The following is a 72089-nucleotide window of genomic DNA, read 5'->3' as shown; positions in this document are numbered from 1 at the left end:
TGAAGAGGAAAACAAAACATATATGCTGTTGCATCACAATACATATAAGAACTGTTTCATTGCATTGCATAAAATAATTAACTTATTTTTTATTGTGCACAGAAGAAATGTATAGAACATGCTGTTTGCACTGCAAAGAGCTAACACTGCTAACATTAAGAGCTAACATTGCATACAATAGTTAACCTATTACGCTGTGCATAGAAGAAATTAATATAACATATGTCCCCTATCATATTGCAACATGTAAGATATACACTGTTTCCTTGCATCCTATATAAGAACAAATATTGAAGAGATGCATAACTCGTTGTTTTGCGAAGAGCTTTGAGTTATAACACATAACATGTGCATTGCATTTCAGTAAGTTATTTCATTTTCTATTGCAATAGTTAACTCATTACGCTGTTGCAACGTGCAAGTTTATGCTTCCTTGCATCCTGTACAAGAACTAACGTATTGCTCATGCATGGAAGAGATACATAACTCGTGTTGCGATGAATGAGTTAACTCCCCCTTTATACATTGAAGAGATAACGCATAACATGTGCAATGCATTTCAGTAAGTTATTCCGTTTCGCTGCGAAGAGAGAACACTAGGTGTTTGTTGCACTGCGTTGCATACAAGAACTCTTTCTTTTGTGCATTGACGAAAAAACAAATAATATTGTTTTGCAATGCATCAAGAACTGTTTAATTGCATTGCTTACAATACTTAATACAATACAATACAATACTAATTGCATTGCAGATACTTGATCCGTAGTGCATTGAAGAGGAAAACAAAACATATATGCTTGTTGCATCACAATACATATAAGAACTGTTTCATTGCATTGCATACAATAATTAGCTTATTTTTTATTGTGCACAGAAGAAATGTATAGAACATGCTGTTTGCATTGCAAAGAGCTAACACTGCTAACATTGAGAGCTAACATTGCATACAATAGTTAACTTATTACGCTGTGCATAGAAGAAATTAATATAACATTGTGTAGCGATGAATGAGTTAACTTACCCTTTATACATTGAAGAGATAACGCATAACATGTGCAATGCATTTCAGTAAGTTATTCCGTTTCGCTGCGAAGAGAGAACACTAGGTGTTTGTTGCACTGCGTTGCATACAAGAACTCTTTCTTTTGTGCATTGACGAAAAACCAAATAATATTGTTTTGCAATGCATCAAGAACTGTTTAATTGCATTGCTTACAATACTTAATACAATACAATACAATACTAATTGCATTGCAGATACTTGATCCGTAGTGCACTGAAGAGGAAAACAAAACATATATGCTGTTGCATCACAATAAATATAAGAACTGTTTCATTGCATTGCATACAATAATTAACTTATTTTTTATTGTGCACAGAAGAAATGTATAGAACATGCTGTTTGCATTGCAATGAGCTAACACTGCTACCATTGAGAGCTAACATTGCATACAATAGTTAACCTATTACGATGTGCATAGAAGAAATTAATATAACATATGTCCCCTATCATATTGCAACATGTAAGATATACACTGTTTCCTTGCATCCTATAGAAGAACAAATATTGAAGAGATGCATAACTCGTTGTTTTGCGAAGAGCTTTGAGTTATAACACATAACATGTGCATTGCATTTCAGTAAGTTATTTCATTTTCTATTGCAATAGTTAACTCATTACGCTGTTGCAACGTGCAAGTTTATGCTTCCTTGCATCCTGTACAAGAACTAACGTATTGCTCATGCATGGAAGAGATACATAACTCGTGTTGCGATGAATGAGTTAACTCACCCTTTATACATTGAAGAGATAACGCATAACATGTGCAATGCATTTCATAAGTTATTCCGTTTCGCTGCGAAGAGAGAACACTAGGTGTTTGTTGCACTGCGTTGCATACACGAACTCTTTCTTTTGTGCATTGACGAAAAACCAAATAATATTGTTTTGCAATGCATCAAGAACTGTTTAATTGCATTGCTTACAATACTTAATACAATACAATACAATACTAATTGCATTGCAGATACTTGATCCGTAGTGCATTGAAGAGGAAAACAAAACATATATGCTTGTTGCATCACAATACATATAAGAACTGTTTCATTGCATTGCATACAATAATTAACTTATTTTTTATTGTGCACAGAAGAAATGTATAGAACATGCTGTTTGCATTGCAAAGAGCTAACACTGCTAACATTGAGAGCTAACATTGCATACAATAGTTAACTTATTACGCTGTGCATAGAAGAAATTAATATAACATATGTGCTCTTGCATATTGCAACATATAAGATATACACTGTTTTCTTGCATCCTATACAAGAACAAATATTGAAGAGATGCATAACTCGTTGTTTTGCGAAGAGCTTTGAGTTATAACACATAACATGTGCATTGCATTTCAGTAAGTTATTTCATTTTCTATTGCAATAGTTAACTCATTACGCTGTTGCAACGTGCAAGTTTATGCTTCCTTGCATCCTGTACAAGAATTAACGTATTGCTCATGCATGGAAGAGATACATAACTCGTGTTGCGATGAATGAGTTAACTCACCCTTTAAACATTGAAGAGATAACGCATAACATGTGCAATGCATTTCATAAGTTATTCCGTTTCGCTGCGAAGAGAGAACACTAGGTGTTTGTTGCACTGCGTTGCATACAAGAACTCTTTCCTTTGTGCATTGACGAAAAAACAAATTACATTGTTTTGCAACGCATGAAGATGTGTTTAACTGCATTGCTTACAATCGTTACCTTGTGCATAGAGGAAATAATATAACATATGTGCTCTTGCATTGCAACATGTATGATATAAACGAACGTATTGTTCATGCATTGAAGATATAACACATAACTTGTTGTGTTGCGATGAATGAAGTAACTCATCCATTATGCATTGAAGAGATAACAAATAACGTGTATTTCATTGCAGTAACTTGATCCGTTGTGCAGTGAATTTATAACACATGCAAGGTGCTTGTTGCACTGCATAACATTTGCATTGCAGTGTTATTCCATTTTCTATTGCGGTTAGTTAACTCATTAAGCTGTTTCCTTGCAACAAATATTGAAGAGATGCATAACTCGTTGTTTTGCGAAGAGCTTTGAGTTATAACACATAACATGTGCATTGCATTTCAGTAAGTTATTTCATTTTCTATTGCAATAGTTAACTCATTACGCTGTTGCAACGTGCAAGTTTATGCTTCCTTGCATCCTGTACAAGAATTAACGTATTGCTCATGCATGGAAGAGATACATAACTCGTGTAGCGATGAATGAGTTAACTCCCCCTTTATACATTGAAGAGATAACGCATAACATGTGCAATGCATTTCAGTAAGTTATTCCGTTTCGCTGCGAAGAGAGAACACTAGGTGTTTGTTGCACTGCGTTGCAAACAAGAACTCTTTCTTTTGTGCATTGACGAAAAAACAAATAATAATGTTTTGCAATGCATCAAGAACTGTTTAATTGCATTGCTTACAATACTTAATACAATACAATACAATACTAATTGCATTGCAGATACTTGATCCGTAGTGCACTGAAGAGGAAAACAGAACATATATGCTGTTGCATCACAATACATATAAGAACTGTTTCATTGCATTGCATAAAATAATTAACTTATTTTTTATTGTGCACAGAAGAAATGTATAGAACATGCTGTTTGCACTGCAAAGAGCTAACACTGCTAACATTAAGAGCTAACATTGCATACAATAGTTAACCTATTACGCTGTGCATAGAAGAAATTAATATAACATATGTCCCCTATCATATTGCAACATGTAAGATATACACTGTTTCCTTGCATCCTATATAAGAACAAATATTGAAGAGATGCATAACTCGTTGTTTTGCGAAGAGCTTTGAGTTATAACACATAACATGTGCATTGCATTTCAGTAAGTTATTTCATTTTCTATTGCAATAGTTAACTCATTACGCTGTTGCAACGTGCAAGTTTATGCTTCCTTGCATCCTGTACAAGAACTAACGTATTGCTCATGCATGGAAGAGATACATAACTCGTGTTGCGATGAAAGAGTTAACTCCCCCTTTATACATTGAAGAGATAACGCATAACATGTGCAATGCATTTCAGTAAGTTATTCCGTTTCGCTGCGAAGAGAGAACACTAGGTGTTTGTTGCACTGCGTTGCATACAAGAACTCTTTCTTTTGTGCATTGACGAAAAACCAAATAATATTGTTTTGCAATGCATCAAGAACTGTTTAATTGCATTGCTTACAATACTTAATACAATACAATACAATACTAATTGCATTGCAGATACTTGATCCGTAGTGCATTGAAGAGGAAAACAAAACATATATGCTTGTTGCATCACAATACATATAAGAACTGTTTCATTGCATTGCATACAATAATTAGCTTATTTTTTATTGTGCACAGAAGAAATGTATAGAACATGCTGTTTGCATTGCAAAGAGCTAACACTGCTAACATTGAGAGCTAACATTGCATACAATAGTTAACTTATTACGCTGTGCATAGAAGAAATTAATATAACATATGTGCTCTTGCATATTGCAACATATAAGATATACACTGTTTTCTTGCATCCTATACAAGAACAAATATTGAAGAGATGCATAACTCGTTGTTTTGCGAAGAGCTTTGAGTTATAACACATAACATGTGCATTGCATTTCAATAAGTTATTTCATTTTCTATTGCAATAGTTAACTCATTACGCTGTTGCAACGTGCAAGTTTATGCTTCCTTGCATCCTGTACAAGAATTAACGTATTGTTAATGCATGGAAGAGATACATAACTCGTGTTGCGATGAATGAGTTAACTCACCCTTTATACATTGAAGAGATAACGCATAACATGTGCAATGCATTTCATAAGTTATTCCGTTTCGCTGCGAAGAGAGAACACTAGGTGTTTGTTGCACTGCGTTGCATACAAGAACTCTTTCTTTTGTGCATTGACGAAAAAACATATTACATTGTTTTGCAACGCATGAAGATTTGTCTAACTGCATTGCTTACAATCGTTACCTTGTGCATAGAGGAAATTAATATAACATATGTGCTCTTGCATTGCAACATGTATGATATAAACGAACGTATTGTTCATGCATTGAAGATATAACACATAACTTGTGTTGCGATGAATTAAGTAGCTCATCCATTATGCATTGAAGAGATAACAAATAACGTGTATTTCATTGCAGTAACTTGATCCGTTGTGCAGTGATTTTATAACACATGCAAGGTGCTTGTTGCACTGCATAACATTTGCATTGCAGTTTTATTCCATTTTCTATTGCGTTAGTTAACTCAATAAGCTGTTTCCTTGCATCCTATATAAGAACAAATATTGAAGAGATGCATAACTCGTTGTTTTGCGAAGAGCTTTGAGTTATAACACATAACATGTGCATTGCCTTTCATAAGTTATTCCGTTTCGCTGCGAAGAGAGAACACTAGGTGTTTGTTGCACTGCGTTGCATACAAGAACTCTTTCTTTTGTGCATTGACGAAAAAACAAATTACATTGTTTTGCAACGCATGAAGATTTGTTTAACTGCATTGCTTACAATCGTTACCTTGTGCATAGAGGAAATAATATAACATATGTGCTCTTGCATTGCAACATGTATGATATAAACGAACGTATTGTTCATGCATTGAAGATATAACACATAACTTGTTGTGTTGCGATGAATGAAGTAACTCATCCATTATGCATTGAAGAGATAACAAATAACGTGTATTTCATTGCAGTAACTTGATCCGTTGTGCAGTGAATTTATAACACATGCAAGGTGCTTGTTGCACTGCATAACATTTGCATTGCAGTGTTATTCCATTTTCTATTGCGTTAGTTAACTCATTAAGCTGTTTCCTTGCAACAAATATTGAAGAGATGCATAACTCGTTGTTTTGCGAAGAGCTTTGAGTTATAACACATAACATGTGCATTGCATTTCAGTAAGTTATTTCATTTTCTATTGCAATAGTTAACTCATTACGCTGTTGCAACGTGCAAGTTTATGCTTCCTTGCATCCTGTACAAGAATTAACGTATTGCTCATGCATGGAAGAGATACATAACTCGTGTAGCGATGAATGAGTTAACTTACCCTTTATACATTGAAGAGATAACGCATAACATGTGCAATGCATTTCAGTAAGTTATTCCGTTTCGCTGCGAAGAGAGAACACTAGGTGTTTGTTGCACTGCGTTGCAAACAAGAACTCTTTCTTTTGTGCATTGACGAAAAAACAAATAATAATGTTTTGCAATGCATCAAGAACTGTTTAATTGCATTGCTTACAATACTTAATACAATACAATACAATACTAATTGCATTGCAGATACTTGATCCGTAGTGCACTGAAGAGGAAAACAAAACATATATGCTTGTTGCATCACAATACATATAAGAACTGTTTCATTGCATTGCATAAAATAATTAACTTATTTTTTATTGTGCACAGAAGAAATGTATAGAACATGCTGTTTGCACTGCAAAGAGCTAACACTGCTAACATTAAGAGCTAACATTGCATACAATAGTTAACCTATTACGCTGTGCATAGAAGAAATTAATATAACATATGTCCCCTATCATATTGCAACATGTAAGATATACACTGTTTCCTTGCATCCTATATAAGAACAAATATTGAAGAGATGCATAACTCGTTGTTTTGCGAAGAGCTTTGAGTTATAACACATAACATGTGCATTGCATTTCAGTAAGTTATTTCATTTTCTATTGCAATAGTTAACTCATTACGCTGTTGCAACGTGCAAGTTTATGCTTCCTTGCATCCTGTACAAGAACTAACGTATTGCTCATGCATGGAAGAGATACATAACTCGTGTTGCGATGAATGAGTTAACTCCCCCTTTATACATTGAAGAGATAACGCATAACATGTGCAATGCATTTCAGTAAGTTATTCCGTTTCGCTGCGAAGAGAGAACACTAGGTGTTTGTTGCACTGCGTTGCATACAAGAACTCTTTCTTTTGTGCATTGACGAAAAAACAAATAATATTGTTTTGCAATGCATCAAGAACTGTTTAATTGCATTGCTTACAATACTTAATACAATACAATACAATACTAATTGCATTGCAGATACTTGATCCGTAGTGCATTGAAGAGGAAAACAAAACATATATGCTTGTTGCATCACAATACATATAAGAACTGTTTCATTGCATTGCATACAATAATTAGCTTATTTTTTATTGTGCACAGAAGAAATGTATAGAACATGCTGTTTGCATTGCAAAGAGCTAACACTGCTAACATTGAGAGCTAACATTGCATACAATAGTTAACTTATTACGCTGTGCATAGAAGAAATTAATATAACATTGTGTAGCGATGAATGAGTTAACTTACCCTTTATACATTGAAGAGATAACGCATAACATGTGCAATGCATTTCAGTAAGTTATTCCGTTTCGCTGCGAAGAGAGAACACTAGGTGTTTGTTGCACTGCGTTGCATACAAGAACTCTTTCTTTTGTGCATTGACGAAAAACCAAATAATATTGTTTTGCAATGCATCAAGAACTGTTTAATTGCATTGCTTACAATACTTAATACAATACAATACAATACTAATTGCATTGCAGATACTTGATCCGTAGTGCACTGAAGAGGAAAACAAAACATATATGCTGTTGCATCACAATAAATATAAGAACTGTTTCATTGCATTGCATACAATAATTAACTTATTTTTTATTGTGCACAGAAGAAATGTATAGAACATGCTGTTTGCATTGCAATGAGCTAACACTGCTACCATTGAGAGCTAACATTGCATACAATAGTTAACCTATTACGATGTGCATAGAAGAAATTAATATAACATATGTCCCCTATCATATTGCAACATGTAAGATATACACTGTTTCCTTGCATCCTATAGAAGAACAAATATTGAAGAGATGCATAACTCGTTGTTTTGCGAAGAGCTTTGAGTTATAACACATAACATGTGCATTGCATTTCAGTAAGTTATTTCATTTTCTATTGCAATAGTTAACTCATTACGCTGTTGCAACGTGCAAGTTTATGCTTCCTTGCATCCTGTACAAGAACTAACGTATTGCTCATGCATGGAAGAGATACATAACTCGTGTTGCGATGAATGAGTTAACTCACCCTTTATACATTGAAGAGATAACGCATAACATGTGCAATGCATTTCATAAGTTATTCCGTTTCGCTGCGAAGAGAGAACACTAGGTGTTTGTTGCACTGCGTTGCATACACGAACTCTTTCTTTTGTGCATTGACGAAAAACCAAATAATATTGTTTTGCAATGCATCAAGAACTGTTTAATTGCATTGCTTACAATACTTAATACAATACAATACAATACTAATTGCATTGCAGATACTTGATCCGTAGTGCATTGAAGAGGAAAACAAAACATATATGCTTGTTACATCACAATACATATAAGAACTGTTTCATTGCATTGCATACAATAATTAACTTATTTTTTATTGTGCACAGAAGAAATGTATAGAACATGCTGTTTGCATTGCAAAGAGCTAACACTGCTAACATTGAGAGCTAACATTGCATACAATAGTTAACTTATTACGCTGTGCATAGAAGAAATTAATATAACATATGTGCTCTTGCATATTGCAACATATAAGATATACACTGTTTTCTTGCATCCTATACAAGAACAAATATTGAAGAGATGCATAACTCGTTGTTTTGCGAAGAGCTTTGAGTTATAACACATAACATGTGCATTGCATTTCAGTAAGTTATTTCATTTTCTATTGCAATAGTTAACTCATTACGCTGTTGCAACGTGCAAGTTTATGCTTCCTTGCATCCTGTACAAGAATTAACGTATTGCTCATGCATGGAAGAGATACATAACTCGTGTTGCGATGAATGAGTTAACTCACCCTTTAAACATTGAAGAGATAACGCATAACATGTGCAATGCATTTCATAAGTTATTCCGTTTCGCTGCGAAGAGAGAACACTAGGTGTTTGTTGCACTGCGTTGCATACAAGAACTCTTTCCTTTGTGCATTGACGAAAAAACAAATTACATTGTTTTGCAACGCATGAAGATGTGTTTAACTGCATTGCTTACAATCGTTACCTTGTGCATAGAGGAAATAATATAACATATGTGCTCTTGCATTGCAACATGTATGATATAAACGAACGTATTGTTCATGCATTGAAGATATAACACATAACTTGTTGTGTTGCGATGAATGAAGTAACTCATCCATTATGCATTGAAGAGATAACAAATAACGTGTATTTCATTGCAGTAACTTGATCCGTTGTGCAGTGAATTTATAACACATGCAAGGTGCTTGTTGCACTGCATAACATTTGCATTGCAGTGTTATTCCATTTTCTATTGCGGTTAGTTAACTCATTAAGCTGTTTCCTTGCAACAAATATTGAAGAGATGCATAACTCGTTGTTTTGCGAAGAGCTTTGAGTTATAACACATAACATGTGCATTGCATTTCAGTAAGTTATTTCATTTTCTATTGCAATAGTTAACTCATTACGCTGTTGCAACGTGCAAGTTTATGCTTCCTTGCATCCTGTACAAGAATTAACGTATTGCTCATGCATGGAAGAGATACATAACTCGTGTAGCGATGAATGAGTTAACTCCCCCTTTATACATTGAAGAGATAACGCATAACATGTGCAATGCATTTCAGTAAGTTATTCCGTTTCGCTGCGAAGAGAGAACACTAGGTGTTTGTTGCACTGCGTTGCAAACAAGAACTCTTTCTTTTGTGCATTGACGAAAAAACAAATAATAATGTTTTGCAATGCATCAAGAACTGTTTAATTGCATTGCTTACAATACTTAATACAATACAATACAATACTAATTGCATTGCAGATACTTGATCCGTAGTGCACTGAAGAGGAAAACAGAACATATATGCTGTTGCATCACAATACATATAAGAACTGTTTCATTGCATTGCATAAAATAATTAACTTATTTTTTATTGTGCACAGAAGAAATGTATAGAACATGCTGTTTGCACTGCAAAGAGCTAACACTGCTAACATTAAGAGCTAACATTGCATACAATAGTTAACCTATTACGCTGTGCATAGAAGAAATTAATATAACATATGTCCCCTATCATATTGCAACATGTAAGATATACACTGTTTCCTTGCATCCTATATAAGAACAAATATTGAAGAGATGCATAACTCGTTGTTTTGCGAAGAGCTTTGAGTTATAACACATAACATGTGCATTGCATTTCAGTAAGTTATTTCATTTTCTATTGCAATAGTTAACTCATTACGCTGTTGCAACGTGCAAGTTTATGCTTCCTTGCATCCTGTACAAGAACTAACGTATTGCTCATGCATGGAAGAGATACATAACTCGTGTTGCGATGAAAGAGTTAACTCCCCCTTTATACATTGAAGAGATAACGCATAACATGTGCAATGCATTTCAGTAAGTTATTCCGTTTCGCTGCGAAGAGAGAACACTAGGTGTTTGTTGCACTGCGTTGCATACAAGAACTCTTTCTTTTGTGCATTGACGAAAAACCAAATAATATTGTTTTGCAATGCATCAAGAACTGTTTAATTGCATTGCTTACAATACTTAATACAATACAATACAATACTAATTGCATTGCAGATACTTGATCCGTAGTGCATTGAAGAGGAAAACAAAACATATATGCTTGTTGCATCACAATACATATAAGAACTGTTTCATTGCATTGCATACAATAATTAGCTTATTTTTTATTGTGCACAGAAGAAATGTATAGAACATGCTGTTTGCATTGCAAAGAGCTAACACTGCTAACATTGAGAGCTAACATTGCATACAATAGTTAACTTATTACGCTGTGCATAGAAGAAATTAATATAACATATGTGCTCTTGCATATTGCAACATATAAGATATACACTGTTTTCTTGCATCCTATACAAGAACAAATATTGAAGAGATGCATAACTCGTTGTTTTGCGAAGAGCTTTGAGTTATAACACATAACATGTGCATTGCATTTCAGTAAGTTATTTCATTTTCTATTGCAATAGTTAACTCATTACGCTGTTGCAACGTGCAAGTTTATGCTTCCTTGCATCCTGTACAAGAATTAACGTATTGTTAATGCATGGAAGAGATACATAACTCGTGTTGCGATGAATGAGTTAACTCACCCTTTATACATTGAAGAGATAACGCATAACATGTGCAATGCATTTCATAAGTTATTCCGTTTCGCTGCGAAGAGAGAACACTAGGTGTTTGTTGCACTGCGTTGCATACAAGAACTCTTTCTTTTGTGCATTGACGAAAAAACATATTACATTGTTTTGCAACGCATGAAGATTTGTCTAACTGCATTGCTTACAATCGTTACCTTGTGCATAGAGGAAATTAATATAACATATGTGCTCTTGCATTGCAACATGTATGATATAAACGAACGTATTGTTCATGCATTGAAGATATAACACATAACTTGTGTTGCGATGAATTAAGTAGCTCATCCATTATGCATTGAAGAGATAACAAATAACGTGTATTTCATTGCAGTAACTTGATCCGTTGTGCAGTGATTTTATAACACATGCAAGGTGCTTGTTGCACTGCATAACATTTGCATTGCAGTTTTATTCCATTTTCTATTGCGTTAGTTAACTCAATAAGCTGTTTCCTTGCATCCTATATAAGAACAAATATTGAAGAGATGCATAACTCGTTGTTTTGCGAAGAGCTTTGAGTTATAACACATAACATGTGCATTGCCTTTCATAAGTTATTCCGTTTCGCTGCGAAGAGAGAACACTAGGTGTTTGTTGCACTGCGTTGCATACAAGAACTCTTTCTTTTGTGCATTGACGAAAAAACAAATTACATTGTTTTGCAACGCATGAAGATTTGTTTAACTGCATTGCTTACAATCGTTACCTTGTGCATAGAGGAAATAATATAACATATGTGCTCTTGCATTGCAACATGTATGATATAAACGAACGTATTGTTCATGCATTGAAGATATAACACATAACTTGTTGTGTTGCGATGAATGAAGTAACTCATCCATTATGCATTGAAGAGATAACAAATAACGTGTATTTCATTGCAGTAACTTGATCCGTTGTGCAGTGAATTTATAACACATGCAAGGTGCTTGTTGCACTGCATAACATTTGCATTGCAGTGTTATTCCATTTTCTATTGCGTTAGTTAACTCATTAAGCTGTTTCCTTGCAACAAATATTGAAGAGATGCATAACTCGTTGTTTTGCGAAGAGCTTTGAGTTATAACACATAACATGTGCATTGCATTTCAGTAAGTTATTTCATTTTCTATTGCAATAGTTAACTCATTACGCTGTTGCAACGTGCAAGTTTATGCTTCCTTGCATCCTGTACAAGAATTAACGTATTGCTCATGCATGGAAGAGATACATAACTCGTGTAGCGATGAATGAGTTAACTTACCCTTTATACATTGAAGAGATAACGCATAACATGTGCAATGCATTTCAGTAAGTTATTCCGTTTCGCTGCGAAGAGAGAACACTAGGTGTTTGTTGCACTGCGTTGCAAACAAGAACTCTTTCTTTTGTGCATTGACGAAAAAACAAATAATAATGTTTTGCAATGCATCAAGAACTGTTTAATTGCATTGCTTACAATACTTAATACAATACAATACAATACTAATTGCATTGCAGATACTTGATCCGTAGTGCACTGAAGAGGAAAACAAAACATATATGCTGTTGCATCACAATACATATAAGAACTGTTTCATTGCATTGCATAAAATAATTAACTTATTTTTTATTGTGCACAGAAGAAATGTATAGAACATGCTGTTTGCACTGCAAAGAGCTAACACTGCTAACATTAAGAGCTAACATTGCATACAATAGTTAACCTATTACGCTGTGCATAGAAGAAATTAATATAACATATGTCCCCTATCATATTGCAACATGTAAGATATACACTGTTTCCTTGCATCCTATATAAGAACAAATATTGAAGAGATGCATAACTCGTTGTTTTGCGAAGAGCTTTGAGTTATAACACATAACATGTGCATTGCATTTCAGTAAGTTATTTCATTTTCTATTGCAATAGTTAACTCATTACGCTGTTGCAACGTGCAAGTTTATGCTTCCTTGCATCCTGTACAAGAACTAACGTATTGCTCATGCATGGAAGAGATACATAACTCGTGTTGCGATGAATGAGTTAACTCCCCCTTTATACATTGAAGAGATAACGCATAACATGTGCAATGCATTTCAGTAAGTTATTCCGTTTCGCTGCGAAGAGAGAACACTAGGTGTTTGTTGCACTGCGTTGCATACAAGAACTCTTTCTTTTGTGCATTGACGAAAAAACAAATAATATTGTTTTGCAATGCATCAAGAACTGTTTAATTGCATTGCTTACAATACTTAATACAATACAATACAATACTAATTGCATTGCAGATACTTGATCCGTAGTGCACTGAAGAGGAAAACAAACGATATATGCTGTTGCATCACAATACATATAAGAACTGTTTCATTGCATTGCATACAATAATTAACTTATTTTTTATTGTGCACAGAAGAAATGTATAGAACATGCTGTTTGCATTGCAAAGAGCTAACACTGCTAACATTGAGAGCTAACATTGCTTACAATAGTTAACTTATTACGCTGTGCATAGAAGAAATTAATATAACATATGTGCTCTTGCATATTGCAACATATAAGATATACACTGTTTTCTTGCATCCTATAGAAGAACAAATATTGAAGAGATGCATAACTCGTTGTTTTGCGAAGAGCTTTGAGTTATAACACATAACATGTGCATTGCATTTCAGTAAGTTATTTCATTTTCTATTGCAATAGTTAACTCATTACGCTGTTGCAACGTGCAAGTTTATGCTTCCTTGCATCCTGTACAAGAATTAACGTATTGCTCATGCATTGAAGAGATACATAACTCGTGTTGCGATGAATGAGTTAACTCCCCCTTTATACATTGAAGAGATAACGCATAACATGTGCAATGCACTTCAGTAAGTTATTCCGTTTCGCTGCGAAGAGAGAACACTAGGTGTTTGTTGCACTGCGTTGCATACAAGAACTCTTTCTTTTGTGCATTGACGAAAAAACAAATAATATTGTTTTGCAATGCATCAAGAACTGTTTAATTGCATTGCTTACAATACTTAATACAATACAATACAATACTAATTGCATTGCAGATACTTGATCCGTAGTGCATTGAAGAGGAAAACAAAACATATATGCTTGTTGCATCACAATACATATAAGAACTGTTTCATTGCATTGCATACAATAATTAGCTTATTTTTTATTGTGCACAGAAGAAATGTATAGAACATGCTGTTTGCATTGCAAAGAGCTAACACTGCTAACATTGAGAGCTAACATTGCATACAATAGTTAACTTATTACGCTGTGCATAGAAGAAATTAATATAACATATGTGCTCTTGCATATTGCAACATATAAGATATACACTGTTTTCTTGCATCCTATACAAGAACAAATATTGAAGAGATGCATAACTCGTTGTTTTGCGAAGAGCTTTGAGTTATAACACATAACATGTGCATTGCATTTCAATAAGTTATTTCATTTTCTATTGCAATAGTTAACTCATTACGCTGTTGCAACGTGCAAGTTTATGCTTCCTTGCATCCTGTACAAGAATTAACGTATTGTTAATGCATGGAAGAGATACATAACTCGTGTAGCGATGAATGAGTTAACTTACCCTTTATACATTGAAGAGATAACGCATAACATGTGCAATGCATTTCAGTAAGTTATTCCGTTTCGCTGCGAAGAGAGAACACTAGGTGTTTGTTGCACTGCGTTGCAAACAAGAACTCTTTCTTTTGTGCATTGACGAAAAAACAAATAATAATGTTTTGCAATGCATCAAGAACTGTTTAATTGCATTGCTTACAATACTTAATACAATACAATACAATACTAATTGCATTGCAGATACTTGATCCGTAGTGCACTGAAGAGGAAAACAAAACATATATGCTGTTGCATCACAATACATATAAGAACTGTTTCATTGCATTGCATAAAATAATTAACTTATTTTTTATTGTGCACAGAAGAAATGTATAGAACATGCTGTTTGCACTGCAAAGAGCTAACACTGCTAACATTAAGAGCTAACATTGCATACAATAGTTAACCTATTACGCTGTGCATAGAAGAAATTAATATAACATATGTCCCCTATCATATTGCAACATGTAAGATATACACTGTTTCCTTGCATCCTATATAAGAACAAATATTGAAGAGATGCATAACTCGTTGTTTTGCGAAGAGCTTTGAGTTATAACACATAACATGTGCATTGCATTTCAGTAAGTTATTTCATTTTCTATTGCAATAGTTAACTCATTACGCTGTTGCAACGTGCAAGTTTATGCTTCCTTGCATCCTGTACAAGAACTAACGTATTGCTCATGCATGGAAGAGATACATAACTCGTGTTGCGATGAATGAGTTAACTCCCCCTTTATACATTGAAGAGATAACGCATAACATGTGCAATGCATTTCAGTAAGTTATTCCGTTTCGCTGCGAAGAGAGAACACTAGGTGTTTGTTGCACTGCGTTGCATACAAGAACTCTTTCTTTTGTGCATTGACGAAAAAACAAATAATATTGTTTTGCAATGCATCAAGAACTGTTTAATTGCATTGCTTACAATACTTAATACAATACAATACAATACTAATTGCATTGCAGATACTTGATCCGTAGTGCATTGAAGAGGAAAACAAAACATATATGCTTGTTGCATCACAATACATATAAGAACTGTTTCATTGCATTGCATACAATAATTAGCTTATTTTTTATTGTGCACAGAAGAAATGTATAGAACATGCTGTTTGCATTGCAAAGAGCTTTGAGTTATAACACATAACATGTGCATTGCATTTCAGTAAGTTATTTCATTTTCTATTGCAATAGTTAACTCATTACGCTGTTGCAACGTGCAAGTTTATGCTTCCTTGCATCCTGTACAAGAATTAACGTATTGTTAATGCATAGAAGAAATTAATATAACATTGTGTAGCGATGAATGAGTTAACTTACCCTTTATACATTGAAGAGATAACGCATAACATGTGCAATGCATTTCAGTAAGTTATTCCGTTTCGCTGCGAAGAGAGAACACTAGGTGTTTGTTGCACTGCGTTGCATACAAGAACTCTTTCTTTTGTGCATTGACGAAAAACCAAATAATATTGTTTTGCAATGCATCAAGAACTGTTTAATTGCATTGCTTACAATACTTAATACAATACAATACAATACTAATTGCATTGCAGATACTTGATCCGTAGTGCACTGAAGAGGAAAACAAAACATATATGCTGTTGCATCACAATAAATATAAGAACTGTTTCATTGCATTGCATACAATAATTAACTTATTTTTTATTGTGCACAGAAGAAATGTATAGAACATGCTGTTTGCATTGCAATGAGCTAACACTGCTACCATTGAGAGCTAACATTGCATACAATAGTTAACCTATTACGATGTGCATAGAAGAAATTAATATAACATATGTCCCCTATCATATTGCAACATGTAAGATATACACTGTTTCCTTGCATCCTATAGAAGAACAAATATTGAAGAGATGCATAACTCGTTGTTTTGCGAAGAGCTTTGAGTTATAACACATAACATGTGCATTGCATTTCAGTAAGTTATTTCATTTTCTATTGCAATAGTTAACTCATTACGCTGTTGCAACGTGCAAGTTTATGCTTCCTTGCATCCTGTACAAGAACTAACGTATTGCTCATGCATGGAAGAGATACATAACTCGTGTTGCGATGAATGAGTTAACTCACCCTTTATACATTGAAGAGATAACGCATAACATGTGCAATGCATTTCATAAGTTATTCCGTTTCGCTGCGAAGAGAGAACACTAGGTGTTTGTTGCACTGCGTTGCATACACGAACTCTTTCTTTTGTGCATTGACGAAAAACCAAATAATATTGTTTTGCAATGCATCAAGAACTGTTTAATTGCATTGCTTACAATACTTAATACAATACAATACAATACTAATTGCATTGCAGATACTTGATCCGTAGTGCATTGAAGAGGAAAACAAAACATATATGCTTGTTACATCACAATACATATAAGAACTGTTTCATTGCATTGCATACAATAATTAACTTATTTTTTATTGTGCACAGAAGAAATGTATAGAACATGCTGTTTGCATTGCAAAGAGCTAACACTGCTAACATTGAGAGCTAACATTGCATACAATAGTTAACTTATTACGCTGTGCATAGAAGAAATTAATATAACATATGTGCTCTTGCATATTGCAACATATAAGATATACACTGTTTTCTTGCATCCTATACAAGAACAAATATTGAAGAGATGCATAACTCGTTGTTTTGCGAAGAGCTTTGAGTTATAACACATAACATGTGCATTGCATTTCAGTAAGTTATTTCATTTTCTATTGCAATAGTTAACTCATTACGCTGTTGCAACGTGCAAGTTTATGCTTCCTTGCATCCTGTACAAGAATTAACGTATTGCTCATGCATGGAAGAGATACATAACTCGTGTTGCGATGAATGAGTTAACTCACCCTTTAAACATTGAAGAGATAACGCATAACATGTGCAATGCATTTCATAAGTTATTCCGTTTCGCTGCGAAGAGAGAACACTAGGTGTTTGTTGCACTGCGTTGCATACAAGAACTCTTTCCTTTGTGCATTGACGAAAAAACAAATTACATTGTTTTGCAACGCATGAAGATGTGTTTAACTGCATTGCTTACAATCGTTACCTTGTGCATAGAGGAAATAATATAACATATGTGCTCTTGCATTGCAACATGTATGATATAAACGAACGTATTGTTCATGCATTGAAGATATAACACATAACTTGTTGTGTTGCGATGAATGAAGTAACTCATCCATTATGCATTGAAGAGATAACAAATAACGTGTATTTCATTGCAGTAACTTGATCCGTTGTGCAGTGAATTTATAACACATGCAAGGTGCTTGTTGCACTGCATAACATTTGCATTGCAGTGTTATTCCATTTTCTATTGCAACATGTAAGATATACACTGTTTCCTTGCATCCTATATAAGAACAAATATTGAAGAGATGCATAACTCGTTGTTTTGCGAAGAGCTTTGAGTTATAACACATAACATGTGCATTGCATTTCAGTAAGTTATTTCATTTTCTATTGCAATAGTTAACTCATTACGCTGTTGCAACGTGCAAGTTTATGCTTCCTTGCATCCTGTACAAGAATTAACGTATTGCTCATGCATGGAAGAGATACATAACTCGTGTAGCGATGAATGAGTTAACTCCCCCTTTATACATTGAAGAGATAACGCATAACATGTGCAATGCATTTCAGTAAGTTATTCCGTTTCGCTGCGAAGAGAGAACACTAGGTGTTTGTTGCACTGCGTTGCAAACAAGAACTCTTTCTTTTGTGCATTGACGAAAAAACAAATAATAATGTTTTGCAATGCATCAAGAACTGTTTAATTGCATTGCTTACAATACTTAATACAATACAATACAATACTAATTGCATTGCAGATACTTGATCCGTAGTGCACTGAAGAGGAAAACAGAACATATATGCTGTTGCATCACAATACATATAAGAACTGTTTCATTGCATTGCATAAAATAATTAACTTATTTTTTATTGTGCACAGAAGAAATGTATAGAACATGCTGTTTGCACTGCAAAGAGCTAACACTGCTAACATTAAGAGCTAACATTGCATACAATAGTTAACCTATTACGCTGTGCATAGAAGAAATTAATATAACATATGTCCCCTATCATATTGCAACATGTAAGATATACACTGTTTCCTTGCATCCTATATAAGAACAAATATTGAAGAGATGCATAACTCGTTGTTTTGCGAAGAGCTTTGAGTTATAACACATAACATGTGCATTGCATTTCAGTAAGTTATTTCATTTTCTATTGCAATAGTTAACTCATTACGCTGTTGCAACGTGCAAGTTTATGCTTCCTTGCATCCTGTACAAGAACTAACGTATTGCTCATGCATGGAAGAGATACATAACTCGTGTTGCGATGAAAGAGTTAACTCCCCCTTTATACATTGAAGAGATAACGCATAACATGTGCAATGCATTTCAGTAAGTTATTCCGTTTCGCTGCGAAGAGAGAACACTAGGTGTTTGTTGCACTGCGTTGCATACAAGAACTCTTTCTTTTGTGCATTGACGAAAAACCAAATAATATTGTTTTGCAATGCATCAAGAACTGTTTAATTGCATTGCTTACAATACTTAATACAATACAATACAATACTAATTGCATTGCAGATACTTGATCCGTAGTGCATTGAAGAGGAAAACAAAACATATATGCTTGTTGCATCACAATACATATAAGAACTGTTTCATTGCATTGCATACAATAATTAGCTTATTTTTTATTGTGCACAGAAGAAATGTATAGAACATGCTGTTTGCATTGCAAAGAGCTAACACTGCTAACATTGAGAGCTAACATTGCATACAATAGTTAACTTATTACGCTGTGCATAGAAGAAATTAATATAACATATGTGCTCTTGCATATTGCAACATATAAGATATACACTGTTTTCTTGCATCCTATACAAGAACAAATATTGAAGAGATGCATAACTCGTTGTTTTGCGAAGAGCTTTGAGTTATAACACATAACATGTGCATTGCATTTCAGTAAGTTATTTCATTTTCTATTGCAATAGTTAACTCATTACGCTGTTGCAACGTGCAAGTTTATGCTTCCTTGCATCCTGTACAAGAATTAACGTATTGTTAATGCATGGAAGAGATACATAACTCGTGTTGCGATGAATGAGTTAACTCACCCTTTATACATTGAAGAGATAACGCATAACATGTGCAATGCATTTCATAAGTTATTCCGTTTCGCTGCGAAGAGAGAACACTAGGTGTTTGTTGCACTGCGTTGCATACAAGAACTCTTTCTTTTGTGCATTGACGAAAAAACATATTACATTGTTTTGCAACGCATGAAGATTTGTCTAACTGCATTGCTTACAATCGTTACCTTGTGCATAGAGGAAATTAATATAACATATGTGCTCTTGCATTGCAACATGTATGATATAAACGAACGTATTGTTCATGCATTGAAGATATAACACATAACTTGTGTTGCGATGAATTAAGTAGCTCATCCATTATGCATTGAAGAGATAACAAATAACGTGTATTTCATTGCAGTAACTTGATCCGTTGTGCAGTGATTTTATAACACATGCAAGGTGCTTGTTGCACTGCATAACATTTGCATTGCAGTTTTATTCCATTTTCTATTGCGTTAGTTAACTCAATAAGCTGTTTCCTTGCATCCTATATAAGAACAAATATTGAAGAGATGCATAACTCGTTGTTTTGCGAAGAGCTTTGAGTTATAACACATAACATGTGCATTGCCTTTCATAAGTTATTCCGTTTCGCTGCGAAGAGAGAACACTAGGTGTTTGTTGCACTGCGTTGCATACAAGAACTCTTTCTTTTGTGCATTGACGAAAAAACAAATTACATTGTTTTGCAACGCATGAAGATTTGTTTAACTGCATTGCTTACAATCGTTACCTTGTGCATAGAGGAAATAATATAACATATGTGCTCTTGCATTGCAACATGTATGATATAAACGAACGTATTGTTCATGCATTGAAGATATAACACATAACTTGTTGTGTTGCGATGAATGAAGTAACTCATCCATTATGCATTGAAGAGATAACAAATAACGTGTATTTCATTGCAGTAACTTGATCCGTTGTGCAGTGAATTTATAACACATGCAAGGTGCTTGTTGCACTGCATAACATTTGCATTGCAGTGTTATTCCATTTTCTATTGCGTTAGTTAACTCATTAAGCTGTTTCCTTGCAACAAATATTGAAGAGATGCATAACTCGTTGTTTTGCGAAGAGCTTTGAGTTATAACACATAACATGTGCATTGCATTTCAGTAAGTTATTTCATTTTCTATTGCAATAGTTAACTCATTACGCTGTTGCAACGTGCAAGTTTATGCTTCCTTGCATCCTGTACAAGAATTAACGTATTGCTCATGCATGGAAGAGATACATAACTCGTGTAGCGATGAATGAGTTAACTTACCCTTTATACATTGAAGAGATAACGCATAACATGTGCAATGCATTTCAGTAAGTTATTCCGTTTCGCTGCGAAGAGAGAACACTAGGTGTTTGTTGCACTGCGTTGCAAACAAGAACTCTTTCTTTTGTGCATTGACGAAAAAACAAATAATAATGTTTTGCAATGCATCAAGAACTGTTTAATTGCATTGCTTACAATACTTAATACAATACAATACAATACTAATTGCATTGCAGATACTTGATCCGTAGTGCACTGAAGAGGAAAACAAAACATATATGCTGTTGCATCACAATACATATAAGAACTGTTTCATTGCATTGCATAAAATAATTAACTTATTTTTTATTGTGCACAGAAGAAATGTATAGAACATGCTGTTTGCACTGCAAAGAGCTAACACTGCTAACATTAAGAGCTAACATTGCATACAATAGTTAACCTATTACGCTGTGCATAGAAGAAATTAATATAACATATGTCCCCTATCATATTGCAACATGTAAGATATACACTGTTTCCTTGCATCCTATATAAGAACAAATATTGAAGAGATGCATAACTCGTTGTTTTGCGAAGAGCTTTGAGTTATAACACATAACATGTGCATTGCATTTCAGTAAGTTATTTCATTTTCTATTGCAATAGTTAACTCATTACGCTGTTGCAACGTGCAAGTTTATGCTTCCTTGCATCCTGTACAAGAACTAACGTATTGCTCATGCATGGAAGAGATACATAACTCGTGTTGCGATGAATGAGTTAACTCCCCCTTTATACATTGAAGAGATAACGCATAACATGTGCAATGCATTTCAGTAAGTTATTCCGTTTCGCTGCGAAGAGAGAACACTAGGTGTTTGTTGCACTGCGTTGCATACAAGAACTCTTTCTTTTGTGCATTGACGAAAAAACAAATAATATTGTTTTGCAATGCATCAAGAACTGTTTAATTGCATTGCTTACAATACTTAATACAATACAATACAATACTAATTGCATTGCAGATACTTGATCCGTAGTGCACTGAAGAGGAAAACAAACGATATATGCTGTTGCATCACAATACATATAAGAACTGTTTCATTGCATTGCATACAATAATTAACTTATTTTTTATTGTGCACAGAAGAAATGTATAGAACATGCTGTTTGCATTGCAAAGAGCTAACACTGCTAACATTGAGAGCTAACATTGCTTACAATAGTTAACTTATTACGCTGTGCATAGAAGAAATTAATATAACATATGTGCTCTTGCATATTGCAACATATAAGATATACACTGTTTTCTTGCATCCTATAGAAGAACAAATATTGAAGAGATGCATAACTCGTTGTTTTGCGAAGAGCTTTGAGTTATAACACATAACATGTGCATTGCATTTCAGTAAGTTATTTCATTTTCTATTGCAATAGTTAACTCATTACGCTGTTGCAACGTGCAAGTTTATGCTTCCTTGCATCCTGTACAAGAATTAACGTATTGCTCATGCATTGAAGAGATACATAACTCGTGTTGCGATGAATGAGTTAACTCCCCCTTTATACATTGAAGAGATAACGCATAACATGTGCAATGCACTTCAGTAAGTTATTCCGTTTCGCTGCGAAGAGAGAACACTAGGTGTTTGTTGCACTGCGTTGCATACAAGAACTCTTTCTTTTGTGCATTGACGAAAAAACAAATAATATTGTTTTGCAATGCATCAAGAACTGTTTAATTGCATTGCTTACAATACTTAATACAATACAATACAATACTAATTGCATTGCAGATACTTGATCCGTAGTGCATTGAAGAGGAAAACAAAACATATATGCTTGTTGCATCACAATACATATAAGAACTGTTTCATTGCATTGCATACAATAATTAGCTTATTTTTTATTGTGCACAGAAGAAATGTATAGAACATGCTGTTTGCATTGCAAAGAGCTAACACTGCTAACATTGAGAGCTAACATTGCATACAATAGTTAACTTATTACGCTGTGCATAGAAGAAATTAATATAACATATGTGCTCTTGCATATTGCAACATATAAGATATACACTGTTTTCTTGCATCCTATACAAGAACAAATATTGAAGAGATGCATAACTCGTTGTTTTGCGAAGAGCTTTGAGTTATAACACATAACATGTGCATTGCATTTCAATAAGTTATTTCATTTTCTATTGCAATAGTTAACTCATTACGCTGTTGCAACGTGCAAGTTTATGCTTCCTTGCATCCTGTACAAGAATTAACGTATTGTTAATGCATGGAAGAGATACATAACTCGTGTAGCGATGAATGAGTTAACTTACCCTTTATACATTGAAGAGATAACGCATAACATGTGCAATGCATTTCAGTAAGTTATTCCGTTTCGCTGCGAAGAGAGAACACTAGGTGTTTGTTGCACTGCGTTGCAAACAAGAACTCTTTCTTTTGTGCATTGACGAAAAAACAAATAATAATGTTTTGCAATGCATCAAGAACTGTTTAATTGCATTGCTTACAATACTTAATACAATACAATACAATACTAATTGCATTGCAGATACTTGATCCGTAGTGCACTGAAGAGGAAAACAAAACATATATGCTGTTGCATCACAATACATATAAGAACTGTTTCATTGCATTGCATAAAATAATTAACTTATTTTTTATTGTGCACAGAAGAAATGTATAGAACATGCTGTTTGCACTGCAAAGAGCTAACACTGCTAACATTAAGAGCTAACATTGCATACAATAGTTAACCTATTACGCTGTGCATAGAAGAAATTAATATAACATATGTCCCCTATCATATTGCAACATGTAAGATATACACTGTTTCCTTGCATCCTATATAAGAACAAATATTGAAGAGATGCATAACTCGTTGTTTTGCGAAGAGCTTTGAGTTATAACACATAACATGTGCATTGCATTTCAGTAAGTTATTTCATTTTCTATTGCAATAGTTAACTCATTACGCTGTTGCAACGTGCAAGTTTATGCTTCCTTGCATCCTGTACAAGAACTAACGTATTGCTCATGCATGGAAGAGATACATAACGTACTCGGTTACTAACGTAACCTCGGTTCCCTGAGATACGGAACGAGTACTGCGTATGGGGAAAGGTCTCCTTTTTCCCCGTTACTGAAGCCTTTTTCAATAACGCAGTGTAACTGCATCGTCATTGGTTCACTCATAGACAAGTTGTTGAACCAATGACGGCGCGGCATAGCCGCTCGGCCTATGGCGACAAAGCCCGCGAATATTCCCGCCGAAATGGGCGGGGTAGCTATATAAGCAGGCGCGTCGCCATAGGATTTCAGGTCATTCGACTGAAGCGACGACACTGAAGCCGCAGCCTCGTGGCACGGCATGTAACGCAGTACTCGTTCCGTATCTCAGGGAACCGAGGTTACGTTAGTAACCGAGTACGTTCCCTTTCGATACTTCACTCGTACTGCGTATGGGGAACGAATTCAACCGCGCCGTGCCACGGCAGGGAACGACTGGACTTGTCTTGGACACCGCGAGGGAACCAGAGGACAAGTGAGAAGGCTGGAGCCGTCGAACCCTTGTTACACTACTAAAAGGGGAGTTAACTCCCAGAGTGGCATGAAGCGGAGCTCAATAGAGGCCGCTGGATCATACCGAGATGACCGAGCTTGTAAGGTCGGGACATCCAAATGATAAAAACTGACAAAAGTGGACGGCGAGGACCAGCCGGCTGCCTCACAGATGTCTTTAATCAAAACTCCACTAGACCAGGACCAAGAGGAAGCAATTCCTCTAGTGGAGTGGGCTCTAACTCCTATGGGGCAGTTGAGGCCCATAGAGGAGTAACAAAGAGTGATAGCATCGACTATCCGACACGCAAGACGTTGCTTTGAGACTGAAGACCCTTTGGTGCAGCCACCAAAGCAGATAAAGAGCTGATCGGATTGCCGGAAAGGCTGTGATCGCTCAACGTAGGTCCTTAATGCCCTGACGGGGCAGGCCAATTCCAGCTCTCGCTTGTCCGACGAGGGAGGAAGCACTGAGAGGGAAATGACCCGTGCTCTGAATGGAGTCAAGACCACCTTAGGGACGTAGCCATGCCTAGGTTTCAAAACGACTTTGGAGTCGTTGGGCCCGAACTCAAGGCATGCAGGGCTCACGGAGAGGGCCTGCAAGTCACCAACTCGCTTAACCGATGCTAGTGCAAGTAGCAGAGCGGTTTTGAGCGTCAGGGGCCTGAGGTCAGCTGAACGCAGTGGCTCAAAGGGAGGCCCTTTAAGAGCTCTGAGGACCAAAGAGAGGTCCCAGGTGGGAACAGTGAGAGGACGAGGAGGATTTAATCGCCTAGAACCTCTCAAGAAACGCACCAGGAGGTTGTTTCGTCCCACTGACTGGCCAGCAATAGGAGCGTGAAACGCTGCAATGGCTGCTACGTAAACTTTGAGCGTTGAAGGTGTGAAACCCAGACTCAAACGCTCCTGGAGAAAAGACAGTATCGGAGATACGTCACACTCCACTGGGTCTATGTTGCGTGTAGAACACCAGTCAACAAAGACCGACCATTTCTGGGCGTAGAGGCGTCTCGTGGACGGAGCTCTCGCCTGAGAAATGGTATTCAGCACCTCCCTGGGGAGGTTAGCAGGCTCCCGTCGAGGGACCAGAGGTGCAGAGCCCAGAGTTCTGGCTGGGGATGCCAAATCGTCCTGTTCGCCTGAGAGAGGAGGTCCCGTCTCAGGGGGATCGGCCACGGGGCTTTCGTGGAAAGCCTGAACAGCTCTGAGGACCAAACTTGGCTCCTCTAGAGCAGGGCCACCAGGAGGACTCTGTGCTTGTCTTCCCTGATTAATCTGATGATCTGCAAGATCAGAGCAATCGGGGAAAAGCGTAAAGGAGGGTGCTGGGCCAGACGTGAGCCAGCGCAATGTCCTCCTTCGAGAAATAAATTGGGCAGTGAGAGTTGTCTTCTGAGGCGAAGAGGTCTACCTCTGCCTTCCCGAAGAACTCCCAGATCGTGAGAACTGTCTGGGGGTGGAGCATCCACTCGTCTGAGGGGACATTGCTCCGGGATAGCATATCTGCTCCCAAGTTTGTTCTCCCGGTTGTGTGAGTCACTCTGAGCGACTTAAACCTTGGTAATGCCCATTCCAGAAGACGCTTCGCCAGAGCGCATAAGCGGCTGGACGAAAGACCACCCTGGTGATTTATGTATGACACCATTGTCATGCTGTCCGACTGGACTTAAGACGTTGCGTCCCGTCAGGTGTGTCTAAAAGGCGCGAAGGGCTCGAATCACTGCCAACATCGAGGCAGTTGATGTGCAGATGGCTTCTTCATGAGACCACGAGCCGAAGGCCGGTCTGCCCTTGCAAAGAGCACCCCAACCTGTGTTGGGTGCATCTGTTGAGAGCACCGTTCTTCTGAACACCGCCTATAGGGGTACACCTTGACTGAACCATACAGGGTTCATCCAGGGTTTCAGAGCTGTCTAACAGGCCTGATTGACCCCGAAACGCAGGCGGCCGTGCCGCCAGGCGTGAGGAGGGACCCGGAACTTCAACCAGTATTGCAAAGGCCGCATCCGTAAGAAGGCAGAGCTGCAGAATCGGGAAGGCGGAAGCCATCAGCCCTAGCATTCTCTGGAAGTACTTCAGAGGGAGACAGGCTCTGTTCCTGACCAATGCCGCGAGCTGCTGAATGGCCAGAGCGTGCTCTGGCGATACTACAGCCGTCATACGGGCTGAGTCGAAGACTGCACCCAGGAACATTATACGTTAGCTGGGGAGCAGTGAGCTCTTGGCAAAGTTGACCCTGAGACCCAGACACTCCATGTGGCTGAGTAGCACGGATCTGTGATGCTCCAGCTCAGCTCGTGACTGGGCTAGGATGAGCCAGTCGTCGAGAAAATTGAGAACCCGGATTCCCAACTGTCTCAGTGAGGAAAGCGCCACGTTCACGCACTTGGTAAAAGTGCGAGGAGCTAGGGACAGCCCGAATGGAAGGACCAAATATTGGCAAGCCACGCCTTCAAATGCAAATCTCAAGAATCGCCTGAGATGGGGGCTATCTGGATGTGAAAGTATGCATTTTTCAGGTCCAGCAAGCAGAACCAGTCCCCGGGGCAAACCTGCGCGAGGATCTGCTTCAGCGTTAACATCTTGAACTTCCATCTCATGAGGGAAAGGTTCAGGAGTCTGAGGTCTAAGATGGATCTAAGACCGCCATCACTCTAGGGAATGAGGAAGTAATGGCTGTAAATCGCTCTCTGAGGGGAGACCATTTCTATAGGCCCCTTCTCGAACAGAGACATCACTTCGGCTCGGAGGACGTGAGCGTCGTCCGTGTTTACTGAAGTGGGAAGCACCCCGCAAAAACGCAGGGGTCTGCGAGCAAACTGGAGCGAGTAGCCTTGAGATATTATCCCCAGAACCCACTTGATACTCCGGGGATGGCCTGCCAGGCCCGCGTGACAAGGGGTTGAATGGTGCCGGTTGGCGGGCCGCTGGAAGGGGGGCCTGCATACCGGCTAGTTTTTAGAAATGCTCATGCATCCTCATGAACGTGGCTTGCGGGGTGAAACCGGCAAACGACACGCTGAGAAACTCAGTAAACAGATATATGCTTCTTGGAAAAATATACATGTGTCCCACCTGAGTCAGGGGAGAGCATCAAGATATATTCCACAGAGCGGTGTCGGAAGTGAGACCGCTCTACCTCAATGAACATGGCTTGCAGGGCAGAGCCAGCAAGTCACATGAACAGAGGTCCAGCATAATGAGCATGTTAGTTCCACCAAGCACAAGTGAGCATTGAGCTCGCTTTCAGTGAGCGCATACATCCTCATGAACGTGGCTTGCAGGGGCAGGGCCGGCAAACGACACGCAGAGAGACTGGAATAATATGCTACATCAACTGATATGCTGAATATAAATAACATAGGTCTCACCTAAGACAGGTGAGAGTGTCGTTATATTTCTCAAAGGACGCTTGCAGGGCAGAACCGGCAAGCAACGCGCTGAGAAATTCAGCAAACTCGGCAGAAATACGCTGTATCAACTGTATATATACACATATATATATATATATATATATATAACATATGTCTCACCCGAGACGGGGGGAGAGCGACATGTTATATTTCTCAATGAAGCGGCTTGCGGGGCAGAACCGGCAAGCAACGCATAGAAAAACTACAGAATCAGCTCCATTAATACAGTATAAAAACATGTTTCTCGCCCGAGTCGGGGGAGAAGGTCACGTTATATTTCTCAATCGACGCGGCTTGCGGGGCGGAACCGGCGAGCGACGCGCATTGAGATAAGGAAAAATACACTCACACAAATAGAAAATGTATCATGAGTCTCGCCTAAGTCAAGAGCATCATGTCAAATTCAGCTGAGAGATTGTTAACTTCTGCAAAAATCTGCTATATAAACTGAATGTTTATAACATGGGAGTCACCCAAGAGGGGGAAAAGTGACATGTTATATTTCTCAAACGCGGCTCGCGGGCAGAACCGGCGAACAACGCATAGAGAAGACTGAGTGCATACAGCAGAAAGATGCTCCATTAAATTAAGCATATAACATGTTTCTCACCCAAGCTAGGGAAGAAAGACATGTCATATATCTGAATTAACGCGGCTCGCGGGGGAGGGACCGGCGAGCGACGCACATAGGGAGAAATAAACTCACTCAGATAGAAAATGTATCACGAGTCTCGCCTAAGTCAGGGGAGAGTATCATGTCAAATTGAGCTGAGAGGGCGAGAGCTCGCATCCTCAACGAGCGCGGTTTGCGGGGGAGGACCCGGCAAATAACGCGTTCGGAGACGGCATTTGAAGCAAACGCCAGCAAGAAAGTAGAAAAATAAGCTCTGTACTCACCTGACGGAAGACGGCAGGGAATAAGCTGAATGCTCTCAGATGCTGAAGGCGGCACGAGGGCGGCGCGGTGAACAGCTGCTAGAGAACGAAGATCCGCGGAGCGATTGGCTCTGCATGTGCCACAGTTGTGGCGCGGCATTGAGGCAACGCCGCCGCCATGAAAACGGCGATTGTAGCTCTTTTAGAGCAGCGAGAGCCGCTGGGAAAGCTCTTTTAGAAAGCGGCGTTAAGCCGCGGGAAAAGCTCTTTGAACGGCGCCGGATGGCGGCAGGAGACGCGCTGAGAGGCGGCCGGAAGCGGGAAGCGGGCGGCTCGAGAGCGGCGCTCGAAGCGGCAGTCTGCGAGGGCGCCGGCGCTGTCTTCGTTCGGCGGTCTCAGCTCAGTCCGCTGCGGGAGCCTCTTCAACGGCGGCGAGAACTTCTCCCAGGCGAGCTTCTTCCAGGCGGCGAAGGCTTCAGCCGGAGATCAGCGAAGAGTGATATGAAGTCGTCGCTGAAGGAGAGAGAACTGAAATCCTATGGCGACGCGCCTGCTTATATAGCTACCCCGCCCATTTCGGCGGGAATATTCGCGGGCTTTGTCGCCATAGGCCGAGCGGCTATGCCGCGCCGTCATTGGTTCAACAACTTGTCTATGAGTGAACCAATGACGATGCAGTTACACTGCGTTATTGAAAAAGGCTTCAGTAACGGGGAAAAAGGAGACCTTTCCCCATACGCAGTACGAGTGAAGTATCGAAAGGGAACTCGTGTTGCGATGAATGAGTTAACTCCCCCTTTATACATTGAAGAGATAACGCATAACATGTGCAATGCATTTCAGTAAGTTATTCCGTTTCGCTGCGAAGAGAGAACACTAGGTGTTTGTTGCACTGCGTTGCATACAAGAACTCTTTCTTTTGTGCATTGACGAAAAAACAAATAATATTGTTTTGCAATGCATCAAGAACTGTTTAATTGCATTGCTTACAATACTTAATACAATACAATACAATACTAATTGCATTGCAGATACTTGATCCGTAGTGCACTGAAGAGGAAAACAAACGATATATGCTGTTGCATCACAATACATATAAGAACTGTTTCATTGCATTGCATACAATAATTAACTTATTTTTTATTGTGCACAGAAGAAATGTATAGAACATGCTGTTTGCATTGCAAAGAGCTAACACTGCTAACATTGAGAGCTAACATTGCTTACAATAGTTAACTTATTACGCTGTGCATAGAAGAAATTAATATAACATATGTGCTCTTGCATATTGCAACATATAAGATATACACTGTTTTCTTGCATCCTATAGAAGAACAAATATTGAAGAGATGCATAACTCGTTGTTTTGCGAAGAGCTTTGAGTTATAACACATAACATGTGCATTGCATTTCAGTAAGTTATTTCATTTTCTATTGCAATAGTTAACTCATTACGCTGTTGCAACGTGCAAGTTTATGCTTCCTTGCATCCTGTACAAGAATTAACGTATTGCTCATGCATTGAAGAGATACATAACTCGTGTTGCGATGAATGAGTTAACTCCCCCTTTATACATTGAAGAGATAACGCATAACATGTGCAATGCACTTCAGTAAGTTATTCCGTTTCGCTGCGAAGAGAGAACACTAGGTGTTTGTTGCACTGCGTTGCATACAAGAACTCTTTCTTTTGTGCATTGACGAAAAAACAAATAATATTGTTTTGCAATGCATCAAGAACTGTTTAATTGCATTGCTTACAATACTTAATACAATACAATACAATACTAATTGCATTGCAGATACTTGATCCGTAGTGCATTGAAGAGGAAAACAAAACATATATGCTTGTTGCATCACAATACATATAAGAACTGTTTCATTGCATTGCATACAATAATTAGCTTATTTTTTATTGTGCACAGAAGAAATGTATAGAACATGCTGTTTGCATTGCAAAGAGCTAACACTGCTAACATTGAGAGCTAACATTGCATACAATAGTTAACTTATTACGCTGTGCATAGAAGAAATTAATATAACATATGTGCTCTTGCATATTGCAACATATAAGATATACACTGTTTTCTTGCATCCTATACAAGAACAAATATTGAAGAGATGCATAACTCGTTGTTTTGCGAAGAGCTTTGAGTTATAACACATAACATGTGCATTGCATTTCAGTAAGTTATTTCATTTTCTATTGCAATAGTTAACTCATTACGCTGTTGCAACGTGCAAGTTTATGCTTCCTTGCATCCTGTACAAGAATTAACGTATTGTTAATGCATGGAAGAGATACATAACTCGTGTTGCGATGAATGAGTTAACTCACCCTTTATACATTGAAGAGATAACGCATAACATGTGCAATGCATTTCATAAGTTATTCCGTTTCGCTGCGAAGAGAGAACACTAGGTGTTTGTTGCACTGCGTTGCATACAAGAACTCTTTCTTTTGTGCATTGACGAAAAAACATATTACATTGTTTTGCAACGCATGAAGATTTGTCTAACTGCATTGCTTACAATCGTTACCTTGTGCATAGAGGAAATTAATATAACATATGTGCTCTTGCATTGCAACATGTATGATATAAACGAACGTATTGTTCATGCATTGAAGATATAACACATAACTTGTGTTGCGATGAATTAAGTAGCTCATCCATTATGCATTGAAGAGATAACAAATAACGTGTATTTCATTGCAGTAACTTGATCCGTTGTGCAGTGATTTTATAACACATGCAAGGTGCTTGTTGCACTGCATAACATTTGCATTGCAGTTTTATTCCATTTTCTATTGCGTTAGTTAACTCAATAAGCTGTTTCCTTGCATCCTATATAAGAACAAATATTGAAGAGATGCATAACTCGTTGTTTTGCGAAGAGCTTTGAGTTATAACACATAACATGTGCATTGCCTTTCATAAGTTATTCCGTTTCGCTGCGAAGAGAGAACACTAGGTGTTTGTTGCACTGCGTTGCATACAAGAACTCTTTCTTTTGTGCATTGACGAAAAAACAAATTACATTGTTTTGCAACGCATGAAGATTTGTTTAACTGCATTGCTTACAATCGTTACCTTGTGCATAGAGGAAATAATATAACATATGTGCTCTTGCATTGCAACATGTATGATATAAACGAACGTATTGTTCATGCATTGAAGATATAACACATAACTTGTTGTGTTGCGATGAATGAAGTAACTCATCCATTATGCATTGAAGAGATAACAAATAACGTGTATTTCATTGCAGTAACTTGATCCGTTGTGCAGTGAATTTATAACACATGCAAGGTGCTTGTTGCACTGCATAACATTTGCATTGCAGTGTTATTCCATTTTCTATTGCGTTAGTTAACTCATTAAGCTGTTTCCTTGCAACAAATATTGAAGAGATGCATAACTCGTTGTTTTGCGAAGAGCTTTGAGTTATAACACATAACATGTGCATTGCATTTCAGTAAGTTATTTCATTTTCTATTGCAATAGTTAACTCATTACGCTGTTGCAACGTGCAAGTTTATGCTTCCTTGCATCCTGTACAAGAATTAACGTATTGTTAATGCATGGAAGAGATACATAACTCGTGTTGCGATGAATGAGTTAACTCACCCTTTATACATTGAAGAGATAACGCATAACATGTGCAATGCATTTCATAAGTTATTCCGTTTCGCTGCGAAGAGAGAACACTAGGTGTTTGTTGCACTGCGTTGCATACAAGAACTCTTTCTTTTGTGCATTGACGAAAAAACATATTACATTGTTTTGCAACGCATGAAGATTTGTCTAACTGCATTGCTTACAATCGTTACCTTGTGCATAGAGGAAATTAATATAACATATGTGCTCTTGCATTGCAACATGTATGATATAAACGAACGTATTGTTCATGCATTGAAGATATAACACATAACTTGTGTTGCGATGAATTAAGTAGCTCATCCATTATGCATTGAAGAGATAACAAATAACGTGTATTTCATTGCAGTAACTTGATCCGTTGTGCAGTGATTTTATAACACATGCAAGGTGCTTGTTGCACTGCATAACATTTGCATTGCAGTTTTATTCCATTTTCTATTGCGTTAGTTAACTCAATAAGCTGTTTCCTTGCATCCTATATAAGAACAAATATTGAAGAGATGCATAACTCGTTGTTTTGCGAAGAGCTTTGAGTTATAACACATAACATGTGCATTGCCTTTCATAAGTTATTCCGTTTCGCTGCGAAGAGAGAACACTAGGTGTTTGTTGCACTGCGTTGCATACAAGAACTCTTTCTTTTGTGCATTGACGAAAAAACAAATTACATTGTTTTGCAACGCATGAAGATTTGTTTAACTGCATTGCTTACAATCGTTACCTTGTGCATAGAGGAAATAATATAACATATGTGCTCTTGCATTGCAACATGTATGATATAAACGAACGTATTGTTCATGCATTGAAGATATAACACATAACTTGTTGTGTTGCGATGAATGAAGTAACTCATCCATTATGCATTGAAGAGATAACAAATAACGTGTATTTCATTGCAGTAACTTGATCCGTTGTGCAGTGAATTTATAACACATGCAAGGTGCTTGTTGCACTGCATAACATTTGCATTGCAGTGTTATTCCATTTTCTATTGCGTTAGTTAACTCATTAAGCTGTTTCCTTGCAACAAATATTGAAGAGATGCATAACTCGTTGTTTTGCGAAGAGCTTTGAGTTATAACACATAACATGTGCATTGCATTTCAGTAAGTTATTTCATTTTCTATTGCAATAGTTAACTCATTACGCTGTTGCAACGTGCAAGTTTATGCTTCCTTGCATCCTGTACAAGAATTAACGTATTGCTCATGCATGGAAGAGATACATAACTCGTGTAGCGATGAATGAGTTAACTTACCCTTTATACATTGAAGAGATAACGCATAACATGTGCAATGCATTTCAGTAAGTTATTCCGTTTCGCTGCGAAGAGAGAACACTAGGTGTTTGTTGCACTGCGTTGCAAACAAGAACTCTTTCTTTTGTGCATTGACGAAAAAACAAATAATAATGTTTTGCAATGCATCAAGAACTGTTTAATTGCATTGCTTACAATACTTAATACAATACAATACAATACTAATTGCATTGCAGATACTTGATCCGTAGTGCACTGAAGAGGAAAACAAAACATATATGCTGTTGCATCACAATACATATAAGAACTGTTTCATTGCATTGCATAAAATAATTAACTTATTTTTTATTGTGCACAGAAGAAATGTATAGAACATGCTGTTTGCACTGCAAAGAGCTAACACTGCTAACATTAAGAGCTAACATTGCATACAATAGTTAACCTATTACGCTGTGCATAGAAGAAATTAATATAACATATGTCCCCTATCATATTGCAACATGTAAGATATACACTGTTTCCTTGCATCCTATATAAGAACAAATATTGAAGAGATGCATAACTCGTTGTTTTGCGAAGAGCTTTGAGTTATAACACATAACATGTGCATTGCATTTCAGTAAGTTATTTCATTTTCTATTGCAATAGTTAACTCATTACGCTGTTGCAACGTGCAAGTTTATGCTTCCTTGCATCCTGTACAAGAACTAACGTATTGCTCATGCATGGAAGAGATACATAACTCGTGTTGCGATGAATGAGTTAACTCCCCCTTTATACATTGAAGAGATAACGCATAACATGTGCAATGCATTTCAGTAAGTTATTCCGTTTCGCTGCGAAGAGAGAACACTAGGTGTTTGTTGCACTGCGTTGCATACAAGAACTCTTTCTTTTGTGCATTGACGAAAAAACAAATAATATTGTTTTGCAATGCATCAAGAACTGTTTAATTGCATTGCTTACAATACTTAATACAATACAATACAATACTAATTGCATTGCAGATACTTGATCCGTAGTGCACTGAAGAGGAAAACAAACGATATATGCTGTTGCATCACAATACATATAAGAACTGTTTCATTGCATTGCATACAATAATTAACTTATTTTTTATTGTGCACAGAAGAAATGTATAGAACATGCTGTTTGCATTGCAAAGAGCTAACACTGCTAACATTGAGAGCTAACATTGCTTACAATAGTTAACTTATTACGCTGTGCATAGAAGAAATTAATATAACATATGTGCTCTTGCATATTGCAACATATAAGATATACACTGTTTTCTTGCATCCTATAGAAGAACAAATATTGAAGAGATGCATAACTCGTTGTTTTGCGAAGAGCTTTGAGTTATAACACATAACATGTGCATTGCATTTCAGTAAGTTATTTCATTTTCTATTGCAATAGTTAACTCATTACGCTGTTGCAACGTGCAAGTTTATGCTTCCTTGCATCCTGTACAAGAATTAACGTATTGCTCATGCATTGAAGAGATACATAACTCGTGTTGCGATGAATGAGTTAACTCCCCCTTTATACATTGAAGAGATAACGCATAACATGTGCAATGCACTTCAGTAAGTTATTCCGTTTCGCTGCGAAGAGAGAACACTAGGTGTTTGTTGCACTGCGTTGCATACAAGAACTCTTTCTTTTGTGCATTGACGAAAAAACAAATAATATTGTTTTGCAATGCATCAAGAACTGTTTAATTGCATTGCTTACAATACTTAATACAATACAATACAATACTAATTGCATTGCAGATACTTGATCCGTAGTGCATTGAAGAGGAAAACAAAACATATATGCTTGTTGCATCACAATACATATAAGAACTGTTTCATTGCATTGCATACAATAATTAGCTTATTTTTTATTGTGCACAGAAGAAATGTATAGAACATGCTGTTTGCATTGCAAAGAGCTAACACTGCTAACATTGAGAGCTAACATTGCATACAATAGTTAACTTATTACGCTGTGCATAGAAGAAATTAATATAACATATGTGCTCTTGCATATTGCAACATATAAGATATACACTGTTTTCTTGCATCCTATACAAGAACAAATATTGAAGAGATGCATAACTCGTTGTTTTGCGAAGAGCTTTGAGTTATAACACATAACATGTGCATTGCATTTCAGTAAGTTATTTCATTTTCTATTGCAATAGTTAACTCATTACGCTGTTGCAACGTGCAAGTTTATGCTTCCTTGCATCCTGTACAAGAATTAACGTATTGTTAATGCATGGAAGAGATACATAACTCGTGTTGCGATGAATGAGTTAACTCACCCTTTATACATTGAAGAGATAACGCATAACATGTGCAATGCATTTCATAAGTTATTCCGTTTCGCTGCGAAGAGAGAACACTAGGTGTTTGTTGCACTGCGTTGCATACAAGAACTCTTTCTTTTGTGCATTGACGAAAAAACATATTACATTGTTTTGCAACGCATGAAGATTTGTCTAACTGCATTGCTTACAATCGTTACCTTGTGCATAGAGGAAATTAATATAACATATGTGCTCTTGCATTGCAACATGTATGATATAAACGAACGTATTGTTCATGCATTGAAGATATAACACATAACTTGTGTTGCGATGAATTAAGTAGCTCATCCATTATGCATTGAAGAGATAACAAATAACGTGTATTTCATTGCAGTAACTTGATCCGTTGTGCAGTGATTTTATAACACATGCAAGGTGCTTGTTGCACTGCATAACATTTGCATTGCAGTTTTATTCCATTTTCTATTGCGTTAGTTAACTCAATAAGCTGTTTCCTTGCATCCTATATAAGAACAAATATTGAAGAGATGCATAACTCGTTGTTTTGCGAAGAGCTTTGAGTTATAACACATAACATGTGCATTGCCTTTCATAAGTTATTCCGTTTCGCTGCGAAGAGAGAACACTAGGTGTTTGTTGCACTGCGTTGCATACAAGAACTCTTTCTTTTGTGCATTGACGAAAAAACAAATTACATTGTTTTGCAACGCATGAAGATTTGTTTAACTGCATTGCTTACAATCGTTACCTTGTGCATAGAGGAAATAATATAACATATGTGCTCTTGCATTGCAACATGTATGATATAAACGAACGTATTGTTCATGCATTGAAGATATAACACATAACTTGTTGTGTTGCGATGAATGAAGTAACTCATCCATTATGCATTGAAGAGATAACAAATAACGTGTATTTCATTGCAGTAACTTGATCCGTTGTGCAGTGAATTTATAACACATGCAAGGTGCTTGATGCACTGCATAACATTTGCATTGCAGTGTTATTCCATTTTCTATTGCGTTAGTTAACTCATTAAGCTGTTTCCTTGCAACAAATATTGAAGAGATGCATAACTCGTTGTTTTGCGAAGAGCTTTGAGTTATAACACATAACATGTGCATTGCATTTCAGTAAGTTATTTCATTTTCTATTGCAATAGTTAACTCATTACGCTGTTGCAACGTGCAAGTTTATGCTTCCTTGCATCCTGTACAAGAATTAACGTATTGCTCATGCATGGAAGAGATACATAACTCGTGTAGCGATGAATGAGTTAACTTACCCTTTATACATTGAAGAGATAACGCATAACATGTGCAATGCATTTCAGTAAGTTATTCCGTTTCGCTGCGAAGAGAGAACACTAGGTGTTTGTTGCACTGCGTTGCAAACAAGAACTCTTTCTTTTGTGCATTGACGAAAAAACAAATAATAATGTTTTGCAATGCATCAAGAACTGTTTAATTGCATTGCTTACAATACTTAATACAATACAATACAATACTAATTGCATTGCAGATACTTGATCCGTAGTGCACTGAAGAGGAAAACAAAACATATATGCTGTTGCATCACAATACATATAAGAACTGTTTCATTGCATTGCATAAAATAATTAACTTATTTTTTATTGTGCACAGAAGAAATGTATAGAACATGCTGTTTGCACTGCAAAGAGCTAACACTGCTAACATTAAGAGCTAACATTGCATACAATAGTTAACCTATTACGCTGTGCATAGAAGAAATTAATATAACATATGTCCCCTATCATATTGCAACATGTAAGATATACACTGTTTCCTTGCATCCTATATAAGAACAAATATTGAAGAGATGCATAACTCGTTGTTTTGCGAAGAGCTTTGAGTTATAACACATAACATGTGCATTGCATTTCAGTAAGTTATTTCATTTTCTATTGCAATAGTTAACTCATTACGCTGTTGCAACGTGCAAGTTTATGCTTCCTTGCATCCTGTACAAGAACTAACGTATTGCTCATGCATGGAAGAGATACATAACTCGTGTTGCGATGAATGAGTTAACTCCCCCTTTATACATTGAAGAGATAACGCATAACATGTGCAATGCATTTCAGTAAGTTATTCCGTTTCGCTGCGAAGAGAGAACACTAGGTGTTTGTTGCACTGCGTTGCATACAAGAACTCTTTCTTTTGTGCATTGACGAAAAAACAAATAATATTGTTTTGCAATGCATCAAGAACTGTTTAATTGCATTGCTTACAATACTTAATACAATACAATACAATACTAATTGCATTGCAGATACTTGATCCGTAGTGCACTGAAGAGGAAAACAAACGATATATGCTGTTGCATCACAATACATATAAGAACTGTTTCATTGCATTGCATACAATAATTAACTTATTTTTTATTGTGCACAGAAGAAATGTATAGAACATGCTGTTTGCATTGCAAAGAGCTAACACTGCTAACATTGAGAGCTAACATTGCTTACAATAGTTAACTTATTACGCTGTGCATAGAAGAAATTAATATAACATATGTGCTCTTGCATATTGCAACATATAAGATATACACTGTTTTCTTGCATCCTATAGAAGAACAAATATTGAAGAGATGCATAACTCGTTGTTTTGCGAAGAGCTTTGAGTTATAACCAACCCAGTCTCATATAAAAACGTATTCTGAGTACGTTGGTCCAAAGTGCAAAACGTAGAGGGGTTACAATAATGGCCCTTAAATTGTATGACTGTTACATTTTTTTTGTCTATTGTTTTGCGTCCAAGTCACGTGACTTTAGAGAGCCCGGCCGTGAGAACAAAAAACATGGCGGACGTTTCTCTACTTTTTAGTGAAAAAAAACAATATTTTGAGTTAGTTTCTGCATAAAAATAAGTTTTGATTACATTTTTAGCGAGAAATATATATTTTATTTTCATAATATTCACTCAGTGAATGTACATAATCACTCGCTTGCGCGTTGTTGCAAAGATTTATCTGATCTCGCCAGAATAATGTGAAACTGCTACGTTTTGGTTGCTATGGACATTATTTTTATTTTTTGCATCAAAATAAGGTTTGATTACATTTTTAGCGAGAAATATATATTTTATTTTCATAATATTCACTCAGTGAATGTACATAATCACTCGCTTGCGCGTTGTTGCAAAGATTTTTCAGATCTCGCCAGAATAATGTGAAACTGCTACGTTTTGGTTGCTATGGACATTATTTTTATTTTTTGCATCAAAATAAGGTTTGATTACATTTTTAGCGAGAAATATATATTTTATTTTCATAATATTCACTCAGTGAATGTACATAATCACTCGCTTGCGCGTTATTGCAAAGATTTATCTGATCTCGCCAGAATAATGTGAAACTGATACGTTTTGCTATGAACAATATTTTGAGTTAGTTTCTGCATAAAAATAAGGTTTGATTACATTTTAAGAAAAAAATATATATTTTATTTTCATAATATTCACTCAGTGAATGTACATAATCACTCGCTTGCGCGTTGTTGCAAAGATTTATCTGATCTCGCCAGAATAATGTGAAACTGCTACGTTTTTGCTATGGACAATATTTTTATTTTCTGCATCAAAATAAGGTTTGATTACATTTTTAGCGAGAAATATATATTCTATTTTCATAATATTCACTCAGTGAATGTACATAATCACTCGCTTGCGCGTTGTTGCAAAGATTTATCTGATCTCGCCAGAATAATGTGAAACTGATACGTTTTGGTTGCTATGAACAATATTTTTATTTTCTGCATCAAAATAAGGTTTGATTACATTTTAAGCAAAAAATATATTTTATTTTCATAATATTCATTCAGTGAATGTACATAATCAGTTAATATATTTAATCAGTTAATATAAGTAACGATCAGTGGTTTTAATGTTGACATCTACCGGAACCTCCGTGCATTTAACTTCCTGTCTGGTGCGAGCTCATTGACGGGATTTGGCGCGTAAAGGCCCCACGAAAAAGGAAAAGCAGGAAAAGTTATACAAGGAGGAAAAGGAAGCGTGGAAAAATGAATAATCTTGACCCCGAGGATGCCATATACCTGGTTGATGCGTTCCTGGATGAGTACAAGGTAAATAACATTATTTCAGTAGTGGAAAAAGCATACTAATTGCATGTCAATTACAAGGTCTAAGACCATAATAGACTAGAGGTATAGCAGGGAAGAAGTATCAAGGTGCAAAACTGCAACACTCCAAATGAAAATTGTGCAGTTATACAGTTCAATGTACTGTACCTTTATTCAAATGAAAGCTATAGTGCTGAGCTGAGTTCACATGTTAGAGCCAGTCAGAGTTTAATTCAATATTCTATTTATCTTTTTTTTTTTTCTATTTTCTAACAGGTTTTCTAGATCTGTCTCTACAGTACAGGACCACAACCGTTAGACAGAATTTTTACAATCCAATATTATAACATTAGTTTTATAATGAGATGTTTATAGGTGGTGATAACCTTGGTGGGTGGTGGTTTATTCTTTGGCTAAATTGTTATTTAGGTGGATCAGTCTAAAGGAGACTCAAAAAAATCCTCAAAGCTTTGTGTTTGGATTGAGGAAGACGAAGATGGACAACCTCGGCCAAAAAGACATAGAGCTGGGGAGAAACGGAAGCGAGATTCTGCGACTGGTTGTTTTTTTTGTTTGTTTTTTTTCATCATTAGTTGCATTCATTATCAATTGAGCAAGTTCTGAATGGATAAATTATATTTTTGCCGTTTCAGCAAGCATTAAAACCGTGTCCTGTGCTCCGTCTACCAGAACAGCTGAAGACTCTGTAATCATCGAAAATTTAGGTTTTTTCCCCTTAATACTTGTTTCCTCAATTGTTATGTGGTAATTGCCCAGATTTACCGTTGCCTTCTTCATTTTCATTTTCAGACTCTCTCATTCAAGATGTCAGAGACCTCTTGGGAAGCGGTGCTGAACAACCTTGTCCCTCAGACTGGAGGAACAGGCAAACTACCTCTTTAGAGAGTTGGACAGTTATGAGGCCCTTCATGCTGAACAATATGCTATCTTCTGAGAAGCCCAAGGAGGGGGTTTGCCATCATTGTGGACACAAGGCTGCAGTAGTGATGTGTAGGGACTGTTTACCAAGATCACTCTACTGCACAGCTTGTGACTTTTCTACACATGAGGCCCTGGTGCTTCATAACAGAGCATCCATGGTGGAGGGGTTCTTCAGAAACCTGCCGCCATCTACTTTTGTTCAGGAGGACGAGGGAGGAAAATTCTCCTATAATGAAAAAGGTAGATTTAAAGTTTCAGGTTATATAGGCTGTTTTACATTTTACACAAACCATCGATTACTTCAACATGCTGGATGAAGTTTCGTTTGATAGAAACAACACCCTCTCTGTTGAGTTTTTTGTTTCATTTACTCTTAATATCTAAACTAATTCTGCTTTTTAGATTGCATGTTACCAATCATTCCTCCGTGCTGCGACTGCTCCACTGGGCAAACAAGCTTTTCAAAGGGAAAGCAAGTTATTTTAATTGGAATGAATGGTAACATTGTTTTTATTATTTCTTCATATTGTGTTTTTTGTTTCTTGTGAACAAGAGATAATTGTTTTTTTCTGAAATTTCAGGAAGATACAACCTCTTTCTTCCATCAATAAACTGTTCCTGTGGAAAAACCTTGCCAGTGACCATAAGTGATCTGGTTGAAAGTGGTTACTGGCCAGCCACTGTCAATTTTGAGACCTTGTACATGGTGGACTTGTTCACCACGTATGAGGATCTAAAAATCACTGCCCCAGGAATGTCAAGACAAGCTTTTGTCAGCATGCTCGAGTGTCGCACAAAACTCTTCGGGCGAGTGAGTGGACTCCTCATTTATCTCCTCAAGTTATCTTGTTTGGATTACCTTTTAAATAATGGATTAATTGTTAGGACTTGTTCTTACAAAGTTTTCAGAAGTTTTCAAAGTTTCAGCACATATTTCTTGACAGAGCCCTTTCGTTGTCATGACCACGGTCTAAAGCCAATCTTTGAAACAGTTACTTACTGTTTTTTTCTTTTTTGCTCTAAGAGTGGTAAGATATGTGGGGACACAATGCAGAGGGCCTTCCTCGAATGGGCCTATGCCAAATTTGAGGTTGACAAGCTGTCTCAGGTCCAGCATTTTCAGTGCCCTGCATGCACACCCTCCATGTTGGCAGTTGCAGTGGATGGGAACCGCAAATTATATCGTTTCAAAAGCGAACCAGGGTGTGTAACATTCATTTACAAAGAAATGCTAGAAAGCCACAAATTACTTTTGTACAGTAAATTTAAACCACATCTATATATTTCTTTCAAGACCTGATGGTTTTTTTGATGGAGTCTTTTTGGCCAATGATGCTGAGGTGTCCTCCTTTGTTGATTACATCCATGGAACAACTGGACATGTAAGCTAAATTTATATTTCTTCATGTGTAACACCACAGTTTAAATTTTTTACGAATGCTTGCTAGTTTTTTCCCCAAAATTGAAACATTATTTGGTTTGCATCAAATGCCATTATACTATGATTTACAGCTTATTTTGTAAAATGTAACTTTGTAAATGTCTGTATTTGCCCTCATCTGTTTAAGAATCCAGGGAAAGGGAGATGTGGTGCGGGTCAGTGGACTGCAGCACGAGAGTCCGCTAACAAGTCTGCAAGCAAACTAGACGAGGAAGGTGTTGAAGTTGCTGTCTGCCGCCATGGGGTTTTGCTGAAGGGACTGAATATGTTCCGTGGAGAAATATTTGCATACCCATTATATCTCCAGAAACAGCTAGCCTCACAGAACGTCCAGTTTTTTTGCTCCGATGTGGTCTGCAAATATTGGCCATATCTGCAGAAAGTTGTGGACCACTGTCCAGAGTTGGAGGACTTGATGAACATGCGCCCATTTCTCTCCATCATGCATGCAAAAGCACATTCATGGATGTGTGAGGTAATAATGACTATTAGATGCATTTTTTTTACCATTTGCACCACACATTATGATTGTCTGTCCTCTGCCACTTCTTGTTGTTTTCCAAATCATAACATTCATGTAAATGTGTTTTACAGTTAAAATGGGGGGGGCGTAATCAAGTAGGAGCTGGAACAACAATCGGGGAGGAGGTTGAACAGGTTAACAGCTTCCTCTCTCGAGCAGCCATATGTTCCAAGTACATGTCAAAAGCCGGTAAGCATTTTTCATGTATAGTGGTGTCCAAATTGAGACCAAGGGGTTTGAACACTGATGCCCAGCCTTTACATTTTAGAGTTCCATGCATAGGTGCTCCCTTAGAAAACTTCTCTCTAGTCAGCACTTTTACACTGATCAGGATTCTCTTTATAATAATTTAACTACTGACACGTTAATCAAGTGTATGATCAATGTAGCATCTGACCTGTGGTCCTCACTGTGTACCTAAATTACTGCACATACATTGTGTGTTAAGTTCGCACAGACATGCTGACAATCCAGGCTAGTGGCTGGAACAAGCGAAAGGCAGAAAACCTTGACCGGACACTGGCCAAAAGATACATAAAGGTACTAACTAGAAAAATATGTATAATAACATTTTTGTTTTTAAATTGTGTCTCAGCATTTGTTAACGAAGATATTTCTTTTGGACAGACTGTACAAAGGATTGCAGAGGCAACAAAGGACCTGGAGAAACTCACAGCTGAGTTATCTCTACAGCAAGACACAGTCCAGCAGTGGGTGACTGATGTTCAGCAGTGGACCTCAGGTACTTTTAAAAAAATTATTTGATGGGATATTGTAAGAATCATTGGCTCTGCCCTTGTACAAGGGATCTGAAAATGAGCTGATTGTAAACTGAAATTGGCATTAATTAATTTGATTGTTGTCGTCCAAAGGACCAACAATCCAAAATGACTTGCAGAGGACCATTGAGGGGCTATATCTGGGCATCAAACAGCGAAAATTTCAGCTGTATCGTCAGTCTGGTAAGAGCAGAATAGGCCACTAGTAATGCAGATTTGTGAAAAAATGTATTCACTACTGATTTATACATAGTAAAAATAGCAAAGTCTTTCATTTAAAAAAAAAAAAACATGTTTTGAAGTAGGTTTACTACAAGTCAGGGCAGCATACTGAAAAACTGTCAAAATCATAAGTTTGAGTGCAATATCCAAATATTGCCAATATATCTGCATAGTGCAGAGATGTCCTGACCTACCAGTTTTGTCTTCAATTAAAAAAAAATTTGATTGTTTGAAATAGATTCTGAAAAAAGTCCCAAGTTTTTTTTTTTTTAAATGACTATAAAACTGATGCAAAAATGATCACACAAAATCTGTCACAATAATCATAACACATACACACATATTGTGAAGTCTTATTTTGAATGGTGCTTTTGTGTAGTCATAGTGTGAATGCACACTCATTTTGTGTTTCTCATTGTAGGTGGGAACAAGCGAAGGCATCAACTGAGAAGAAAGATTGCTGTTGAGAAGAAAGCCTTGGAAGTTGCCATCAATGACCACAATGCTACTGTAGGGGAAGCTGAAAAACTGCCTTCTCCCAATGAACTCCTGGCTGTGGACAACTACTCCTGGCCATGGGAATGTAAGTACTATCTCTGAAATGCACTGAATACAAATTGTTTGATGCACACATATTAATGTAAATTTGGAATTTGATGTAAAAATAAAATTTAAGACTGGGCAATATGCAAAAAAATGAATGCAGTAATTTGTAAATGGATGTGATTAAACCCCTTCATGTAAAGCACTGATTTTCTATCTCATCCTGTCAGGGTTTATTTCTTTATTGTAGTAGTACAATATGCAAAATATCTTCTGTCCCAATATTTTTATAGGAGGTTGTAAGATAACACTTTGATGTAATGTATTGCAGGTAATGGTGATATGGAGCGGAAAAAAAATGTTTTTGACAAGGTGATGCTACTGGCTAGACTGAAAGAAGAAGAATTTATTGTGGTTCGCGAAGTCAAGCAGCACATGGAGTACATGAAGAGTGTTGCTGGACAGATTGAAGAGTTTACCTTTCAGCTCACTGAAGACACCAATGGAAAATGTAAGAATAATACATTGTAGGTCTCTTTCTTTTATTTCCTTCTCTGGTAAACTTTGGCTCATTTCTTAAATGTCACATTCTCAGGCAGTACAGAAGCCTTAATGGAGAACGGACGTGAGGGACTACTCTGTGTGCTGAAGAGAAGATTGTGTGAAGTTGCAGCACAACTGGCTACAGCACGCACAACATACAAAAGTATTCTTGGACTCCAAACATTCCCCTTAGATGACTTTTCTGAAGAGGAAGACTCAGAGAATACTTCCTCAACTGATGAGGAACTGGGAGAGTAGTTATTAGGGAGATGATGTGTATGACTCTAAAAAGATGTCTTCACATTGTGTTGAACCCATCAGTGCTGTGTTAACTTGTATGTTAAACCTAAGGTTATTTTAATGCTGTTGTACGATTTCTTTGTGTTTAGAGAATGTACTGCAAATTCCTCTCATCCCCATAAATCCCCACCCTCTGCCCCAACCCAATCACTGGTGATGCACAACTGTCAAACATGTTGTTTTTTTTGTTTTATTTAGCATTACATTTTTAATCATTATGTATTGAACATCCCTACATAGCTTCGCTATAGTTTGTATATATTGTACCTACTGTAGTTTACATTGTCTATTGTATTGTTACTCTCTCCAACAGTGTGCTACTCTAGCTTATTTTTCCACATGTTAGTATATTAATACTCACACTCTGTCTCTTACACACTCACGCTCTCTCTCACTCGCTCACACACGCACACAGACATCCCTACCTATCTGAAGATATATAGTCTTTATTTTGAACAGGGCAGTCTCTTAGCTCTAAAAAGCCTACATTATTTATTTCACCCAGTAAAGTGAACTGTTTCAATTATAGTCATGTCTCTTTTGTTTGATTCATGAATGGTTTTCATTTAAGTCAGTTTACTGTTTTATCCTATTGTGCGTGTTGTTCCATTCAAGTAGGTCTGTAGTATTAGGCTAATATTCTAAGGCAGGCAGTGTAGGGTCATCAACTACACTTGTCAGAAGGCCAAAACATTTGTACTATAAGGGCCAGACGTTTGTATTAAAATAAATATTGTATCCTATAAGTCATACATTATTAGATATTAAATTAATTATATTATTAGATATTATTTAGGCTTTGTCATTGTTAACTTATTCATATTACCTGTAGCCTACGATATCAAGCCACTAGGGCGAAAACGTTATTTTAGGCTTCATTCATAAGGCTGTCAACTGCTCACGTGGGGAAGGTAATGGCGAGGCGGCCAATCACAAACTGATTGACTTCCAGGTTAGGACTGCAGACATAACAGCTGTCAAGCCCGATGTTAAAAATATTTTTTAAACGGCTGACATTAAGTGGAAAATTAAATATCTCTTGTCTTAAATATATTTGTGTGGTTTTATACCGCAGCATTTCAGAAGATTGAGTAGGCTATGGTCGTTACTATGGAGACGAGAACAGTCCGTTTAGCGTCACGTGAGCAGAGCAGTTGGCGCACTGGTCTCATAGTTTTAGTCAAAATATCGCCATTAAACTAACATTTTTGTCTTTACTAGGCATAGATCAGATACAAGCAGTACAATTATGTATTAGAAAGTTTGTAATATTTGATATATTGGGTAGATATATGTTTTCACAACCCTAGCACAACCCTAAAACGGAAGAACTACAATTGGGATGTTGATGTCTAGACAAGTACTAAAGAGGGGTCTAGGGAGTTGTAGTTTTTTTTTAAACACATGGTTTTCCTTAAAACTGGAAGTTGTAAATACTTTATTGGTGGCATTCCAGGGGGTTGAGGGGATGTCAAACACATTTTTGGCATCAGACTTTAAATATTGTCTTATTCAATGGGGAATTTTTATTTTTATACCATAGCACCCCCACCCCCCCCACCACACCCCTTGGTAACTATGCTGAATTCATAACCCATGTCAACACCTTTCTATAACAGTTGGTCTCATGTTTGTAACCCTTTTTGTCCCATACTTATAAGCCTTCAAATATGCTCTGTGGTTAAGGTTCAAAGGTCAATATCTTAATGCTGGAGTAATATAGAACCTTGAGATTGATATATGTTACTCTCCAGGTCAAGACCTTTCCAGTGATGCATTTGGTTAAGCACTATGACAAAATTTTATTTTTTCACATTTTGAACAATGTTCCCTAACAGGCTATGGTTTAGAGAGTACTTTGAGGGCTTCAAGTGTGTGTGTGTGTGTGTGTGTGTGTGTGTGTTTTTGTGACATATCTGGAAACAATTTTTTTATAATGACATGGGTATGATATGGGTATTACAAGAGAAGGTGACATATGAGGAAATTACACCATGTTCTCACTTTTTAAAAGGCTTAAAAATCACACAGAATGAGTTTTTGTGAGAAAGTAAAAGTGTGCACAGTTTCCTGTGATGGGTAGGTTTAGGGGTAGGGGTAGTGTAGGGGGATAAAAAACACGGTTTGTACAGTATGAAAACTATTCCACCTATGGAATGTCCCCACAAAGATACTACAACAAACATGCGTGTGTGTGTGTGTGTTCTGACATATATTACATTGTGGGGACCAAATGGCCCCACGATGTAATAAAAACCTGAGATCACCTACATTGTGGGGTCCAGCCAGCGGTCCCCACGAGGGAAATGGATTAATAAACATACTAAAAGATGTTTTTTTGAAAATGTAAAAATGCAGAATGTTTCCTGTGATGGGTAGGTTTAGGGATAGGGGTAGTGTAGGGGGATAGAAAATACAGTTTGTACAGTATAAAAACCATTACACCTATGGAGAGTCCCCACTAAGATAGCTACGCCTGTTTGTGTGTGTGTGTGTGTGTGTGCATGAGTATATGCATGCATGTGAGAGAGAGATTGTGTGTAAGTGTGAGAGAGTTATATACTAGTTTACCATCCAATAAAGCACTGCACACACTTTTTTTGTCTACTTAAATCTAACTAGATGCACTCTGTAGCCTATTTGCTGTGGCAGATATAAATTAGTTGAATGAATGTGTTGGGGTCATCCTGGCATAAAACCCTCCAAAATCATAAAGATACAAAAATTCTCAAACATCCTCATTTAGATCATTATTTACACACACACACACACACACACACACACACACACACACACACACACAGCAGGCCCTGACAGGAGGGAGATAAAGGTACAAATTTCCACACTTTTATTAGCCCCGGGACCCGAACATCCTTTGTGCAATATAAATGTGGTGTACAGTGTGTGGTCAGATATATTTTTAGGGTTTTTTAGGGTTATACATTTTTGTAATATTGTATTTATTTTTTAAGTAGCTTTGGAAGAAAGCATCAGCTAAATAATTAAATAAATTTATATTCTTCACAGAAAATGAGCCAAGGCCAAAGTGTCTGAGTTTTAACAAATAATTAATCATATTATTTTTCTTTTGAAAAAAAATTAAAACGGGTCAAACAGACCCGAACAACATACATAAGTGGCATCACGTTTTTACATGTGGGTAACGTAGCTGCGAGAGGTCATTGATTGACACGTCGGTTGCCCTATCACAGATGCACAGAGATCAAGCAGATTGACAAGAGATTGAGGGGGTCGTGTTCGCTCTTTCAGCCACCCACCATGTAAACTTGTACATCCTCAAAGGTAGGTAATGAATAGGCTTATACGTAGTGATATATACATATACTAACGGAACCTGAATAAAAAAGTTAGTTAGCGCCGTCTACGCCATCATTCGTTAATTATTTATCACCATAAATTTATAGGGATGTGTCCAATGACATGGGGGTTTATTGGGAATTATATTAGCCACCGCATTTAACATTACCTGCAGTTGGCGGCAATATGCTAAACGAGGTCAGAATAATATGATAAATTGAAAACTTTAGGAGCTACAGTAAGAAAAGTGGTAAAATCATTCACACAAAAATACAATGCCTAACGTTAGATGAAAACAGAGATCAACTTGGAGCTGTATGAAACTATGGAGTATAGGTAATTGTTGCATAGAATCTGTAGTTGGGCTGTGCGATATGGACTAAAAGTCATATATAGATATTTTTCCGTGTCTGGATAATTTCATATGTCTATTATTAATGGCCGCGGTAAATCGCTCTCCCACCACTCACTCATACTACAAATCCCACAATGCACTGCAACTGATGACACACAGGTCATCAAAACGAATTGGCGGCTCAAGAGCAGAAATTTATTGTCAATTAAAATAAACTACATCGACATTAACGATATCTCGTGCTGTATCGTGTTTAAAAATGTAAAACACACATGAAGTGTTGATATCTGACACCTGCCTACTGATAATGCTGAAATAGGCCAAATTACAAACTAATAAGGCAGATCCTTTGTCTCTTTGGTTATTAAATCTTTATTGTTTTTTATTCTAGTTTTAAGATGCCACGAGGATCAACAATAACAACATGTGTTGGTTGCAAAGCAGCTATTGGTGTGGCCACCAAGACCTGCAAATATTGCCAATCAGTGCAGCCAAGAAAGCAAAGACTGGCAAAAAAACTTCAGAAATTTGAGGACAGAAAGGAGATGTGGTTAAAAAACCAAAACAAAAACCAAACCACCTCTCATGTTATTGATGAGGCATCTGTCTTGGTATGTGTTTAACGTCTGTAGCCCACAATGTTTAAGACATTTATAATTGCTTATATTTCTGTATATATTACATATCTTTTTTTTAGGTGGAAAAGTTAAACACATTGGGGTACAAGGCCATAGTCTTTATTGGAAAGAAAACCAAAAAGCAGAAAACCTGGTCTGCACAAGTCCTGCAGCCAAAATGGAAGCTGTCAGACCATTCTGGAAAATGCCTTGACAGGATGAAGGCTCTCTTTGAACTGTTAATTAATGGTAAGTGTGTGCGATTATTTAAAATCTTACTCCATAGTCAACATAAAAATAAATAGGACACAGCAATTACAGTTGGGCATTTTCTTGGTACTGCTGTCACAGGGCAAACCACAATGGGCCAAAAATAGCTATTCATCTGTTGCTTCATCAAATTTGGTCTTTGTTTTATCCAATAGGTGTTTCTTTTAGAGCTGCAATAATTAATTGATATTTGAGATTATTAATATATATGTATATATATATATATATATATATATATATATATATATATATATATATATATATATATATATATATATATATCTATATCATCTTTGACTTTGGGAAACACTGGTCAGCATTTTTTTTTAAATTTTCTGATGGTTTATGGCCCAAACACCTAATCGATCCAGTTCATATGAGATAATGAGTCCATAGGGCAGCATTTATAGACAGAAGAATACAAAAGACAAATGTACAGGACGTTTCCTAATGGAGCACAGTCCCTGCTTGGAAAAAAGGGACATTTGTTCTTATTACAGGAGGTGAATACATTTCTCTTTTTGTTCCATTTAGATTGTACTAACCAGCAGCCCACCACCACCAGTCCTCCTCCCATCCAGTCCACCACCACCAGTCCTCCTCCCATCCAGCCCACCACCACCAGTCCTCCTCCCATCCAGTCCACCACCACCAGTCCTCCTCCCATCCAGTCCACCACCACCAGTCCTCCTCCCATCCAGCCCACCACCACCAGTCCTCCTCCCATCCAGTCCACCACCACCAGTCCTCCTCCCATCCAGTCCACCACCACCAGTCCTCCTCCCATCCAGTCCACCACCACCAGTCCTCCTCCCATCCAGTCCACCACCACCAGTCCTCCTCCCATCCAGCCCACCACCACCAGTCCTCCTCCCATCCAGCCCACCACCACCAGTCCTCCTCCCATCCAGTCCACCACCACCAGTCCTCCTCCCATCCAGTCCACCACCACCAGTCCTCCTCCCATCCAGCCCACCACCAGTTCTCCCATCCTACCCATCACTGAACAACCTCAGCAAAAACATGGTAAGTTCTGCTGATTTTTTCAAATAGCATATAAATCATGATTCATTTGCTAGTCGTGTTTCTTTTTCATATGTTGTTTAATCATGGTATACATGATAACCATGTTAAACATTTAATCTGTCTCTCCTTCTTAAACTGAAATAATACTACTAATAAATGGTCATTATAAATAATAATAATAAATAAGGAAATGTATTTAAATTTGAAAAAAAAGTGACTGATTAGTGTGATGTGACTTCTGAGGTGTTATACCAGTATCTACTGTAATATGTAGATCTGGATATCTTGTCTTTCAAATATTACTAAAGGGAAGGGAAGTATAATGTTTCAAAATTCTGACAGGATGATTTACAGATGCTGAAGCAAAAACAAACTACTGGCAAGTGAATTACTGAGGTCGTATCGGCCACAATGTGCCACCAGAACAGCTTCAATCTAAATAGGAACTGATGATGATGGAGAGCACTGTTGCACATCCAAAGTCTTCTGTGGGTGTTTGGTGCCTCATTTTTAGCTGTATATATAATTCACTTCAGTCTACTGTGTATATGGACAAGCTCAGTATGTGCACACACACATGTCTGTAACAATTTCTGTCCTATGCTTTTTTTCTGTTAAGTAAGGGATAATGTATAGCTACGCAGTTGTTATTAGTGTGTTAATACAACCACGCCAGTTTGATCAGTACTTGAATCAGTCTGAAGGGGTTGTATTCGCTATAACAATCGCCTTGCTACACATTATCCTGCTTATTACATGGTTACCTATACCAAATAAATCAATAATTTGTCATTGTAATCAGTTTCTTATTACTCAATTTGTTTATGTGTTTATACGCATATAAATTATGCCCGTGATGATCATACAAACCCCTATTGCAGTGAAGGTCCTATATTCATGAATATACAATGAAGACAAGATATTTAATGTTCAAACTGTAAAAACTGAAAAGCTTTATTGTTTTTTTTGCAAATATTCAGTCATTTTGAATGTCATGGGGCATGGGTATGCCATGTACACTACCACACACCCATGACTTTTGAACTTTGAGCACTGATAACAATCTGGGTGGTCCTTTTCCTCTTTATGCCCAATTATGACACTCACGTGTTTCCACTGAACCTGTGGAACCATGTTCCAAACATTCCCAGTCTTGATCTTGTCCCAGGTTTTATAGGAGTATGTTGCAGGCCTCAAATTCAAAATGAGTTAATATTAGCTAACTAACAATAAAGTTTTTCAGCTTGTCTTTGTAGAGTATTCAGTTTAATATAGGTTGAAAATGATTTGCAAATCGTTTTATTTTCGTTTTACAGTTGACTCAGCCTTGTTGAAATTAGGGTTTGTAAAACACATTGAATCAGATTGACAAAATTTTCATACTTAAATAAAGAAAATACGTAAATAATTCTCATCATTCTGTGAGACACTGTGCTCTGTGAATTGAAGCATTATCTGTCTGGAAGACACATCTCCCATCAATATTGAGGTTATAGGAGAAAGGTAATATGTGTAGGAGGAACTAAATTCATTGTTTTTCCCCTCATCCTCCAGAGTTTTCCTTCAATTACTCTCCTGTGTGTACATCTTGTAGTCTATAAACCTTGGTAGAGCGAAGAAGTGACCATACAGCATATGGTTAAACAATATCCATGTATTTCAATGAGTGCCCTGCAAAAGATTACAATCAATACCTTTCCAATTGTAATGTGATATTATATATTTGTTATTTGAATAAAGGTATTTAGACCAGTATTTATTGTAATAACAGCTCTTCACAGATACATTTCCTTAATCTCAACAGATACGTCTACAAGCAATAAAAAGAAGAAGAAGAAGAGTTCTGCAGCCTCAGACATGAAATTGAGGGGGAAAAAATCACCCAGAGGTTATAAAGCTTTCCTAGATGTACATTTCTCCATTTCAAATCAGACTTCAAATACAGTGATTATTTTGCCTTAGCCAGATATAATTAAGTCATAAATACATTATGTGTTGCCTGTCAAAATTATTTTTTAATTAATTGATGAAGATGTATGAGGTCAAACTCATGTACTGTTTTTTGCTCTTTCAGAATGTAACCATGGAATCCCAGAAGGGGACTCTTTCTATCCTGTGAAGAGGGTGATCCGCTGCAAAATGCAGAAGGTTAGCTTCACAATAATTAAAAGTCGCAAATGTACTCTGTGGAATTGCAGCACCTCAACTGGAAACCACTTAACCCCCTAACTTTCATTTTTTTTCAGGGGATCCAAATGAAGTTGGTGGAATGGGAGCCCTGTTCACTTTGGTATGTACAATTTATGATAGTTTTGATTGGAATAGCCTAATTCTTAGTACTTTAAAACTTAAAGTAATAGCTTTGGCTTGTGTTTGTGGGTGGCTGTGGCTCAGTGTGTGAAGTGTCCTTGGGCACTCTTCGAGAGAGTTCCACATCTAATGCTGGCTATTTTTTAATGCAAGCATGTCAGCCATTCACAGGAGTGGGTGTTTACAATGAGGTATCACAGCAGTCACACCCCTTCAAACAGAGCGTTCAAATCAGAGATTAAAATCGTAGTCAGGATACGTTTTTAAATGAGACTGGGTTGCAATTACATTAACTGCTCAGTGGTTAGAGCATGGCACTAGCAATTCCAAGGTCATGGGTTCGATCCCAGGGATTGCACATACTCTGATACAGATGTATAGTATAATGCAATGTAAGTCACTTTGGATAAAAGCATCTGACAAATGCATAAATGTAAATGTAACTGCAAGTTCATAGATTATTGACTACATATGGAGGACAAAATCTTAAAAAATTAATAAATAAATGTTAATGAAAAATAAATACACTACCATTCAAAAGTCTGGGGTGAGTAATACTTTTTTAAAGAAACTAAATAATAATAACTTACTTTTATAATTTAATTTAATTTAATTTAATTGAAGGATACATTCTATTGATTTAAACTAAACATTTAGTGATGGTTTAGCTTAAGCCAGGACTAGACCTTAGTTTAATTAGGAAATATAAATAGTTTTGACAAACATGAAATCAGGCTAATTACTTTTTAATTTTTGAACTAAAAAAAACATAATAACCTCAGTATAAGTAACATAAGGGCACCCCAGTATAAATTCATTATTATAAAATAATAAAAAAAATACTACCATGGGACAAACCTGACTGCCATAATTGAGAGACATATGTTAGACATAATCACTAATTTATTCTGAACAAGGATTTCCTTTTTTTTTTTTTTTTTTACATTGCATTTTAATTAGATGTTGACATTGTGATGATAAAGTAACACACATTGGTTAAAGGCATTTACAAAAGTCCAAAGGCTTGGGATGTCTTTCATGACCAAATTTTCAAGGCTATTATTGTGCAGCAAATTGCAGAGGTCTTTTACAGTGGATACCTTCAGAGCAGAGGTACAGTACAGTCCAAAAGTTTGGAATAATTTCGATCACAGGATATATATATATATAATATCAGCATATTAGAATGATTTCTGAAGGATCATGTGACACTGAAGACTGGAGTAATGATGCTGAAAATTCAGCTTTGATCACAGGAATAAATTACTTTGTGAAATATATTCAAATAGAAAAAAGTTATTTTAAATTGTAATAATATTTCACAATATTACTGTTTTTTACTGTATTTTTAATTAAATAAATGTAGCCTTGGTGAGCAGACGAAACTTCTTTTAATAACATTAAAAATCTTAGTGGTTCCAAACTTTTGGACTGTACTGTATATGATTTCAAATAAACAGCTAAACTGTAGGTAATGCTTATTCAAACCTTAACAGAAATATTACCATAGGCAGGTAAGTTTATAAACCTACGAATGAAGGGGTGGCCTGCTGTTCCTCATTGCTCTTAACCTTGTTATGTTTGTTTTGAATTCATGGCTGATGTAAAAACCTAAATTAACAATAATAATCATAACAAACAATTTGTATTACAGTGGGAAAACTTGGCCGCCACAGTGGGTGACGGAGGAGAACACCACTAATTAAGGAAATGTTCAATCCCATTGTTTTGTTCCATAAGCTATGTGTATGTTGTTTACATTATATTAAAAGAATTTAAAAGCCTGAAAGACTCCCACTTTGTAGCAAACCAGAGAACACATGCTGTATTTGCAAAAGCTTGTCAGATCATCTCTCTCCTTCACACTGTAGGGGAAGTACAGTTTAAGACCCTTGACCAGATATGTTGAATGAAGACCCGGAGTCAGAGATGCAATCAATTGAAGAAATTTTACTGAAGAATAGTTTGCAGTTTCAATCAGCAGAAGTCAGCTTCAGTCTCTCAAGGAGTTTGTAGGCTGCTTTGCATACAACATTTTCACACAGCAGTTTCAGGATCTCCTACTACGTCATGGATAGGGTAAAGATTATTCTGATTGGTTAAGAAGAAGCCAAACATATGGACAGAGAGTCAGAATCATATCTCCATTCGTCACGATGACGTCCTGACCTGGAGTCAGCTGGTCTACAGCTAAAAGGCCACTGTTGGACCTGCACAACACATCACACTAACATAGACTCCCCAAGGTTGAAGTCAGACCAGTCTTCAACTTATCAAAAGAAAGTTCCAAAACAATTCTCACTGCATGTTCAGTTCACAAGAATAGGGAGACATTTTAAACTAAGGGACTTAGTGATGTACATACAATATTCAAAATCATGAAAAGGAAAAATAAATGTTAATTAACTAAAAAAATATATAATGATAATAAAATTATATTATATTGTATAATAATAATAATATTATTATATTATATTGAAGCGGCAATTCCAGACTCCAGCCTTCAACACACAGGTAGGTAGATAGATTTAAATTAAAAATTAATTACAATTTAAATTAAAGTTTCACATTATTCTGCAACAGAATAAAAAATCTTTGCAACAACGCACAAGCGAGTGAATATTATGAAAATAAAATATATATTTCTCGCTAAAAATGTAATCAAACCTTGTTTTGATGCAGAAAATAAAAATATTGTCCATAGCAACCAAAACGTATCAGTTTCACATTATTCTGGCGAGATCAGATAAATCTTTGCAACAACGCGCAAGCGAGTGATTATGTACATTCACTGAGTAATTATTATGAAAATAGAATATATATTTCTCGCTAAAAATGTAATCAAACCTTATTTTGATGCAGAAACTAACTCAAAATATTGTTCATAGCAAAACGTAGCAGTTTCACATTATTCTGGCGAGATCTGAAAAATCTTTGCAACAACGCGCAAGCGAGTGATTATGTACATTCACTGAGTGAATATTATGAAAATAAAATATATATTTCTCGCTAAAAATGTAATCAAACCTTATTTTGATGCAAAAAATAAAAATAATGTCCATAGCAACCAAAACGTAGCAGTTTCACATTATTCTGGCGAGATCAGATAAATCTTTGCAACAACGCGCAAGCGAGTGATTATGTACATTCACTGAGTGAATATTATGAAAATAAAATATATATTTCTCGCTAAAAATGTAATCAAAACTTATTTTTATGCAGAAACTAACTCAAAATATTGTTTTTTTTCACTAAAAAGTAGAGAAACGTCCGCCATGTTTTTTGTTCTCACGGCCGGGCTCTCTAAAGTCACGTGACTTGGACGCAAAACAATAGACAAAAAAAATGTAACAGTCATACAATTTAAGGGCCATTATTGTAACCCCTCTACGTTTTGCACTTTGGACCAACGTACTCAGAATACGTTTTTATATGAGACTGGGTTGTTATAACACATAACATGTGCATTGCATTTCAGTAAGTTATTTCATTTTCTATTGCAATAGTTAACTCATTACGCTGTTGCAACGTGCAAGTTTATGCTTCCTTGCATCCTGTACAAGAATTAACGTATTGCTCATGCATTGAAGAGATACATAACTCGTGTTGCGATGAATGAGTTAACTCCCCCTTTATACATTGAAGAGATAACGCATAACATGTGCAATGCACTTCAGTAAGTTATTCCGTTTCGCTGCGAAGAGAGAACACTAGGTGTTTGTTGCACTGCGTTGCATACAAGAACTCTTTCTTTTGTGCATTGACGAAAAAACAAATAATATTGTTTTGCAATGCATCAAGAACTGTTTAATTGCATTGCTTACAATACTTAATACAATACAATACAATACTAATTGCATTGCAGATACTTGATCCGTAGTGCATTGAAGAGGAAAACAAAACATATATGCTTGTTGCATCACAATACATATAAGAACTGTTTCATTGCATTGCATACAATAATTAGCTTATTTTTTATTGTGCACAGAAGAAATGTATAGAACATGCTGTTTGCATTGCAAAGAGCTAACACTGCTAACATTGAGAGCTAACATTGCATACAATAGTTAACTTATTACGCTGTGCATAGAAGAAATTAATATAACATATGTGCTCTTGCATATTGCAACATATAAGATATACACTGTTTTCTTGCATCCTATACAAGAACAAATATTGAAGAGATGCATAACTCGTTGTTTTGCGAAGAGCTTTGAGTTATAACACATAACATGTGCATTGCATTTCAGTAAGTTATTTCATTTTCTATTGCAATAGTTAACTCATTACGCTGTTGCAACGTGCAAGTTTATGCTTCCTTGCATCCTGTACAAGAATTAACGTATTGTTAATGCATGGAAGAGATACATAACTCGTGTTGCGATGAATGAGTTAACTCACCCTTTATACATTGAAGAGATAACGCATAACATGTGCAATGCATTTCATAAGTTATTCCGTTTCGCTGCGAAGAGACAACACTAGGTGTTTGTTGCACTGCGTTGCATACAAGAACTCTTTCTTTTGTGCATTGACGAAAAAACATATTACATTGTTTTGCAACGCATGAAGATTTGTCTAACTGCATTGCTTACAATCGTTACCTTGTGCATAGAGGAAATTAATATAACATATGTGCTCTTGCATTGCAACATGTATGATATAAACGAACGTATTGTTCATGCATTGAAGATATAACACATAACTTGTGTTGCGATGAATTAAGTAGCTCATCCATTATGCATTGAAGAGATAACAAATAACGTGTATTTCATTGCAGTAACTTGATCCGTTGTGCAGTGATTTTATAACACATGCAAGGTGCTTGTTGCACTGCATAACATTTGCATTGCAGTTTTATTCCATTTTCTATTGCGTTAGTTAACTCAATAAGCTGTTTCCTTGCATCCTATATAAGAACAAATATTGAAGAGATGCATAACTCGTTGTTTTGCGAAGAGCTTTGAGTTATAACACATAACATGTGCATTGCCTTTCAGCAAGTTATTTCATTTTCTATTGCAATAGTTAACTCATTACGCTGTTGCAAAGTGCAAGTTTATGCTTCCTTGCATCCTGTACAAGAATTAACGTATTGCTCATGCATTGAAGAGATACATAACTCGTGTTGCGATGAATGAGTTAACTCCCCCTTTATACATTGAAGAGATAACGCATAACATGTGCAATGCACTTCAGTAAGTTATTCCGTTTCGCTGCGAAGAGAGAACACTAGGTGTTTGTTGCACTGCGTTGCATACAAGAACTCTTTCTTTTGTGCATTGACGAAAAAAAAAAAAAAACCTTGTTTTGCAATCCATCAAGATCTGTTTAATTGCATTGCTTACAATAATTAATGCAATACAATACAATACTAATTGCATTGCAGATACTTGATCCGTAGTGCATTGAAGAGGAAAACAAAACATATATGCTGTTGCATCACAATACATATAAGAACTGTTTCATTGCATTGCATACAATAATTAACGTACTCGGTTACTAACGTAACCTCGGTTCCCTGAGATACGGAACGAGTACTGCGTATGGGGAAAGGTCTCCCTTTTTCCCCGCTGCTGAAGCCTTTTTCAATAACGCAGTGTAACTGCACCGTCATTGGTTCACTCATAGACAAGTTGTTGAACCAATGGCGGCGCGGCATAGCTGCGCGGCCTATGGCGACAAAGCGCGCGAATATTCCCGCCGAAATGGGCGGGGTATAGGGCTATATAAGCAGGCGTTTCGCCATAGGATTTCAGTGTCAATCGACTGAAGCGACGACCCTGAGCCGCAGCCTCGTGGCACGGCAAGTGACGCAGTACTCGTTCCGTATCTCAGGGAACCGAGGTTACGTTAGTAACCGAGTACGTTCCCTTTCGATACTTCACTCGTACTGCGTATGGGGAACGAATTCAACCACGCCGTGCCACGGCTGGGAACGATATAGCTTGCATTTGGCCACCCAGAGGGGGGCAAAAAGGACAAGCGGAGGCAAAGCCTAACCGAACCCATGGTTACACTGAAGGAAGATACTTCCTATGGTGGCGTGAAGCGGGACCTGTTGGAAGCCGCTAATCACACCGACAGGACCCGAGCTTGTAAGGTCGGGACATCGAGGTGATAGAACCTGACAAAGGTGGACGGCGAAGACCAGCCGGCCGCCTCACAGATGTCTTGGATGGAAACTCCGTTGGACCAAGCCCACGAGGAAGCCATTCCTCTAGTGGAGTGGGCCCTGACTCCTATGGGGCAATTAGTGCCCAGTGAGGAGTAGCACAGGTTAATAGCATCCACTATCCAACGGGAAATGCGTTGTTTCGAGACCGGAGACCCTTTGGTGCGGCCGCCAAAACAAACAAAGAGCTGATCCGACAGTCTGAAAGACTGTGATCGGTCTATGTAGGTCCTCAATGCCCTGACTGGGCAGAGTAGCTGCAGCTCTGGTTCGTCCGCCGAGGGAGGAAGAGCAGAGAGCGAGATGACCTGAGCTCTAAACGGAGTTGAGAGCACTTTAGGGACGTAGCCATGCCTAGGTTTCAGAACGACCTTAGAGTCACCAGGCCCGAATTCGAGGCATGCAGGGTTCACAGAGAGGGCCTGCAAATCGCCAACACGCTTTACCGATGCTAGTGCTAGTAGCAGAGCGGTTTTTAGTGTTAGGGGCCTGAGGTCGGCTGAACCCATTGGTTCAAATGGGGCTCCTTTCAAGGCCCTGAGGACCAACGAGAGGTCCCAGGAGGGAATAGTGAGAGGGCGAGGAGGATTCAAACGCCTAGCACCTCTCAAAAAACGGATCACGAGCCCGTTTCGTCCCACCGATTGGCCAGCAATAGGAGCGTGGAACGCTGCAATGGCTGCTACGTAAACCTTAAGCGTGGAAGGGGAGCGCCCCATTTCCAAGCGTTCTTGGAGGAAAGACAGTATGGAAGATACGTCACTCTCCACAGGGTCTATGTTGCGTGTTGAACACCAATCAACAAAGACTGACCACTTCTGGTCGTAGAGGCGCCTCGTAGATGGGGCTCTAGCCTGAGAAATGGTATTTAGGACGTCCTCGGGGAGGCTAGTCGGCTCCCATCGAGGGACCAGAGGTGCAGAGCCCAGAGCTGCGGCTGTGGGTGCCAGATTGTTCTGTTTGCCTGAGAGAGGAGGTCCCGTCTCAGGGGAATCGGCCACGGGGCTCTTAGAGAGAGCCTGAATAGCTCTGAGGACCAAACCTGGTTCCTCCAGAGCGGGGCCACCAGAAGGACTCTGTGCTGGTCTTCTCTGATACGCCTGATGACCTGGGGGATCAGTGCGATCGGAGGGAAAGCATAAAGGAGCGTGCTGGGCCATGTGTGGGCCAGAGCATCTACTTCCTTCGAGAAAAATGTTGGGCAATGAGAGTTGTCTTCTGAGGCGAAGAGGTCTACCTCTGCCTTCCCGAAGAACTCCCAGATCGTGAGGACCACTTGGGGGTGGAGCATCCACTCGTCGGAGGGGATGTTGCTCCGTGACAACATGTCCGCACCCAGATTGTTCCTGCCAGGAACATGAGTCGCTCTGAGCGACTGAAGCCTCGGAAGAGCCCATTCCAGCAGTCGTTTCGCCAGAGCGCATAAGCGGCTGGACGAAAGACCGCCTTGGTGGTTCAGGTATGACACCACCGTCATACTGTCTGACCGAACTAGAACATGACGTCCCGTCAAGTAAGCCTGAAAGAACTGAAGGGCTTTCATCACTGCTAGCATCTCTAGACAGTTGATGTGTAGATGGCTTTCCTCGTGGCTCCACGAGCCGAAGGCCGGTCTGCCCTCGCACACAGCGCCCCAGCCCAAGTTGGAGGCGTCTGTTGAGAGCACCGTCCTCCGTGAGACCGCCTGTAAGGGGACTCCGCGTTGGAACCATACTGGATCCATCCAAGGTTTCAGGGCTAGAAGACAGGCCCGATTGACCTTGAGACATAGGCGGCCGTGCCGCCATGCGCTGGGAGGAACCCGGAACTTCAACCAGTACTGAAGAGGCCGCATCCGAAGAAGGCCTAGCTGCAGCACCGGGGAGGCGGAAGCCATCAGCCCTAGCAGCCTCTGGAAAAACTTCAGAGGGAGATAGGCTTTGTTCGTGACAGATGCCGTGAGCTGCTGAATTGCCAGGGCGCGCTCTGGCGAGACTACTGCCGTCATACGGACCGAGTCGAAAACTGCTCCCAGAAACGAAATTCGTTGAGTGGGGCATAGCGAGCTCTTGGCTAAGTTGACCCTGAGACCCAGGCATTGTAGATGGCTGAGGAGCACGGATCTGTGGCGTTCCAGCTCGTCTCGCGAACGGGCTAAGATGAGCCAGTCGTCGAGGTAATTCAGAACCCGGATTCCCATCTGTCTCAGAGGGGAAAGCGCCGCGTCCATGCACTTGGTGAAAGTGCGGGGAGCCAGAGACAGCCCGAAGGGCAGGACCGTATATTGGTATGCCACCCCTTCGTATGCGAATCTCAAGAATCGTCTGTGACGGGGGGCTATCTGGATGTGAAAATACGCATCCTTCAGGTCCAGCGAGCAGAACCAGTCCTCGGGGCAAATGTGCGCGAGGATCTGCTTCAGCGTCAGCATTTTGAACTTCCGTCTCATGAGGGAGTGATTCAAAAGCCTGAGGTCTAGGATGGGTCTGAGACCGCCATCCTTTTTGGGGACCAGAAAGTAGCGGCTGTAAAAGCCTGTCTCGCTCTCTGACGGAGGAACCATTTCCACAGCTCCTTTTTCCAGCAACGACATGACTTCGGCCCGGAGGACATGAGCGTCGTCCGGATTGACCGATGTTTGAAGCACCCCGGCGAAGCGGGGGGCCGTCGTGCAAACTGGAGCGAGTAGCCCTGGTTTACGATCCCCATGACCCATTCTGACACATCGGGGATGGCCTGCCAGGCCTCGGCCCGAGTGGCTAGGGGTTGAATAATGTTGGGTGACAGACCGCCGTTGAGAGGGTCGTACACCGCGAGGGGTGGAAGAGGAAATTTGCTCTTTTTGTGATGAGGTAAAAATTTGTCCGCCGTGAAAACGGCGTTTGGAGTGGGCGCAACAGGTGTGGGCCCAGCTGTCACTTGGAGTATGTTTCCCACGCCCGGAAATAAACGAGGCGGAGGGGAAATTACCCGTGGGAGCTTTTGGGGTGGTCCGGTCGTAACGGGACGGTCCCCCATCCTCTTCCTGTCCGACGAATCAGGACGACTTCGGAGGCACCGGGTCCAGCACAATCCTGGGCCGGGGTCCCTGGCGCCTCGGGAAGGGAGGGCGCTTCGCAGGGCGCGAGCGCTGGCGATGCTCCTGGGGCGGCGCTGCCTGTGTTGCAGGTGGGGCTGGTTTGTTCTGCTGAGCCGGCGCAGTCCTGGGGCGGCTAGACGCAGAAGCGGAGCTGGAGCGCTTAGGCAAGAAATGCCTCATAGCCTGAGACGATTTCTGCGCGGCAGTAAAGCGCTCAGTGAAGCCATCCACTGCAGGCCCGAAGAGACCAGAAGGCGAGACCGGGGCGTCTAAGAAGGCCGTCTTGTCTAGGTCTTTGATCTCCGTTAGGTTGAGCCACAGGTGGCGCTCCAACACGACCAGGCTGGCCATGGAACGACCGATGGCCTGGGCCGTAGCCTTCGTAGCTCGCAGGGCAAGATCCGTGGCGCTGCGGAGATCTTTGAAGGCTGGCGCGTCGATTCCAGACTCATCCAGAGAGCGGAGGAGTTTGGCCTGGAATGCTTGAAATATGGCCATGGTGTGGAGCGCAGAGGCAGCTTGGCCCGCCGAGGTGTAAGCCCGTCCAGCCAGAGTAGAGGTGGTCCGACAGGGCTTGGAAGGAAGGGCCCTCTTCGTCTTCCAACCCACAGCCGCGGGAGGACAGAGGTGAGCAGCCACCGCTTCATCTAGGGGTGGCAAGCGCTCGTATCCCTTCTCCTCGGCGCCGTCGACGGCGGTGAGGGCGGAGCGGTGCGTAGTGTGGAGGCGGGCAGAGTAAGGAGCGCGCCACGACTTCGTCAGCTCTTCGTGGACCTCAGGAAAGAAGGGCGCTGAACGCTGGCGAGGTGCTTGGCGGCGGCCTGGCAGAAACCATTCGTCCAGGCGGCTGCGAGACGGCTCCTCTGGAGGGGCCCACTCGAGGTCCAGCTCTTCAACGGCTCTAGACAGGATGCGGAAGAGCTCGGCATCCATGCCCTGGCCATGCTCGATGGGTTCCAAGGGAGGCGGTGGAGCGGGGTCTTCCGGCTCGCCAGCCCATCCTTCCGCTTCGGAAGCCGCAAGAGACATGGAGTCGTCTTGTTCGTCGTCTGTTCCCCCGAATGAGACGAGGTCACTCGCTTCTGCGGAGGGACGCTGCTCAGGGCGAGAGAACAGAACTGGAGAGAGTTCCCTGGGAGGAGAGGGCGAGGCACGCGGGGGCTGGGCCGGCGTGAGCTCGCTCAACTCCTGGCGCTGAGTCGCTCTACCCCGCTGTCTTTTCCTCGCCGGACCGCGGGAGGAAGGAGACGGGAGGGCGCGAGCGGCGAGATCGCCCTCAGTGAAGAAGGCGACCCGCGAGCGCAGGGAAGCGAGACTCATACACTCGCAGTGCGGGCATGAGTCTCCAGCGAGCGCGCCGTCTGCGTGGGGCTTGCCCAGGCAAGCGACACACTCGCTGTGTCCATCGTCGTCGTGCAGGGGGCCCTGCAAGTACCACATGAGTGGCGGGGCATCGTGAGACGCCGCTGCCGTGAAAACGGCAATTGGGTGGCTCTTTTAGAGCGGCGAGGGCCGCGGAAGCTCTTAAAGCGGTGAAAACCGCTGGAAATCGCTCTTTTAGAGCGGCGTTTAAGCCGCGGATGAAGCTCTCAGGCGGCGCGCCGGATGGCGGCAGGGGACGCACAGGAAGCGGCCGGAAGCGGGAAGCGGGAGGCGGCGGCTCGGCGACGGCGCTAGAAGCTGCAGTCCGCGAGGGCGCCGGCGCTTTCTTCCACCGGCGAGTCCAGGCGAGTCCGCTGCGGGAGCCTCTTCAGACGGCGGCGAGAGCAGAAGGCGGCGAGCTTCTTCGGCTTCAGGCGGAGATCAGCGAAGAGAAGTAGATGTCGTCGCTGAAGGAGAAAACACTGAAATCCTATGGCGAAACGCCTGCTTATATAGCCCTATACCCCGCCCATTTCGGCGGGAATATTCGCGCGCTTTGTCGCCATAGGCCGCGCAGCTATGCCGCGCCGCCATTGGTTCAACAACTTGTCTATGAGTGAACCAATGACGGTGCAGTTACACTGCGTTATTGAAAAAGGCTTCAGCAGCGGGGAAAAAGGGAGACCTTTCCCCATACGCAGTACGAGTGAAGTATCGAAAGGGAACTTATTTTTTATTGTGCACAGAAGAAATGTATAGAACATGCTGTTTGCATTGCAAAGAGCTAACACTGCTAACATTGAGAGCTAACATTGCTTACAATAGTTAACTTATTACGCTGTGCATAGAAGAAATTAATATAACATATGTGCTCTTGCATATTGCAACATATAAGATATACACTGTTTTCTTGCATCCTATAGAAGAACAAATATTGAAGAGATGCATAACTCGTTGTTTTGCGAAGAGCTTTGAGTTATAACACATAACATGTGCATTGCATTTCAGTAAGTTATTTCATTTTCTATTGCAATAGTTAACTCATTACGCTGTTGCAACGTGCAAGTTTATGCTTCCTTGCATCCTGTACAAGAACTAACGTATTGCTCATGCATGGAAGAGATACATGACTCGTGTAGCGATGAATGAGTTAACTTACCCTTTATACATTGAAGAGATAACGCATAACATGTGCAATGCATTTCAGTAAGTTATTCCGTTTCGCTGCGAAGAGAGAACACTAGGTGTTTGTTGCACTGCGTTGCATACAAGAACTCTTTCTTTTGTGCATTGACGAAAAACCAAATAATATTGTTTTGCAATGCATCAAGAACTGTTTAATTGCATTGCTTACAATACTTAATACAATACAATACAATACTAATTGCATTGCAGATACTTGATCCGTAGTGCACTGAAGAGGAAAACAAAACATATATGCTGTTGCATCACAATAAATATAAGAACTGTTTCATTGCATTGCATACAATAATTAACTTATTTTTTATTGTGCACAGAAGAAATGTATAGAACATGCTGTTTGCATTGCAATGAGCTAACACTGCTACCATTGAGAGCTAACATTGCATACAATAGTTAACCTATTACGATGTGCATAGAAGAAATTAATATAACATATGTCCCCTATCATATTGCAACATGTAAGATATACACTGTTTCCTTGCATCCTATATAAGAACAAATATTGAAGAGATGCATAACTCGTTGTTTTGCGAAGAGCTTTGAGTTATAACACATAACATGTGCATTGCATTTCAGTAAGTTATTTCATTTTCTATTGCAATAGTTAACTCATTACGCTGTTGCAACGTGCAAGTTTATGCTTCCTTGCATCCTGTACAAGAACTAACGTATTGCTCATGCATGGAAGAGATACATAACTCGTGTTGCGATGAATGAGTTAACTCACCCTTTATACATTGAAGAGATAACGCATAACATGTGCAATGCATTTCATAAGTTATTCCGTTTCGCTGCGAAGGGAGAACACTAGGTGTTTGTTGCACTGCGTTGCATACAAGAACTCTTTCTTTTGTGCATTGACGAAAAACCAAATAATATTGTTTTGCAATGCATCAAGAACTGTTTAATTGCATTGCTTACAATACTTAATACAATACAATACAATACTAATTGCATTGCAGATACTTGATCCGTAGTGCATTGAAGAGGAAAACAAAACATATATGCTTGTTGCATCACAATACATATAAGAACTGTTTCATTGCATTGCATACAATAATTAACTTATTTTTTATTGTGCACAGAAGAAATGTATAGAACATGCTGTTTGCATTGCAAAGAGCTAACACTGCTAACATTGAGAGCTAACATTGCATACAATAGTTAACTTATTACGCTGTGCATAGAAGAAATTAATATAACATATGTGCTCTTGCATATTGCAACATATAAGATATACACTGTTTTCTTGCATCCTATACAAGAACAAATATTGAAGAGATGCATAACTCGTTGTTTTGCGAAGAGCTTTGAGTTATAACACATAACATGTGCATTGCATTTCAGTAAGTTATTTCATTTTCTATTGCAATAGTTAACTCATTACGCTGTTGCAACGTGCAAGTTTATGCTTCCTTGCATCCTGTACAAGAATTAACGTATTGCTCATGCATTGAAGAGATACATAACTCGTGTTGCGATGAATGAGTTAACTCCCCCTTTATACATTGAAGAGATAACGCATAACATGTGCAATGCACTTCAGTAAGTTATTCCGTTTCGCTGCGAAGAGAGAACACTAGGTGTTTGTTGCACTGCGTTGCATACAAGAACTCTTTCTTTTGTGCATTGACGAAAAAACAAATAATATTGTTTTGCAATGCATCAAGAACTGTTTAATTGCATTGCTTACAATACTTAATACAATACAATACAATACTAATTGCATTGCAGATACTTGATCCGTAGTGCACTGAAGAGGAAAACAAAACATATATGCTGTTGCATCACAATACATATAAGAACTGTTTAATTGCATTGCATACAATAATTAACTTATTTTTTATTGTGCACAGAAGAAATGTATAGAACATGCTGTTTGCACTGCAAAGAGCTAACACTGCTAACATTGAGAGCTAACATTGCATACAATAGTTAACCTATTACGCTGTGCATAGAAGAAATTAATATAACATATGTCCCCTATCATATTGCAACATATAAGATATACACTGTTTCCTTGCATCCTATACAAGAACAAATATTGAAGAGATGCATAACTCGTTGTTTTACGAAGAGCTTTGAGTTATAACATATAACATGTGCATTGCATTTCAGTAAGTTATTTCATTTTCTATTGCAATAGTTAACTCATTACGCTGTTGCAACGTGCAAGTTTATGCTTCCTTGCATCCTGTACAAGAACTAACGTATTGCTCATGCATGGAAGAGATACATAACTCGTGTTGCGATGAATGAGTTAACTCACCCTTTATACATTGAAGAGATAACGCATAACATGTGCAATGCATTTCATAAGTTATTCCGTTTCGCTGCGAAGAGAGAACACTAGGTGTTTGTTGCACTGCGTTGCATACAAGAACTCTTTCTTTTGTGCATTGACGAAAAAACATATTACATTGTTTTGCAACGCATGAAGATTTGTCTAACTGCATTGCTTACAATCGTTACCTTGTGCATAGAGGAAATTAATATAACATATGTGCTCTTGCATTGCAACATGTATGATATAAACGAACGTATTGTTCATGCATTGAAGATATAACACATAACTTGTGTTGCGATGAATTAAGTAACTCATCCATTATGCATTGAAGAGATAACAAATAACGTGTATTTCATTGCAGTAACTTGATCCGTTGTGCAGTGATTTTATAACACATGCAAGGTGCTTGTTGCACTGCATAACATTTGCATTGCAGTTTTATTCCATTTTCTATTGCGTTAGTTAACTCAATAAGCTGTTTCCTTGCATCCTATATAAGAACAAATATTGAAGAGATGCATAACTCGTTGTTTTGCGAAGAGCTTTGAGTTATAACACATAACATGTGCATTGCCTTTCAGCAAGTTATTTCATTTTCTATTGCAATAGTTAACTCATTACGCTGTTGCAAAGTGCAAGTTTATGCTTCCTTGCATCCTGTACAAGAATTAACGTATTGCTCATGCATTGAAGAGATACATAACTCGTGTTGCGATGAATGAGTTAACTCCCCCTTTATACATTGAAGAGATAACGCATAACATGTGCAATGCACTTCAGTAAGTTATTCCGTTTCGCTGCGAAGAGAGAACACTAGGTGTTTGTTGCACTGCGTTGCATACAAGAACTCTTTCTTTTGTGCATTGACGAAAAAAAAAAATAACATTGTTTTGCAATCCATCAAGAACTGTTTAATTGCATTGCTTACAATAATTAATGCAATACAATACAATACTAATTGCATTGCAGATACTTGATCCGTAGTGCATTGAAGAGGAAAACAAAACATATATGCTGTTGCATCACAATACATATAAGAACTGTTTCATTGCATTGCATACAATAATTAACTTATTTTTTATTGTGCACAGAAGAAATGTATAGAACATGCTGTTTGCATTGCAAAGAGCTAACACTGCTAACATTGAGAGCTAACATTGCATACAATAGTTAACTTATTACGCTGTGCATAGAAGAAATTAATATAACATATGTGCTCTTGCATATTGCAACATATAAGATATACACTGTTTTCTTGCATCCTATACAAGAACAAATATTGAAGAGATGCATAACTCGTTGTTTTGCGAAGAGCTTTGAGTTATAACACATAACATGTGCATTGCATTTCAGTAAGTTATTTCATTTTCTATTGCAATAGTTAACTCATTACGCTGTTGCAACGTGCAAGTTTATGCTTCCTTGCATCCTGTACAAGAATTAACGTATTGTTAATGCATGGAAGAGATACATAACTCGTGTTGCGATGAATGAGTTAACTCACCCTTTATACATTGAAGAGATAACGCATAACATGTGCAATGCATTTCATAAGTTATTCCGTTTCGCTGCGAAGAGAGAACACTAGGTGTTTGTTGCACTGCGTTGCATACAAGAACTCTTTCTTTTGTGCATTGACGAAAAACCAAATAATATTGTTTTGCAATGCATCAAGAACTGTTTAATTGCATTGCTTACAATACTTAATACAATACAATACAATACTAATTGCATTGCAGATACTTGATCCGTAGTGCATTGAAGAGGAAAACAAAACATATATGCTTGTTGCATCACAATACATATAAGAACTGTTTCATTGCATTGCATACAATAATTAACTTATTTTTTATTGTGCACAGAAGAAATGTATAGAACATGCTGTTTGCATTGCAAAGAGCTAACACTGCTAACATTGAGAGCTAACATTGCATACAATAGTTAACTTATTACGCTGTGCATAGAAGAAATTAATATAACATATGTGCTCTTGCATATTGCAACATATAAGATATACACTGTTTTCTTGCATCCTATACAAGAACAAATATTGAAGAGATGCATAACTCGTTGTTTTGCGAAGAGCTTTGAGTTATAACACATAACATGTGCATTGCATTTCAGTAAGTTATTTCATTTTCTATTGCAATAGTTAACTCATTACGCTGTTGCAACGTGCAAGTTTATGCTTCCTTGCATCCTGTACAAGAATTAACGTATTGCTCATGCATTGAAGAGATACATAACTCGTGTTGCGATGAATGAGTTAACTCCCCCTTTATACATTGAAGAGATAACGCATAACATGTGCAATGCACTTCAGTAAGTTATTCCGTTTCGCTGCGAAGAGAGAACACTAGGTGTTTGTTGCACTGCGTTGCATACAAGAACTCTTTCTTTTGTGCATTGACGAAAAAACAAATAATATTGTTTTGCAATGCATCAAGAACTGTTTAATTGCATTGCTTACAATACTTAATACAATACAATACAATACTAATTGCATTGCAGATACTTGATCCGTAGTGCACTGAAGAGGAAAACAAAACATATATGCTGTTGCATCACAATACATATAAGAACTGTTTCATTGCATTGCATAAAATAATTAACTTATTTTTTATTGTGCACAGAAGAAATGTATAGAACATGCTGTTTGCACTGCAAAGAGCTAACACTGCTAACATTGAGAGCTAACATTGCATACAATAGTTAACCTATTACGCTGTGCATAGAAGAAATTAATATAACATATGTCCCCTATCATATTGCAACATATAAGATATACACTGTTTCCTTGCATCCTATACAAGAACAAATATTGAAGAGATGCATAACTCGTTGTTTTACGAAGAGCTTTGAGTTATAACATATAACATGTGCATTGCATTTCAGTAAGTTATTTCATTTTCTATTGCAATAGTTAACTCATTACGCTGTTGCAACGTGCAAGTTTATGCTTCCTTGCATCCTGTACAAGAACTAACGTATTGCTCATGCATGGAAGAGATACATAACTCGTGTTGCGATGAATGAGTTAACTCACCCTTTATACATTGAAGAGATAACGCATAACATGTGCAATGCATTTCATAAGTTATTCCGTTTCGCTGCGAAGAGAGAACACTAGGTGTTTGTTGCACTGCGTTGCATACAAGAACTCTTTCTTTTGTGCATTGACGAAAAAACATATTACATTGTTTTGCAACGCATGAAGATTTGTCTAACTGCATTGCTTACAATCGTTACCTTGTGCATAGAGGAAATTAATATAACCTATGTGCTCTTGCATTGCAACATGTATGATATAAACGAACGTATTGTTCATGCATTGAAGATATAACACATAACTTGTGTTGCGATGAATTAAGTAACTCATCCATTATGCATTGAAGAGATAACAAATAACGTGTATTTCATTGCAGTAACTTGATCCGTTGTGCAGTGATTTTATAACACATGCAAGGTGCTTGTTGCACTGCATAACATTTGCATTGCAGTTTTATTCCATTTTCTATTGCGTTAGTTAACTCAATAAGCTGTTTCCTTGCATCCTATATAAGAACAAATATTGAAGAGATGCATAACTCGTTGTTTTGCGAAGAGCTTTGAGTTATAACACATAACATGTGCATTGCCTTTCAGCAAGTTATTTCATTTTCTATTGCAATAGTTAACTCATTACGCTGTTGCAAAGTGCAAGTTTATGCTTCCTTGCATCCTGTACAAGAATTAACGTATTGCTCATGCATTGAAGAGATACATAACTCGTGTTGCGATGAATGAGTTAACTCCCCCTTTATACATTGAAGAGATAACGCATAACATGTGCAATGCACTTCAGTAAGTTATTCCGTTTCGCTGCGAAGAGAGAACACTAGGTGTTTGTTGCACTGCGTTGCATACAAGAACTCTTTCTTTTGTGCATTGACGAAAAAAAAAATAACATTGTTTTGCAATCCATCAAGAACTGTTTAATTGCATTGCTTACAATAATTAATGCAATACAATACAATACTAATTGCATTGCAGATACTTGATCCGTAGTGCATTGAAGAGGAAAACAAAACATATATGCTGTTGCATCACAATACATATAAGAACTGTTTCATTGCATTGCATACAATAATTAACTTATTTTTTATTGTGCACAGAAGAAATGTATAGAACATGCTGTTTGCATTGCAAAGAGCTAACACTGCTAACATTGAGAGCTAACATTGCATACAATAGTTAACTTATTACGCTGTGCATAGAAGAAATTAATATAACATATGTGCTCTTGC

General features: G+C 38.2%; 1 protein-coding gene across 1 annotated transcript; it reads left to right on the top strand.

The window, feature by feature from the left end:
• The first annotated feature begins 29247 nt into the window (after window positions 1-29247).
• LOC137007571 (uncharacterized) lies at window positions 29248-46217 on the top strand. The gene is made up of 17 exons (XM_067369108.1): window positions 29248-29728; window positions 40806-40843; window positions 40959-41088; window positions 41183-41254; window positions 41340-41711; window positions 41874-41969; window positions 42053-42282; window positions 42496-42674; window positions 42766-42853; window positions 43040-43387; window positions 43507-43624; window positions 43884-43975; window positions 44063-44177; window positions 44308-44397; window positions 44858-45019; window positions 45311-45490; window positions 45575-46217. Exons 1-17 carry the CDS (start codon window positions 29248-29250, stop codon window positions 45778-45780), a joined length of 2997 nt encoding a protein of 998 aa, XP_067225209.1. The 3' UTR covers window positions 45781-46217.
• Window positions 46218-72089: the final 25872 nt, after the last annotated feature.

The sequence above is a fragment of the Chanodichthys erythropterus genome, chromosome 19 (assembly GCF_024489055.1).
Source record: "Chanodichthys erythropterus isolate Z2021 chromosome 19, ASM2448905v1, whole genome shotgun sequence".
Classification (NCBI taxonomy): Eukaryota; Metazoa; Chordata; class Actinopteri; order Cypriniformes; family Xenocyprididae; genus Chanodichthys; species Chanodichthys erythropterus.
The sequence above is the reverse complement of the archived record's forward strand: the minus strand, read 5'-3'. Positions and strand labels throughout refer to the sequence as shown.

What these genes read in the sequence shown, in the direction of transcription:
- LOC137007571 (XM_067369108.1), top strand. Translation starts at nt 29,248, where the DNA reads ATGCTGAAGGCGGCACGAGGGCGGCGCGGTGAACAGCTGCTAGAGAAC. An exon ending in TACAGTACAGGACCACAACC is followed by an intron (nt 40,844 to 40,958) that starts GTTAGACAGAAT and finishes ATTGTTATTTAG; the next exon opens with GTGGATCAGTCTAAAGGAGA. An exon ending in GCACAAAACTCTTCGGGCGA is followed by an intron (nt 42,283 to 42,495) that starts GTGAGTGGACTC and finishes TTTTGCTCTAAG; the next exon opens with AGTGGTAAGATATGTGGGGA.